General features: G+C 36.3%; 3 protein-coding genes across 12 annotated transcripts in view; 2 read left to right on the forward strand and 1 right to left on the reverse strand.

The window, feature by feature from the left end:
- The window catches only part of dennd1a (DENN/MADD domain containing 1A), a 26,102-nt gene extending 24,678 nt beyond the window's left edge, over positions 1-1,424 (forward strand). For all 8 annotated transcript variants that reach the window (XM_067377079.1, XM_067377084.1, XM_067377081.1 and 5 more), the window contains one exon: positions 1-1,424. This exon is cut by the window's left edge and continues 2,313 nt beyond it. The gene's annotated coding sequence lies outside the window, so the exon portion shown is untranslated.
- Positions 1,425-3,767: 2,343 nt separating this feature from the next.
- crb2a (crumbs cell polarity complex component 2a) lies at positions 3,768-28,760 on the reverse strand. Its single transcript, XM_067375760.1, has 13 exons — positions 28,663-28,760; positions 10,632-11,291; positions 10,090-10,285; positions 9,720-9,859; positions 9,475-9,645; positions 9,122-9,235; positions 8,073-9,041; positions 7,167-7,747; positions 6,847-7,012; positions 5,790-6,660; positions 5,156-5,272; positions 4,928-5,054; positions 3,768-4,805 (listed from the first exon to the last, which is right to left on the reverse strand). Exons 1-13 carry the CDS (start codon positions 28,730-28,732, stop codon positions 4,584-4,586), a joined length of 4,404 nt encoding a protein of 1,467 aa, XP_067231861.1. The 5' UTR covers positions 28,733-28,760; the 3' UTR covers positions 3,768-4,583.
- Positions 28,761-33,914: 5,154 nt separating this feature from the next.
- On the forward strand, positions 33,915-39,386 carry casp21 (caspase 21, apoptosis-related cysteine peptidase). 3 transcript variants are annotated; one of them, XM_067376091.1, is made up of 6 exons: positions 35,514-36,544; positions 36,685-36,737; positions 38,272-38,406; positions 38,482-38,660; positions 38,745-38,868; positions 38,950-39,386. In XM_067376091.1, the coding sequence occupies exons 1-6, from the start codon at positions 36,516-36,518 to the stop codon at positions 39,189-39,191; spliced, it is 762 nt and encodes a 253-aa protein (XP_067232192.1). In that variant the 5' UTR covers positions 35,514-36,515; the 3' UTR covers positions 39,192-39,386. The 3 variants fall into 3 exon arrangements, with proteins under 3 accessions (XP_067232193.1, XP_067232192.1, XP_067232191.1); XM_067376090.1 differs by having other exon boundaries at positions 35,518-36,544; positions 36,649-36,737; XM_067376092.1 differs by lacking the exons at positions 35,514-36,544; positions 36,685-36,737 and adding an exon at positions 33,915-34,115.
- The last annotated feature ends 32,703 nt before the right edge of the window (positions 39,387-72,089 follow it).

Consider the following 72,089-nt stretch of genomic DNA (forward strand, 5'->3'; position numbering starts at 1 on the left):
AGTGTGTTAAAATGAATCCGAACTCTAAAAGCTGTTTTTCTTGTCAAAGACTGTGCCTGTTTATTGGGTTTTGTTCAGCACGATACACAATCTGTGTTGGAGGATCATTGTTTCATGCCATTTGCTATATTTTTGTCTGAGACTTGCAAGTAGGAGAACACTGTCTGTGCAGATCTTGACATGGAAAAGAATTGTGTACAACCAAATGCTCAAATCCAAAAGAAACGTTTTTGTTTTGTTTTTTGTCCATGTCAGGGAACATCAGGGAGTGAATTGGTCTCTTCTTCTCTGGTTTTATTGTTGTATTTAAAGATATGAAATAATGTTATTTGTGTTATTAAAGTGTTCTTGAACATCTGTATCCACCCTGTTGAGCTGTTAGAAAATGTTATTTTCTGTTAGTTAATTCATTTGGACCATCTTTTAATTTGGGCCTTAAAGATCGAGTTTCATTTTAGGCCTTGAGAGTAAGTGTGTGTGTGTGTGTGTGTGGAAGTTCAGAGCTGTTTTTTGCTCAGAGGTTTTTTGTGTATACTTAGTCTTACAGCATGGGTTGTTCAGATATTTTGGTTAAAATTTTGTCTTAATGTTAAAAAATGATTTCTACATGTTCACTTGGGCTGTTAGGTTGATATGAGATTGGTACAGCAAACACTTTCCTTGGTAAATAATTCATACTGAAAGTTTAAAACATGTTTAGAAGAATTGAAGGCTAAAACACAATTGCAAAATTTATGAGTCACCCTAAAAGAATACACTGACTATAATGTTTGATAAACGCAAAACTTCAAATTATTTACATCAAAATGTGAATTTAAAGAGCTACTTTAAAATGGCAAAAGTAGACTTTAAATTGAAATATCTAGTAAAAATGTATTCGCTGAAAAGTATCTTTACAATTTTGACTGCTGCAGATACAGTATTTTTGTTATTTTTTTCAGTAACTGTCAGATGAGCTGAATCTGTGATATTTTTCCCCACACGGTGATTTAACTGGCAAGGCATTAACGTGTTTAGTGTTAAATGTTGTACTGGGTAAAGTCTTGTACATGACATCACTGTACAACAGACAAAGAGGCACGTCACTGAATGTGTCAAACTGTAATCTAACATGTCCGTGTAAAACAGGATCTGAAAGTATGGCTTAGCATGGATTTAACAAACATTATACAATCTATTGTATTTTGACAGGATTCTTTGAGGTTTGGTTATCTCAGATTGAAGAAGAGTTGGTAGGAGAGTGCTGCTCTCAGCGAGATGGAGGTATCAAAATGCATTTCTGATGTGTAAAATACAATTTTCTCTTGGAATGTACCCTAATGTGAACTCGTATCCTGTTTATCATTTTGCACTTTTTTTAATTTTTATTTGGATGTTATTTTTTGTTTGCCATAATTAAAAAAAAACAGTATATTCCTGTGAAAGTGTTGAGCTTGAAATTTGTTTTGCTCCCATTTGTTATTTTTAATCATTCACATTCCCAGTATTCTTGCGCACATTGTATATTTTAGGGCTGTTTAACATAAAGGATTAGTCCAGATTCAAATAAAAAATTCCAGATAATTTACTCACCCCCATGTCATCCAAGATGTCCATGTCGTTCTTTCTTCAGTTGAAAAGAAATTAAGGTTTTTGACCGTTTGGGGACAATTAAAGTCCAATATAAGCAGAATAATCCTGTAATGTTTTCATAAAAAACCTTAATTTCTTTTCGACTGAAGAAAGAAGGACATGGACATCTTGGAAGACATGGGGGTGAGTAAATTATCAGGAACATTTTTATTTGAAACTGGACTAATCATTTAATTAAGTGCTGCTAATTATAAGCAAAAGTGATGAGATTTAAAAAAAAAAAAAAAAATTCAAGCACAAATAATCATGCATCCAACCTTTAGTCCATTTACACATTTAAACACAAACACCTTTTATTAAACAATTTTTGCACATTTACACATTCAAATATATTCCTAAAATGATGTTGCAGTTCACACTGTACAGTTTAGGTTTAGAAATTCCTAAGCATGCATTTGAAAGAAGCCAGACTGATATGCAACAGACCAGAAAACAAAAATTATACCCACAATTAACACAACTTGCATTCAGCATTTAGGCATCAGCAAGGAATTATTCTTGTATTTATCTCATCTCTCTTGTTTTATCATCATACACAGGCAGAATTTTATTTCACCACTCATGGCGTTCATGTTTGCATGTGTATGCAGAGGTAAGTGTGTATAAACATTGGTGTTGGTGTTTATTTATATCTTTAGTAGTCTCACACACTGGTATGTGTATAAACACATTGCTAAAAAAAATGTGAAGTGCAGTGATTGTCAAATAGTAAAATGTTCACAGTTTTTCCAATGACGGTCTCAATCAGATTAAGATGCGTTCACATTTTTGTTGGAATTACCGTAATTATAAGATGACAACTGCTCAGAGATTCTAGTCAAAGCTATTTGTCTTGTGACTCCATCCATGACAGCTCCACGTGAAGCACTGTTGTCATTGATAGCAAAAAATGTTATCACTATATTAATTTCTCTTTGCAGTCTCAAATAGTGATTAGTGAATGTACAGGTTACTGGTTAAAATGAAATATCAAACATAAACCTATAGAGATGTTGCTAACTAACTAGCATTAACTGTCTTTTTGGTTCTTATATAACATGAGTTCAACAAAGACTTGAATAGTTTTTAGTAACTGTAAATGCATAATTCGAGTAATTCTGACACAATGTGAATGCAACAATTTTGTAGGCAAAACCAGAAAAGTTATGCACCAAAAGGGAACGGTAAGAAAATGCATTACTTTAAAGGATTAGTTCACTCAAAAATGAAAATTATTCCATGATTTACTCACCCTCGGGGTATATGACTATCTTCTTTCAGAAGAACACAATCGGAGATATATGTCATGACATTCTACACTACACCATGACGTACAACACGCAGTATGTCATGTTACTGTGTACTACGTAGCGGAAGTTAACGCGTTTTTGACGTACATTGAATGTGTATGGCTGTCGTGCCGGAAACTCATTATTTTACTTCATAACATTTAAAATAAGGATACTTGTTTTACACAAATGCATCAACTCACTTTAGAAGGCCTTCATTAACCCCCTAGAGTTGTATGGATTCTGTTTTTTTTTATTTTTATGGATGGATGCATTTTTTTTTTTTTTTTTGTCTTCAGGTTTTGGGTTACCATTCACAACCATTATAAACATTGGAGGACTAAGGATATTTTTAAATATATCTCCGATTTGTGTTCGTCTGAAAGAAGATAGTCATATAAACCTAGGATGGCTTGAGGGTGAGTGAATCATGGAATAATTTTCATTTTTGGGTGAACTATCCCTTTAAGGCCATTTTCACACCTGGCATTTAGAAGCATTTTCGTCAGTCTGATCACAATGAGGGTGGTGTTAAATACTGCTGTGAATGGGGGCTAAAATGTTTTGAGCTTGTCTATTTTTGAACACTTCCAAAGGTAGTCAAAAACGCATTCAGCTGAATTGCTTTCGTAGTGTAAACGGTCATGTTGTAGAATGACCACAAAAGACAAAAGGAAACTTTTTCGGCTGAAGAAACCAAAGTTTTTGTGTGTAGACGAAAAACATACCAAGCACAATGTTCTCACCACGTTCAGTGTGGTCTAGCGGATGTCAGAGCAGAAATGAAAACTGCTCTCCGTATGATGTTCTGCCATCTCCTTTTGTGTTCATATGTAAATTGCACAAGCTTATTTTGTCCACTAGATCGAAATATCTGAAAAAGCCAATACATTTACGGTGGGTAGACCCGGTGGCATAGACCCTCCCCTCAAGGAAATCAGGACAGAAGTGGTCAAAAGTGGACAAAAGAGATGGATTAAAAGGTGTAAACAGGAATTCATCTCCCTTCTGATTAGATCGACCAAAACGCATCTTAATACCAGGTGGAAACAGAGCCTAAAGGGTAACTTGTTTGTTGTTCCACACCCCTGCTAAATGCTAATTTATGGCTAATTATTCACATTGGCATGAATATGAAGCCACATTCCTTTGTGTCAGTTATCATATCCAGTGTTGCCTACAGCAGAAATAGTAGCTAGTTAACACAACAGTCTTGCTACAGATAGCATACCTTGTACATTCAAATGCTGTGGAAAAAATATATACATACCTGTACACATTTTCAAAATGTTGCTCGATCCATCATAAGCACTATTTTTAGCGCTTATCTTTGAGAGGGATTTGTTTAAGATTTTAAATGCTGTGGGGAGAATGTAAACTCATATTTTCACCTCTTTACTGTATAATACTGTTATCAGTCATTCAGGCATATAATGCCATGAGGTAAAGAATCACAAAGTCCAAGTTCAACTACACTTGAGAGAGTTGCTGGTTAAATTCCAGAGTTGTTGAAAAATCTGTAGTGAAAGATCAACCATATTTAATGCTTTCATTTTTCCCATTTTCATTTTTCCTCTTTAGGATGCTTGTTTGATGTAGCACTTGCTTTTTATTCCATAATACCACATAGTCTTGGAAAGGTCCGCTGTAGCTCCATATAATCACTTTTTTTGTGTTCATATCTCAAATCAGACGCTCTTCAGGTGGTACTTTCAGCATGCTATCCATCTCCAGGCGTGCACCTGCAACTTCCTGATGGCTTGGGGAATACGTTCCTTCTGATTGTCGCTTCCTGCGCGCTGTCATTAACATGAAAATGAGACCAATAGCCACCAAGAGGATACAGCCACATGCCAGTGGAACCGCAATCGCCAGCCATGGTATATGATCTTGCTGAGCCTGCTTCTGCAGAGAGAGATTCAAATTGTTGTTGTTGGAAGGCATAAATATAGCAAAATAACAATACTGAACTAATTTGCATTCGCTCCAAAATTGCATGCTTATTATTATACTCAGTGTTTACTTACATTTGTTTCACAGAACTGGCCACTGAATCCTACTGGACACAAACACTGAAACCGGTTCAGCCGATCCAGACACGAACCACCGTTTAGACATGGGCTAGATGCACACTCATCCATTTCTCTCTCACATCTGTGAAAAAAAACAACAACATATGAACACTTAGTCTTCTATATCAGTATTTGTATATTCAGTTTATTTCTATTGGATAAGGATGTAAGTTTTAATTCCACCTGTCTCCTGTGAATCCTGGAGGGCAGGTGCAGTTTGCCCCCCACTGAGTGTCATGACAAATGCCATCATTTTCACACACAAAATCCAGTTCACATTTAAGAGGAGGGTAGTTATACCTGATGCACAAGAATACAAACAAACAAATGCTCAAACTCCAAACACTTGGAACAGTCCCAGACAGATAAGGATGCATTCTCACTGGTTCATTTAAACTCAGGTAATAAGAAATAACTGTGAAATAAAGAGGGACATTTGGGAAAATGGATAGTTAACTTTTTTATGGTTTTCTACTGGCATTCATTAGTATTTACAATTGCAAGTAGATTTGCATTTTGCTTGTCTCTGTGAAGGCCACATTATAACCCTGTTCTCTGTTCAATTGAGTGGAAGGGCCACTGTCCTGCAGAGTTTAGCTCAAAACATGTTCGAACTGACTTACCTGCAATTTTCTAGTAACTCTGAAGACTTTGACTAGCTTGTTTAGGTGTGTTTGATTAGGTTTGGAACTAAACTCTGCAGGGCAGTGGCCCTCCAGGATCCTATTTGAGGAACCCTGTTATATATACTGTAAATGGTGTCTAAATTACCGCTGAGCCAAGTCTAGTCATCAAAGTGTGATAAGTAGGAACTCACTGACAACGTTGTCCGCTGTACTTAGGTGGACAGATACAGGTGTAGTCATTAACTCCATCCACACAGGTTCCCCCGTTCTTACACTTCGATCCTTTGCAGTCGTCTATGTTTTCCGAACATGTAGGTCCAGCATATCCTGGGTGACACAAGCAGTCAAACCCATTAAATTTGTCCTTGCATTTGCCATGGAGACAGGGTCCTGAGACACACTCATCTGTTTCTTTCTCGCAGGTGATCCCTTCCCAGCCGGCTGAGCACTGGCAGCTAAAGGTATTGAAGAGATCCACACATGTTCCTCCACGCCGGCAAGGATGCGAGTGGCACACTGGAGCCCCAAAGCACCCTATGCGCACACGCTCATCTTGTCTCCGCCAAAACCTAGATGTTTGGGGTGATTTGGCATTGTCTACAAATGGAAGATACACCTCACCCACTCTGACAGCACCTAGACATCCTGTGTACGTCTCTGCCAGTGCAACCTCACTTGACAAGTCTTTAAGAAAACTTATACTACCAGCAAGCACTGGGGCACTGCTACCATCGATGATGCCATCTACCAAAATCAACCACTTTGATGCATCATGCTGTGGGTTGGCCATGCCAACAAGCAGGCGATGCCAGGTTCCATCTGCAATGTGTCTCTTTCCAGAGAATGTCACTGGTTCCACACTGTTCTCTGTATGAAGCTCCACATAAATGGCTGAATCCAACAGACCAACCAGTAGAAGTTCCGCCCCTCTCCATGCACGAAGTAACACACCATTTTCCTGCCTTGTACGGAGCTCCATGGTAACGTTGGTAACTGGGTCAACTAGAGATCCCTTAGCACTGTAGTGTAAGGGTGTATTGTCGAAGGTTGCATTAGCAATGCCTGGTAAGACAAAAAAAGTTTTATTGCAATTTATATGTACTATATTTTTTTTAACATACATTTATATTTACTACTCGATTATGAACATCTATACATTATTAATATTTATTAATTAATAATAACAGGATGTTCAGGAAGCAACCAAGAAACAGGCAAATATCAGCTAAGTGTTTAAGATAAGCATACACTCAAAACCATCCAACAGATCCACGCAGCGTCCACCATTTACGCACGGGTCGCTGACACACCAAACTCTGGTTTCACATGTTTTTCCAGTGAAATCCCGTGGACAAGAACAAGTAAAGTCATTCCATGTGACTGTACACTTTCCACCATTCAAGCAAGGCTCCACCTGCAAACCAACCACACAACATCAGCTCTTTCCAACTGTAATCATCAATGTACTAATGAAATTATCTATAATTATATTATTCATTAGATCTGTTAGATAATAATAATTATCTAACAGATCTAATGAAATAAAAGCTCCATGTAAGTCTACGTACCTTGCATGTGTCATCACTTATGCAGCCAGGTAGCACATTTTCTGCATCACTGGAAATATATATAGTCTCACTGAGGGTACTATTCCAGGCTTCCACATCCAGATGCACATCGTCTAGTCTCAGGTCCTGCAGGCAGCCCTTAAAGTGCCCACCCCAATCTGTTGCACCTTCTTCACCTGGAACTCCACCAACATACACCAGGTCTCCCTCCAGAACTTCCATGTCAGGCAGTGAGCCAAGTCCATAGTGCAGTCCTCCATGGCTAAAGAACACCTGACCCTCCTGTATGTCCACCTGAAGCAGTGCCTTATCTCCATTACAGACAAACATTGGTGATGATAAGATGGGTGACTCTGCTACAGAGGTCACCTGTACTCGTCCCATTTCCAGGTACATGGTAAAATAAGGATAGTCTCCCTCTGTGTTCTGAAGTCCTGCCCTTCGTAGCTGAAATAATAATCCCTTTGTTTTAAGCGATCGTAGGAAGAATGAGACACTAAAGTTCCTGCCGATATCAGACAGCAGTTCAAATGCAAGGGAGCTTGTAGAATCCTCATGACCAAATGTCCAAGAAGAGAAATCTGAGAAAGAAAGAGAAATAAAGACAAAAGTCAAGTATGCGACAATTTTTTTTTATTATATAAGTTTGGTTTCCTCTACGCCAAAACTATTCAGCTCCAGTCCTGGAGGGCCACTGTCCTGCAGAGTTTCAGTCAAACCCTAATCAAACATACTTGCCTGTAATTTCCAAGTAATCATCTTGATTAGTTTGATCAGTTGTGTTTGAATAGGGTTAGAGCTAAACCTGGCAGAACAGTTGCCCTTCAGCACTAGAGTTGAATACCCCAGCTCTACACATTACTACAAGACCAGTGTTTTAGTGTATGAGCATATGTGTATGCACACCTTGGCTGCAGTCATGTCCATAGTGTGGTCTATAACAGTCACAGCGGTAGCTCGTCCAGAGGTCGACACAGTGCCCTTTTTGAGAGCAAGGATGTGGGTCCACCTGGCACCATTCTGGCTTTATACAGCCTAACTCTACGTTTGCCTCCTCATCTCCCAGATCATGCGGCAGGACAGGATGACCATCAACTTGTAGGTCCTCCATACAGCCCAAAAAGCTATGACCACTCAATGTAAGCTCCATGTACTCCTCTGGTACTCCGCCAACATATACCTTTGTGAGGCTATTGTGGTTCAAGAAAGTTTCATGATATTCTGGTAGCTTGTCTTCAACTCTGCATGCTTGATTGTCACAGCCTGGACCTTTGACCTGAAGCACAAGTTTGATATCCTGTTCATCAATGCTCACCATTGCCTCATGCCAATCTCCGTCACTTACAAGCACTGGTAAATGTGCCTCAAGTGACCCTGCCTCCTTTGATATTGCCTTAGCAAGCAGCTCACCCCCAATAATCTCCAAGGATAGGAAAAGCTCAGCATTGCCACGAAAGAACAGCAGCATATCAGGCAGAGTGGTGCGGAAGCGCAGACCAACCCCCAGAGGGTGCTCGTGTTCTGTGTCTCTCTTTCTGCGCTCGAGTGGTGGAACCTCAATCAGAAAGAACCTCGGAGAGGAGAAGGAGAATGTGGTTGATGTAGAACATATGTCATCATAGAAACCAGGAGGACAAAGGCAAGTATGTCCATGTGTCTCTCCATCTAACCAAGGCAAGCAGGTGGCGCCATTTTGGCAGGCATGCTCAATGCAACCAAGCAGCTGCACAGTGCATTGGGGACCCCCCCATGGCAGGTGACCATCCTCAGCTTCTGCACATTGGCACTTGTATTCAGCTACTCCATCTTCACATACACCTCCATTCAGGCAGGGGGAACTCTCACACTCATCTATATTAACCTCACACTCCACACCTGAGAAAAACAGACCAAAATTAAGGATACAGATACAGACAAAGACACATGCAAACACTTTCCCATATGCAAACACTAACCTGCAAACCCCTCTGGGCATAGACACATGTATCCATTTACCAAATCCTTACAGCTTCCTCCATTGTGACAGGGCTCAGATACACACTCGTTTATGTTCACTGAACAGTTCTCTCCTGGGGAAAACAAATAGACAAACAAACAAAACAAATAAACAGCATGACAAAACTCTCATCAAGCAAAACATCATGTCAGTACTTAAGTAACCTTGACCACCCATTCAGTCACATTTTTTGGTCACAAAATATTTAGGCTCAACTCTGGAACAAGTTCTTAAAATGAAAGTGGTTGCATTGTCTATGTATTGCTTTACTGTACTGTTTTACATTTACATTTGTTTTTATGTTGCTGGTACCTGTATATCCTGGTTGGCACTGACAGACGTAACCAGCAGCTGTGGCGTAGGTGAACTCCCAGTCTGTTTCCCAGAGTTCTGGATTTGATTTCTCAAAACATTCACCATCATTCTCACAGGGAGTATCAGCACATTCATCTATATCCACCTCACAGTTATCTCCTTCAAAACCTATACACACATTAACATTGTTTCAGTTTGTTGCAGAGTTAAAGACTTTAGTGTAATTTTGGACAAAGAGCTACCTGGCCAACAGGTACAGTTGTAGTGGTTAATGCCTTCTAGACAAGTAGCTCCATGTTGGCAAGGATGTGATGCACACTCTGGAATATCCTCCTCACAGTGGTCCCCAATAAAACCAGTGCCCTCACATTCACACTCATAACTGCATACAAACACACACCAAATCAGACTATTTTAACTATCAGCATAAAATCTACTTTGCATTACAGCTTTTTCTGGCCAATAACCAACCACTTAGACAGGAAGAGACTGTCTAACTAACATGTAACATTTGTTTTACTCACTGTAAGTGAAAAAAAACAATGGGCAATGCATGGACATGCCATCTGCATGACTCTGTTAGGCATTCCCACAATTCCAGAGTTCAGTTACCTATCAATGAGGTCGTGGCAGATTCCTCCATTTTGACATGGATCACTTTCACATTCATCAATATTGATTTCACAGTCTGAACCTTCAAACCCCTGCACACAGTCACAGGTGTACAGCCCCACTAGGTCATGACAGGTGGCTCCGTTTTGACAGGGATGTGACTCGCATTCATCAATCTCCATCTCACAGTTCACTCCTAAAGAGATTCAGAACACAAAACATGACTTAAAACAGGGATATGCAACATCAGTCATAGAGAGACTCCTGCAGAGTTTAGCTCCAATCCTAATCAAATACACCTAAACAAGCTAATCAATGTCTTCAGGATTACTAAAGCTACAGGCAGGTGAGGTTTTATTTCAGCATTGGAGCTAAACTCTGCAGGACAGTGGTTTTTCAGGACCGAAGTTGCCTACCCCTGACTTAACAAATTAGATGCCCAATAAAGAGCAGTTTACGACTTGGCAACTACCCTGCCTTACACTTTTAGCAGACTGTTAGTGAGGAAACTAATGATGGGTTCACACACCCCCACAGATTACCTGTATATCCCAGCAGGCATTCACACAGGTAACGGTCTTTCCCATTAATACATGTTCCATTGTTCCAACAAGGTCTCGATGCACATTCATTTATGTCAATCTCACAGTTGTGTCCTTGGTATCCAGGTACGCAGAAGCAATGATACTTGTTGGCTCCATCCAGACAGATTGCCCCGTTCTGACAGGGATGTGACTCACACTCATCCAGGTCCTCTTCGCAGGTCTCACCACGAAAACCGTCTGAACAAGTGCATTCAAATCCATCCACTATACGTCTACAGGTGCCATTGTTGAGGCAGGGTTCATCAACACAATCGGTTATGCGACGACTGCAGTCCTCTCCTCCGAAACCAGGTGGGCACAGGCATTTGTAGCCATTCAGCTCATCCACACACTCAGAGAGGGCACCAACACATGGCCCACTTTCACACTCGTTGATGTCCTCTGGACAGATGTAGTGCTCCGTGCCGGGTTCACTCACACATCCTTCACATTCAGCAAACGCACAAGCGTTGTACGGCTCCTGACAGTCCCTCCCCATGTACCGTACTCCTTCCCGTGAACATAAACACACATAATCGTCCATTGTATCCACGCATGTTGCCCCATTCTGACACGGTGAAGATGCACACATATCAGATGACCCGGAACAGAATATACCTAGAGAAAGAGAGACAGGATTTAATATGGTACCTCTTAGTGATGCATACCGCTAAAGGGAAACCCAATGTAAATTCCAAGTAAAAGTTGAGTGTTTTATGATTGATAATACTTGGGGTTAGAAGCTTGATCCCTAAGCCTAAGTATTAAGTGTCCTACACTGTTTTTCCAATAGACATGAAAGAAGAGACATGAGAAATGAGATGTCCTGCTACTTTTTAAGCAATAGTTTTGTTTGTCATGTCACTAAAATAGGCAAATAAATCCCATAGACTTACTTTGAATGACAAACATAAACCATATCCAGGGACCATAATGTCATAGAAACTTGGAGGTGGGTTCATTTGATTAGGCAGATAAGCAACCATCTAGCAACCACTTAGCAAACTGCAAACAACAACAACAACCACATAGAATCATTCTGATATAGTAATGGCTAGTTTTGCATGTGCAAGCGATACTTATTTTCTTCAGGATATACCCTCTGAGACAAAGGTAAGACTGACATCAGTTAATAACAGGCCATTGATCCCAAACCTTAATCCTGTATAAGACCGATTGAGCCAAAGGAATACATAGAGAAAATCTATTCAAAGTCAGCATTGCAAATACCAAACCCATCTGTGAGGTTGATCATTTGTGAGGTTCAGAATTTTGTACATTTCTTAGTCATAACAAGACTTAAAAAAGTACTTTATTCCCTGAACTAAGAGATCAAATTTGAGAGATCCCCTTTAATTTGTGACCTTGTATGTTTGTGTGTATTTTAAATTGCATATTTTGTTTGTGCATATGAGTGTGATTTTTAGATCAGAATGTGGTGCAGAGCATTCATGGGGATTTTCTCGTGCAAATCGACCAATCGCATGAGAGCTCTTTGAGTCATTCCAAATTCCTGTTATCTGCATGACCTCGACCCTCAACCCCCACTGCGTGTCCAACTCAGATCCATTAGTGTGGCCCACCCATCCTTAACCCTTGTGGGGCCCCTCGTCCCCCTAAACACTCCCCCACCTTCTCTCAACCACTTTGCTGCCCTGGCCCCCTCAATGTCGCTTTGATCAGACCTTCATCCCAAATATTCATTCAGGCGGAAGATATTAATGAATGGGCAAAAGGAATGAGTTGTTTTGTGTCTGAGTCTGTGTGCACATGTTGAGCATTGTCTGTGTGTAGCAAGGCAGTGTAGCAGGAATGGAGCAGCGTTTTGTGAAAATAAGGTGAAGCTGTGAAGGGGTTTATATAGTACAGAAGTGTCAACTTTTGCTGTGTTTGTGGGAACCAAATGTCAAGGTTAAAACATAACTCTTAAACTTTTATTGTTATAGGAAGGTCACATTAAAACTGAAAACAATTTTTAGGTATTGATTATAATATTTTAACCTTGTCTCAGACTTTGCCAAAAATATCAAAATAATATTAATATTACAGTGTGTTCTTGGTGGTTGCTTACTGGTCAAAGAAACTTCAAAAAAAGCCATTTGTGATTTATTTGAGATGAAGGAAGTTGCTGGTTGATTGAGTAGCTGATTGTTTAATTTTCCAAAGTTTTATTTCCTGAATTAGACAGAACTCTCTCTCTCTCTCTCTAGCAAAAATGCTTCCATTTTTATATTTTTCCTAATGTAATACTTTTGTTTTTACATGGAAAATTCCGTAGCAAATTGTATATCAACATAGCAATTTCAGAGTAAGATATTGACTATTTATTTCTTTTACATGATAATGTTTCTTTCCAGATTTAAACTAGATTTCGAATTCTGGATTTTCAGTTTCAGACTTTTGGACCCACTGTACAGCATTAGAGCTGCAATGTATTTACCCAGACACTTCAAACAACATGGAAATGTTACTTTTAGAACAGAAACATCTTATCTGTCTCAGAACACAGACTGTTCTTACATAACACAACTATGAGCTTACACACTGATCTTAGAGTGAACACACTCACATTGATCTTATAATGAACATGTGGCTTACACAATGATCCTAAAACAAACAAGTGGACATTTTTTAGAGTAATCTCAGAGTGCGCAGACGAAATGCAATAAATCTGTTATCTTGCTTTCGGAGGCAGATGCTGCTGTTTGGGAACGCAGTCATGTAAGACTGGGAGTAAATGATACCAAACCACTTTGACGACAGACTTTGCTCATGCATTTCAGAACAACCAAAACAGCACTCAGATGTTGTGCAAAAAGATGGGTTAGTCTAGTTGTCATTCCATCGCACAAAATCACAGGAATTTTTTGATGCGCATTGAGGTAAAGGGTAGAGTGGGAGAAAAAGGCCCCCTTAAGGCTTTGTAACTTTTTTTCTATGACACAAAAGTTAAATGTGTCCAGAATAGTTATCATAGTTTTAGTGACAATTACATAAATTATAAACCAAGTATGAAAATGTCCAGAGTTTTCATATTATTAGATTTTTAACAAAAATAAATTTGTATCACTCTGTCAAAACAATTTTCTTTATACATTTACAGCAAAATCAGAGTACAAGCATGACTATTACCACCACAACTAAAATAAACTAAATCAGTAGTGAAGTCTGAACCATAATCAATAATTATGAATTACAAAATTAATAATAGACTATTTGAAAAGTATTGTTAGCTGATGATGTTTGAAAAAAAAAAATGTCATGCTAAAAATATAAATATATTTTCCTCAAATGAAATGTACTTCATAACTACAGGCCTTACTATTCTCATCATGTTATATATAACTGTGTTTTGCAAACATCAAGCACTTATTTTCTTACTGCTGAAAATCAATTACCGTGAAATCCGTTTTCTCTCAAGTACGTTGCCAGTGAAAGCTTCACAAGTAAATACTTCTACATCACTCTTGTCATGGTAGTCCATAGTATGGAAGTAAAATAATGCCAAATGTTTTTGAAATAAAAAGCTTGTTGAATTGCACTATTTGAAAAAAAAATATGCATTACATTAGCTGTACTTGCATTTAGATGCACTGTATTTTTAAGGCTTGCATTTTTATGGGCTGAAATTCAACATGGTCGAATATTTAGGCTGTGAATATTTCAATTAAAAATATTTCACACACATTTTCATTATTAAAAATTCAATAATTCATATTCACCTTTTAGATTTCACTTCCAAAATATTCATTCTGTTTAAAAATACAACCTATAAAATTCGACTAGCAATTTTCAGTCCATTTTATTTCGCTTTACAAATTCGCTTCCACAAATTCAGTGGCTCAAATTCGGCAGAAAATTCAACATTTCACATCCGGGAACTGCAGGAAGAGCAGTAGAGTGCCGATGCATCATCTCTATCTGCTGTTAGTCTTCTTCACCAGCAGGTGTCGCTAGCGGCTGTTTAGGAAGACCAAAGCAACGCTAGTAAGTCATCATTCATTCATAAAAACGGATTTACAGAAATGGAGCAAGTGGTAAGTGAATGTGTGATGATTATCAGGGCCAGTATAAATGCAGAAAAGCTGATAAAGACACAAAAGCTGCATTTATGTTTAATTCAGTGTATTTACGCTTACTTTCCCTGTGTAGCTACAGCTTTCTCTCCAGTGAACAAGATAACGTTATTGCCCGATGCTGGTGTACAGATCAAACGTTAAATCTGAGATATACATATATTTCTCTCTGTTGATAAGTTTCCTTAACTTTATATCGCAGCGCGGTGTTGTAATAATAGGGTTTCCCTCATCCGTCATAGGATTCCCCTGCCATCAGGACATAAAACTCTTAACACAGCTTAATGGACTCGTACAGTGATATAAAAGACCAAACTCGCACCTCATTTGTGATGTAGGTTAGACTATATAGGCTCCAAGAAAGCAGATACTGGCATTAAGTTGATTTGACGCTGAACGTTTGATTATAATATTCGAAAATTTAGGGACCGTCTCTAAAGTTACGACATTCTGTATTCACGTTTCTACCTTCAATAGCATTTAAAGAGAATGACTTAGTCACAAAACCAACTCTAAAGTGTTTATCTAGGTGTCAGGTATAATGCAAACCTTTTAGATTATTGATGTTTATTAAAATAAAAGGTAACACTTTATATTAAATAGTTGATATGAACGAACAATGAACTGCACTTCTACAGCACTTACTAATCTTTGTTAATGTTAATTCCAGCATTTACTAATACATTATTAAAATCAAGAGTTGTATTTGTCAACTTTAGTTAATGCATAGTGAAGTAACATGAACAATGAACTGCTGTATTTTTATTAACGTTAACAAAGATTAACAAATACAACAACAAATGTGTTGCTCATGGATAGTTCACATTAGTTAATACATTATGAACCTTACTGTAAAGTGTTTCCAAATAAACTGTCAAGTAATATGTAAAGATTGCTATGTATTTCACTACTGTATTGGATAATTAGAAGCTCAATAACATTTGATGAGAATGATTTACAATCACCAAAACTACCTGTGAAGTGTTCATCTATAGGTGCCAGGTCGAAGAGTGATGCACCCTTCTCTCTCTCTCTCTCTCTCTCTCTCACACACACACACACACACACACACACACACACACACACACACACACACACACACACACACATTCAAACACACTCAACTCAAAGTACATGCACATATACTTTTTCTTTTTTTTACACATTCATCACACAATTAGTTCTACTTAGTTAATTTTATTTCTAAATTTTATTTAAAATTTGTATAAGCAGGATAATCTATGATCAGGTAAAATAAAAAATGAACAAAGTAAAAAAAATTGTGTGATGAACATGTAAAAAAAAAGAAAAAAAAAAAAAAGAAATAGTATATATGCATGTGCTTTGAGTGAGGTGTGTTTGAATATGTATATGTGCATGTGTGTCTACAAGATTTTGGTAGAAGGTAGAAACGTGAATACCAAATGTCGTAACTTTAGAGACAGTCCCTAAATTTTCGAATATCATAATCAAACGTTCAGCGTCAAATCAACTTAATTCCAGTATCTGCTTTCTTGGAGCCTATAAAGTCTAACCTACATCACAAATGAGGTGCGAGTTTGGTCTTTTATATCACTGTACGAGTCCATTAAGCTGTGTTAAGAGTTTTATGTCCTGATGGCAGGGGAATCCTATGACGGATGAGGGAAACCCTATTATTACAACACCGCGCTGCGATATAAAGTTAAGGAAACTTATCAACAGAGAGAAATATATGTATATCTCAGATTTAACGTTTGATCTGTACACCAGCATCGGGCAATAACGTTATCTTGTTCACTGGAGAGAAAGCTGTAGCTACACAGGGAAAGTAAGCGTAAATACACTGAATTAAACATAAATGCAGCTTTTGTGTCTTTATCAGCTTTTCTGCATTTATACTGGCCCTGATAATCATCACACATTCACTTACCACTTGCTCCATTTCTGTAAATACGTTTTTATGAATGAATGATGACTTACTAGCGTTGCTTTGGTCTTCCTTAACAGCCGCTAGCGACACCTGCTGGTGAAGAAGACTAACAGCAGATAGAGATGATGCATCGGCACTCTACTGCTCTTCCTGCAGTTCCCGGATGTGAAATGTTGAATTTTCTGCCGAATTTGAGCCACTGAATTTGTGGAAGCGAATTTGTAAAGTGAAATAAAATGGACTGAAAATTTCTAGTCGAATTTTATAGGTTGTATTTTTAAACAGAATAAATATCTTGGAAGTGAAATTTGAAATGTGAATATGAATTATTTAATTTTTAATAATGAAAATGTGTGTGAAATATTTTTAATTGAAATATTCACAGCTTAAATATACGACTGTGTTGAATTTCATCCCATAAAAATGCAAGCCTTAAAAATACAGTGCATCTAAATGCAAGTACAGCTAATGTAATGCATATTTTTTTTTCATTTAGAGCAATTCAACAAGCTTTTTATTTCAAAAACATTTGGCATTAATTTACTTCCATACCATAGCAACAACAAAAACTTATCTTGACTCAATCTAGTGCTTATTTTGGGGAAAAACAGAAGGGGAGGCATTTTAACAGGAATTTGGAATGAAACATAGCTACAGTGGCATGAAAAAGTATGTGAACCCCTTGCAGAATCTGTGAAAATGAGAATTATTTTAATAAAAGGATCAATAAAAGGGATAATAAAAAGTGCATCTTATTTTTTGTTTAGTACTGTCCTGAGTAAGATATTTTACATAAAAGATGTTTGCATTTAGTTCACAAGACAAAACAATAGCTGAATTTATTAAAATAACCCCATTCATAAATATGTGAACCATTGATTCTCAATACTGTGTGCGGTTACCTGATGATCCATGACTGGTTTTTTGTTTTGTGATGGTTGTTCATGAGTCTCTTGTTTGTCCTGAGCAGTTAAACTGAGCTCTGTTCTTCAGAAAAACCCTCCATCTTCTGCAGATTCATCAGTTTTCAAGCATTTTTGCATATTTGAACCCTTTCCAGCAGTGGCTGTATGATTTTGAGATTCATCTTTTCACACTGAGGACAATTGAGGGACTCAAACTCAACTATTAAAAAAGGTTCAAACATTCAATGATGCTCCAGAAGGAAACACAATGCATTAAGAGCCGAGGGGTGAAAACTTTTGAATTGAAATATCAAGGTAAATTGTACTTAATTTTTCTGCTGGGAAAGTATCTTCTGTTGGTTCCGAAGGGCAGTACTACATGAAAAACAATGATGTTTAAACAAAACAAGAAAAATTGTGACATCTTCATCCTGTTCAAAAGTTCTCACACCCCGACTCTTAATGCATTGTGTTTCCTTCTGGAGCATCAGTGAATGTTTGAACCTTTTTTAATAGTTGAGTTTGAGTCCCTCAATTGTCCTCAGTATGAAAACACAGATCTCAAAATCCTAGAAATGCAAAATTTCTTGAAAACTGATGAATCTGCAGGAGCTGGAGGATTTTTCTGAAGAACAGAGCTCAGTTTAACTGCTCAGGACAAACAAGAGACTCATGAACAACCATCACAAAACAAAAAAACAGTCATGGATCATCAGGTAACCACACACAGTATTGAGAATCAATGGTTCACATACTTATGAATGGGGTTATTTTAATAAATTCAGCTATTGTTTTGTCTTGTGAACTAAATGCAAACATCTTTTATGTAAAATATCTTACTCCGGACAGTACTAAACAAAAAATAACATGCATTTTTTATTATCCCTCTTATTTTATTAAAATAATTCTCATTTTCACAGATTCTGCAAGGGGTTCACATACTTTTTCATGCCACTGTATAAGCCGGGTTTCCAGTAAAGATTTGCGCAAAACTTTTGCATTATTTTCTAAATGCCGATAAAAAACTATTGGGAAATGAAGGCATTTCTATGGGGTTAGATTCCTGCCTAAAGTACTGCAGTCACAGATCAAAAAATAATAAGTAGCCATCATTGATTCATGACTGCAATACTATTGGCTGGAATCTAACCCTATACATTTTCATTACCTGATGTTATATGACTAAAATATATTTTTTTCCTCTTGCGACAACTCATTCCAAAAATCATGGCAACGGTAAGTAGGTTTAAATATATCGTAGACACTGCACTAGACATTATTTTTAACCGTATGAGACGTAGGAGTGTTATCCAAGAATTATTGGCAAGCAAAGCCCCTTATACTTTGGAGAGGCCAAGTATGAAGTTTTTCTGGGTGTTTCTACCTCAAATCTGCTACGAGGTGTTGATAAATTGTGGCATTTTTTTGTTTAGAATCCAGTATTCCCATAATTCTTTTGTCTTTTATGAGTTTAATAATGAACTCCGTCTCCTCTTCTGTCCAAACATACCACACCATCTTTAAAGAATGATAAACTTTTACGCACAACAGGTGACCTGTAAATCCCAAAAAAAAAAAAAAAAAGCAGTTTTGTGAAATATTCCTTTTTCGAAGTTTTGAGAAATTGACATGTTTACCTATAGTTACCCTGTTCGCGCAAAACAACTGAATTATGTTTAAATAACCTTTACCAAAACCTGAAAATCATTTTTAAGAATACTTCAATTTAGTATGTGTATGTGTATCCACCATATTTTATTATTTTCAGCTAAGAACAGGCATGGCCATTTGCAAATTAAATGTGTCTGGCTTCCGGTGTCATTCTCTTCCAGTTATTTTTAGTTATACAAAACAACTTACTTCCGCATTGAAACATAAGGTGGATAGGTTGCAGATACGTCCGACACCCATGCAAGCATTCATTCCCCACCCCCGGCCAAGGAAAACGAGCTCCACTCAGACTGACCCAGCAAGCGTCCACTGAGTGGGTCTCAGTTTCCATAGCTACTGCTAAGCTAATTTGGCCCTGAGACGAAGAGATTCTGACCTCTGTAACCCCAGATCCACCTCCTCTCTCCTTTCCTTTTATTTTCCGTCTTTCTCACCACCATAGATCTCTTTGACGCTCATGTCATTTCCTGTGAGGATAGTGTTATAGGTAAAGAAGATTTCCCTGCTCAAGCTGCCATAGACATGAAGTGTCACTGAGGCTGATGGTGCATAATGATGCCAGTCACAAGCGTCTAGTCCATTGATGGCAGACATACATGAAGTGCCTCTTCTAGTTTTCTTTTTTACTTATCTCCCTCAAACTCTCTCCTTCCTGTTACTGAAGGACACTGATTATCTGCACTGGCCTCTGCTAACCTGTGTGTTGTACCGAATGTTTACAGAAAATTAAAGTGGATTACGCTGTCTGTACCTCATTTAGCTTATGTACTCTCACACAAACACGTGTGCTTAAACACTCTCACTGACTGAACCTTTAATTCAGAATATTTGTATTGTCTGCTCACATGTTGGACCTTGGCTTTCATTAACATTTCAGATTAAATAGTTTACTTTCTGTCATGTGCAGTGAAAAGACTCAATTTAAAGTTTATTTGACGCTGCGTACTAACAGAGAGAAAAGAGCGAGTAGGCCAAAGTATTCACATTCTTAGCTGACCGTAATCCTCTCAGAGTGGTGTGTGTAAAACAGGACAGCTTTAGGTTAGTCTACACTACTAAGCTAGACAGCTTTTGCAACCGTAGGATACAATTCTGTGCCACCTTATGCCACCAAGAGATTCCAGAGGGTTTTTCTTATTAGCATAACACCTTTTTGTTCAAAAGCAAGTGGTTGCCCATATTTTAATGGCTGACAACGATAAGTTGTGCTGCTTAATATTTTAGTGTAAACCTTTTGTGTAATTTTTTTTTTTTCAGGATTCTTTGATGAATAGAAAGTAAAAAAAAAAAAACAGAATTCATTTGAAACAGAACTTTTGTAACATTTTGATTGTCTACTGTCACTTTTGATCATTTTGAAGGGATAGTTCACCCAAAAATGAAAATTTGATGTTTATCTGCTTACCCCCAGTGCATCCAAGATGTAGGTGACATTTTTTCTTCAGTCGATCTCAAATGATGATTTTTAACTGCAACCGCTGCCCTCTGTCAGTCAAATAATGGCGGTTGATGGGAACTTCATCTATAAGAGTGAATAAACCTTGCTTAGACAAATCCAAATGAAACCTTGCGGCTCGTGACGACACATTAATGTCCTAAGACACGAAACGATCGGTTTGTGAGAGAAACCGAACAGTATTTATATCATTTTTTACCTCTAATACACCACTATGTCCAACTCCGTTCATGACTCCTTTAGTGATGTCTGATCGCGCTCTGACAACGGCAGTGATGTCTCGCGCATATACTTCAATGAGTGTCAGACATCACTGCCGTTGTCAGAGGGCGATCAGACCTCACTAACCGATGCTGAACGGAATTGGACATAGTGGTGTATTAGAGGTAAAAAATTATATAAATACTGTTCGGTTTCTCTCACAAACCGATCGTTTCGTGTCTTAGGACATTAATGTGTCGTCACAAGCCGCAGGGTTTCATTTGGATTTGTCTAAGCAAGGTTTATTCACTCTTATAGATGAAGTTCCCATCAACCGCCATTATTTGACTGACAGAGGGCAGCGGTTGCAGTTAAAAATCATCATTTGTGATCGACTGAAGAAAAAATGTCACCTACATCTTGGATGCACTGAGGGTAAGCAGATAAACATCAAATTTTCGTTTTTGGGTGAACTATCCCTTTAATGTGTCATTTCTAAATCTATTAATCTCTTTATTTCAAAAAATAAAATAAAATCTTACTGACCCCAAAGTTTTGAACTGAAGTGTATATAAAATCAAACAATTATATTTCAAATAAGTGCTATTCCTTTGAAATTTCTACTCATAAAAGAATCCTGAAAAAAATCAATGTCTCCACAAAAATATTAAACAGCAACTGTTTTCAACATTGACAATAATAAATGTTTCTTGAGCTGCATATCAGCATATTAGAATGATTTCTGAAGGACTGAAAACTCATGATGCTGAAAATTCAGCTTTGCATCACAGGATTTTTTTTTTTTAACTATAATATTTCACAATATTACTGTTTTTACTGTATTTTTGATTAAATATATGCAGCCCCCAACTTAAAGGTGCAATATGCAAGATTTCAGTGCGCTAGAGGTCACTAGACGCCTATTCAAAACAAAGGCGTAGCTTGATGACGGCAAGTTTGAGCGCAGAATCTTGGGACATGTGGTCTTCACATCACAGACGGTGGAAACAATTGGGATAGGACTCGGGAAGAAATCATGTTCATGGATGCGATTATTAACGTTACTGTAGTATGAAGCAGAGCAGGACAGAGTGTTGTTGGAGCTGAACAAGGCCGCTGGAGCGATTGCGCTACACACGCCTCACGAGCAGCGGGACTTTTATAGAGTACCCCAGGGATGATGTGTTTTTGTAGGCCAACCCAGAAGTTTGCGGCGCACGGGTTCCCTCGGTTGAAAGCCAATGCATTTTTCCCATAGACTTTTGGAAAATCGCAGAAAATAAGCTCTGTGTTTAACAAAGGGTTATGACACTTACACGTCTTGTCTATCAAGATAATCTTTACAAGTTAACACAACATTTATAGATTTTGAAGCCTAAATAAAGTCGTCAGATATAAAAGGCTAACAGTAGGCTATAAACGGACTACAGCACACCATGGTTGCGGATCAACGTCGTCACCACCACATCTAAAGTCCCCGCCAAAGGAAGTAGTCCCTTTTAGCAACTTGTTAGCAACTGCTGATTTTAAGACACAGTAAAAGTTTAAAAAAATCACAAGTGGGTTATAACTGGTGTGTTTTATGTCATAGATCAAAACGTGAAAGTATTTAGAGGCTTTGTTAACCACAGACCTCATTTCAGGCGATTTAGCAAAAACCCATTCAAAAAACTTTATGGCGTTGGAACCGGAAGTCCTAAAATGCTAACTCGCTTCCGGGTTTTGCCTACAAAAATGCGTCATCCCTGGGGCACTCTATTATGACAGTCGCCGGCGCTGCTTCCGCTTTTCAATCATGAGTATGAGGTAACGCAGCACTGTTAATCATATTAGATACATTTGAGAGTGTTGAACGTTACTCTGTGCGACACTGTTACACACTGCAGTAAGATAGATCGATTTTAGAATATCATATTAAATGCTGGATGGCTTGTGTTGATAAATGGCATGCAATTAATTTTAAAACATATTGTATGATGGAGAAAATTCTGTATTACTGTTACTAAAATAAAGCTGCATCTGATAATGCTATGTTAGCTACTTAAAATAGTGTTTTTCTCTTAGGCATGGTAAAGCTTGGTACTCGCAAAAAATCAAGAAAATTAGATTTAAACTATAAGAATAAATTATATATAACAATAATTAGCTTTCTGTCTATAAACATAACCAAACAGTTGTTCCCTTGCATATTAAAACATGTAATATATTAAAGCGTCTTTATTTCTACAAAATAAAACCGGAAACCGAGGGTAACGTGGGTATGACGCAATTGCCAGGCGACGCCTCACATGTCCTGGAGCCTTGATTAAAATTGCAATTTTCTCACAATTTACAAATAGTTGGAAACATTTAGGATATTGTAAGTACTCAAGTGAACAAAATATATAACACTGGCCTATAGGGGTCTTTGGATATTTCACTGCAATATTATATATTGCACCTTTAAGCTAAAAATATACTTAAAATATACGCAGCCCCAAATAAAAAAGTAAATATGTACTTCTTTACCCACTGCAACTATATCAGACTGCTAGCAATAGGAGCTTGTCGCCTTTTGATCTGGTCATGCTCCATTCATATGCATATTTGTTTTCTCTTAAAAGTGATCTCGTAGGAATGTGGAAAGCACCCAGATGTGACGCGTTTAAGTTCGAGGTGGAGACAGGCTGTAGTGTTTCTGATTATACAGACTTTAACACTGAGGTTTCACAGAGATCTGAGAGTCTCTGGCATCCTACGACCGACGGAGACATTCTCCTGACATCTGTCTTGAGCGCTACGTCTTACTTATGTCAGTGTTTAAGGTTATCTGTGTGAGACCGCTGGAAGAATGTTAGCCATGCAAGTTCTAAGAGTTAAACTGCAAGCACTGATACTGACTGTCAATCAAGAAGAACTCCTCCCCTTCTGTTTACATCACTGTCAATCATCCCTGTTTGTGTCTTACTTCCTGCCGTGAGTGGGCGTGATAGGTTAGTTTTACAATTTTAGGGGTTACAGATTGTTTTAGAGGGGTCAGGTGGGGAAACTGCATCTGTATGTGTGTGTCTGCATGCTTTTTGAGTAAAAAGATTCAAAACTGACACTAGTGTTTTTTTTTTGTAAAAAAGAAACCATTATAGTTTTTATAAATATATTGAATTAGTTTTTAATTTTTTTTTTTTTATTATTATTATTTCAAGCAACAGTTTGTTTGTTTATGTTTTTTTATGTTTTAGTTTCAGTTAACTATAATAACCCTGTAACACACTGTATGGATCTTAAGAGCTCGACTGTCAATGGCTGTGAAATTTGTCAGGGTTAGTGGCCCAGTCAGATGGGGAGATCATCCGTATGTGATAACACTCCCTTAATATGCATCTGTCCAGAGATATGAGTGAGAATGGATGGGTTACAGAATGACAGTAAGAGGGCAGTTGGGAAGTGTGTGTGATGTGTGACAGGACTTTGTGATAACCTGTGGTCTGTTTATTTTCACAGGCGCAGAAGAAGTGTGCAAGTGTTTGTTTGTATGCATGAATAATTCTCTCCTGTGAACTTAAGAGTTAAATAAGAGTATTAATAGTTGTTCTTAGCATCAAAATGAACTCATTAGCTCTAGACTCAGACACTAATTAGCTTTATTCCCCCCTGCAACTAAACCTAAGACACAACGTTTTAACCTTAAAGGTGATGCTTTTGAGTGTTACGCCACATGAGAATCAACACAAGGCTTTTAGCATTAGTTCCGAAGGGCATTAGCTTTATTCCTCCACATAGATCTAAAAACAAAACATAATATCAGAATTCGGTTTTATCAACTGAATTTGTGGCATAAAATCTATTTGCGCTTAAGCCTAAGTAAACCTGCTCAGCATCTGAAGAGTTTTTAATGCGGAAATGTGAAGCTTGTATTTTTGTTAGAGCACATAGAGTTGCAAGAAAAAGTATGTGAACCACTTGCAGAATCGGTGAAAATGTGAATAATTTTAACAAAATAAGGGAGATAATACAAAATGCATGTTATTTTTATTTAGTACTGCCCTGAGTAAGATATTTTACATAAAAGATGTTTACATCCACAAGACAAAAAATAGCTGAATTTATTAAAATAACCCATTTATAAGTATGTGAACCATTGACTCTCAAAGCTGTGTGTGGTTACCTGATGATCCACGACTGTTTTTTTGTTTTGTGATGGTTGTTCATGAGTCTCTTGTTTGTTCAGAGCAGTTAAACTGAGCTCTGTTCTTCAGAAAAATCCTCCAGCTCCTGTAGATTCATCAATTTTCCACCATCTTTTGCATATTTGAACCCTTTCCAGCAGTGACTGAATGATATTGAGATCCGTCTTTTCACACTGAGGACAATTGAGGGACTCAAACTCAAACTATTAAAAAAGGTTCAAACATTCACTGATGCTCCAGAAGGAAACACGATGCATTAAGAGCCGGGGGGTGAAAACTTTTGGAATTTGAAGATCAAGGTAAATTGTATTTAATTTGTCTTCCGGGAGACATGTAAGCATCTTCTGTTGCTTCTGAAGGGCAGTACTAAATGAAAACAATTGATATTTAAACGAAATAAGAAAAACTTGGACATCTTCATCCTGTTCAAAGGTTTTCACCCCCCGACTCTCAATGCATCGTGTTTCCTTCTGGAACATCAGTGAATGTTTGAACCTTTTTTAATAGTTGTGTTTGAGTCCCTCAATTGTCCTCAGTGTGAAAAGATGGATCTCAAAATCATACAGTCACTGCTGGAAAGGGTTCAAATATGCAAAAGATGCTGGAAAACTGAAGAATATTTGGGACCTGGAGAATTTTCACATAGATTTTTTTTGATAATATATAAATATCTTACTTAGGACAGTACTAAACAAAAAAATAACAATTTGCCAAAAATAACAATAACAAAAAATAGCATTTTGTATGATCTCTCTTATTTATTTACTTATTTTTTTTTTCACATTTTCACAGATTCTGCAAGTGGTTCACGTTGCAACTGTATGTGAATTATTTTGTAAAAACCTGTTTATTGAGATTTTACAGCTACATTTTTGTCTAAATTGTCCATATATGTAGTGCTGTCAAACTTTTATGTGTATAATATATATATATATATATATATATATATATATATATATATATATATATATATATATATATATATATATATATATATATATATTATATAAAAATATACCGTCAAACCAAAAACTATTCAAACCAAAAACTATTCAGACATTTTTTTTTATATTTTTGGTATATTTTTACTAGTGGGTGCAGGACACTATAGTTCATCTATGTAAGTGAGAATAACAAAATAAAGTAAACTGACATATTATACCCAAAAATTCTTCATACAGTAGACTACCAGTAAAATTGATAAAAATTTGGAACTAAAAATTATTCAGACACTTTGACCTGACCATGTTTTGCTGAAGTGTTAACTGACGTTAGTTTGACAGTTTAATTCTGAGATCTTGTCATATATTTTTTTTAAACTATAGTGAATAAACTGAATTAATGAATGAAATGTTCAAGGTGTCTGAATAAAATAAATTTTGGTTTGACTGTATATACATAAAAGTATGTATATATACTCTATTACCTAAAACATTCATTGAACCCTCTATATAGGTTCACAGAAAAACGTTAGCATCAATGCAAGCTCCTCTAGCTAGTATAGGCTCACTTTTACTAGCAGAATCTTGACTGTGAGAGTGCAGTGGACCTTGTCGTGTGAATTTATTCTTCCCTCTCTGTGTTCTTGTTAGGATTAGGGTTGGGGGCAGGGTCCATTGTAGACATTTTCATTGAAAAAGTCATGTGAATTCCAGAATCCCCCTCGTTTCCCTAAGCGCTTGATGTCACATTTGCATGCGTGATTTGACATGAACTATCAGCTCAGTCAGGGCATCAGACCAGTTTCATCCACTGTCTCTTGCTGAATTTCCCCATTGACTCCCATTAGTCTATGCAAATATACCACAGTTGCAGTGCTGTAATTGCATACAACACTTGACACCTAAAAGGCAGGATCTGTGAGTTAGAACAGTGAGTTTTGACTAAGTAAAGTGTATATAATGTAAGTGCCAACCTTCCATTTCCATTTTATACAACACTTAGAACCAAAACTAACATTGACCAGAACAATACGTTTTTACAGGTTTTGTTATTAATGTAAAATTGCAATAAATTTAATATAATCTTTGTTCCAGTGAAACATACTAATGTTACTCTGGTTAATGTCAAACTCAAGTTAAAGTGCATATTAAGTGTTGTGTAAAATAGAAATGTTGGCACATATATTTTCAGAACTATAAAAGTAATGTTTACACAAAATTACATGCATTAATTACTTTTATATTTATCTTCAAACAACCAACCATCAATACTTGACTCAAAACTTTAGTTTTGTTATTGTCCACTGAAATTATCCCTTGATATGTTCATCACAGAGTTAAATACTCAGAGACAGCTTGACCGTGCAGTCAGATGAAAGAGCGTTAAGCCTACAGGACGCAAAAGCAAACAGAGCTCGTTAAAAGTGCTTAACGCAGATTCCACCCGCACACAACGTCCAAATGACTCAGCCCTGGTGTCATGGCAACGGGAAACAATGGAACCCACCCCCAAAGTTTCTCTGCTTCAGACAGAGGCCTGAGAGCGGGGCAAAATCAGACTGGATGGATGGAAGGAGGGAAAATAGATGGGTAACCTCCCCCATACTCCCGTCGGTACCATGCACCAGTCATATCCACTCCAGACAGAAGGAGGGACTCAAGTAACACTCCAGTGCACATCTTTGGGAGTCCCAGATAACAGAAAATGACCGCAACACTAATGCGAAAAAGAGTGCCAGGAATTCTGTCTCAGTATAAAACAGAAGAAAAACAGGTATGATAGAAGATATGACATTTTGTAAATGACAAAATTATCGCTCAGGGTTTAACATGCGCTTTTACATTTAAAAATGTATTTATATATTTTCAGCGCAAAAGTCAACACCACACTCAGAAAAAGTGCTTATTAGTACCTCAAATGTACATATTGGTACCAAAAGCGAGTACCTAAATGGTACATAGAAACGTTTTAAAGTGTACTGTCTCAATAACAGCTTTTGTACCATTTTTTTCTGGTTGCCATGGCGTTGCTATGTGGTTGCTAGGGTGTTTTGAGTGGTTGCTAGGTGGCTGTCAAACAAGTCAAAAGAGACCACCCTCACACTCTTGTCTCTAGATATGGCATCATTACAAAACTATTAAAACTAATGATTTTGTTTTTTATAGTGTGGAAAAAAGTACACACATTTGATTTCATCTGCCTTTTTAAACAGTAAAGTTTGCAAAAAAATAAAATAAAAATAAAATAATAATAATAAAAAAGGGAGGGAGGGAGGGAGGGAGGCTGGTCCATCCAACCTGTTGCTTTTGACTCTAGTAGAGACATATATGATTAAACTTGGCCTTTCTCAGAATAAAACACACTTAAGTGACCAAATATTAGCAAAACATCACATTCTGATTATTTCTATCCCTATTTTTCTATGAATGATGTTCTGAACTGCTTTTAATGATCAGTGTTTCATTTTGGGAGACATTTTTTTTTCACATGTAATACGTTTCTTTTTTCATTTATGCATTGTTCAGTAAAAGTTACCATGTAAAAATTAACTTGCATATATGTATTTATGACTATATATTCATTCATGTTCATACAATATTATATCTTGTTTCCTACATCACTTCTCTAGGTATTGAGCGAGCTAGAGAGAGAGAACTCACCCCATTTGAACATCATCATGGTCAGTAAAAATGTCCCGGGGCATTTCAAATGCACTTTCCTGATCTCCATGGTGACGTGAGACGATCCAAACACACCAAGCTTAATATCTCTTTGAGTCCTTCATAGTTGAGGCACCTTCAAATTAAACCTTCTTGGGGAACATCAAATGTCTGAGTTCCTGCATGATCCTCAAGTTGAAAGTCTGCTCTGTTTAAATTCTCTTTGGTCTCTTAATTCCTATAAGCATCAGGGTGTTTAGTTCATGTAAAGTTCCTCTGTCCAGCATCAGAGCGCTCAGGCTGAGAGCAGTGGCTCATTGTACATGTAGTAATGAGACTAACTCTCTCACCCAATCCCACTGTGGCTTACTACACTAATCACCCTGAGAGGGGAGGGGCCGGAAAACCAGAAGTGGACTTCAGCACCAGGACTGGTATGTGCGTGTGTGTGATGGGTTTACTTAGCTACACTTTGGGATTGAATGGAACTAATTCAGACAAACCAACACATAGGTACATCCAGGGATGTCCTCAATGATAAAAATGATTCATAAAGTTAAAAATGTTTTAATAACAATGATAACAGCTTAATAAAATGACAAAATGATGTCTACAAAAGGTTTCTGTGTGCGGTAGGTGTAGGGTTAGCATGTAGACAATATAATTTACTTAATGTAAAAGCTAATGTACTAACTTTTGTATCTGTGTGATGAAAAAAGTAAATTTGTAAATGTAAATTTATATAAAAGTAAATTTGCTGTTATTTATGTATGTCTTTTATTAGTTTAAATCTATTTCAAATGCATTCATTATCATTATGCAGAACTGACTTTTTCTACACTTTTGCAGGTGGACAGCAGACAATAAAGTGTCAGGTAAGTGTTATTTTAGTAATATATATTATTATAGTATTAATATTTTGAATTGGTGTTTATAAAACATTTTTACTTTTCACTTTGATTTTAGTTTGTTTTAGTAATCTCATGTGCTTTTTGTCTTTTTTGTAACACTTTACAATGAGATTCCATTGTTAACACTAGTTAATTATATTACTTAACATGAACATTTCAACATTTACTAATACATTATTAAAATCAAAAGTTGAATCTGTTAATATTATTTAATGGACCTGAGCTGACATAAAAAAAAAAAAAAAAAAAGTTTTCTTTTAGCCGACATTAACAAAGATGAATAAATACTGTAATATTTATTGCTCATTGTTACACTGTAAAAAATTATTTTCATGATTTATCACATCATTATTTTTCTTTCGTCAAATCAACTTAGATGATTAATGTGGTTCAAATAACATAGTATTTTGAGTTTCCATTGATTAAATCAATCACCTTCAATTGTATTAACTCAAATTTTTAAGTTCAATGAACTTAAAAATTACTTTAACTTACTTTTTTTAAGTTAAACCAACAATTATTTTTACAGTGTAGTTAATGTTAGTTACATTAAAAGGGACCTTATTATATAGTATTACCTCTCTCTCTCTCTCTCTCTCTCTCTCTCTCTCTCTCTCTATATATATATATATATATATATATATATATATATATATATATATATATATATATATATATATATATATATATATATATATATATATATATATATACACTACACTACTACACATATTACACTAACCACAATAATAAAAGTTGGAAATCTGGATTTTGTTTTGTTAGAAAACACAGAGCCCAGCTGGATATTTTCTTTCACAAACCAAGACAATCAAAAAACTTTCCTAAGTGATTCCCTGCTGATTTTTTCCAACAGAGTATAATGAGCTGGTGAGATCTTGTATCCTGCTGATTTCAGCTATCACATTTGCATTAGTCATTCAAGGCTGCATTTCTGTATACTTACTAAACCCACAACTACCTGTTTTTATGAATTATGCAACTTGTTGACCCAACACTAACCTCTGAATCATGTTATATTCTAAAAACATATTCAAGATTTTTTTTTTTTTTTTTTTTTTTTTACTTCTCCTTATTGGCTGTTTGAAGAGTTTGACTTAAACCCAATTAATGACAACACACACACACAGCAGATTTGCATTGTGTTGTCTGGGTTCATTTTCTGGTGGACTGCCAGTCACTGTGATGTAAGATGTTATTGGTGTGTGCTGTGAAAATTTAAAAAAAATGTTTTGAAACAAACTCACTAAGCTTCAAAGAGTGATCAGGACCCTGATGTGAAGTGAAATGGTCTTGTATCACCATATTGAAAATTATACCCACTTACACTACTACATGGCTGCTTATAAATATGCAATACAATACATAAAACCTCTTGTTATAATCCTTATTTTCATGAAATATTATAAAATATCAAATGTGTCTGCACAAGTTTTTGTAATGTTCGTTCTAACCTAGAAAACAATGTTTACTGATCAGAAAAACACTCACTCTGTTCCTTTCACACTCATTTCATGTATCTGTGACTCATCACTCATTTTATTTACAAGAGGAAATTTCCATACTGTTTTGTTCTCTGACCCAGGAATAGAGGTGACACGAGGTGTCCTATCTGCTTACGAGCGTGTGACAGTGTGTCATTGCTGGCCTTGAGATACAGATAGAGATTTCTCACACTCATTCACAAGAATCTAGCTGTCTTAAAGCTGTCTTTTTCAAAGCTTAAAGGGTTAGTCATCATTTAGTCATAATTTCATGATCTTGATGATGAACGGATTTAATTTAAATGTCTTTTTGGAGCTTGACAGGCAGGTTCTCCATCCACTTCCATGGAAGAAAGAATTACTCAGACTTGAAAGAAAGTCATACAGGTTTGTAATGACATGACCGTGAAATGAGAACAGAACATTAATTTTTGCCTGAACTATCCCTAAATTGAATACCTAGTCTGTGATGTTCTTGGTGTTTCTTTTTTGTTCTGTCCCGCTGTTTTCGTACCCAAACCTCTCTGTGCTCTCATTGATACTTGTGAGATACTAGTGAGATACATGTGCTTTTATCTACAGCATTCTGTCCTTTATAGTAACTTTCAGATCTAAAGCCAACTGGTGTTTCAACAGAACAAATGAAACAAAACATCTTAGAATTGTAGATAAATTTGAGTTTGACATGATCTGGCGGACTGTGCATAAGCGCACATGCTCCAATGTGTTGTGGGTGAACCGAGTTCAAGTCTGCCACGTGTCATTTCTTGATCCCATCACTACCAGTCTTCCTGTTGTTTCCTTTCCCGGTTTGGCCATACGGTTTGGGTCTCAAAGCCCCAAAGTACAGTACAGAAAAATTTTTTGCATGAGGATGATAATAAAATTAAACATAAACTTTAGTTGCCCAAATACAAAGTGCTGATTTAAGTGGATAAAATGGTCAAGGGTCCAAGTATCTGACTGGTAAGCAGTTATACTGGATGTAGGTATGAACTGGATTTGAGTGGCTCAGCAAATTGGATCTTTATGCCAGGCAGGTTTGAGAAAACAGGATTGTAGCTTGCTGCATCATGCATTGTCATTAAGTCTGTCTGTCTACTTACTGTAAGTCTTCACTTACTACAAGACAAACATGAAGAAAAACTTTTGAAAGGATTTACTAGAAATGTGTGGTTAATATTTCCACACTTGATGACTAATTGCTGATATATTTGAAGTTGAGGCCCTACATGTAAATATGATGCAGTTGTAACCTAACTAAAGAGATGCATTTCATTATAGTTTAATTTAGGTTACTCATGAGCTCAGCCGCAGGACACGCTTCCCCATATGGAACTTTAATAAGATTAAGATGCACTAAAATTACAATGCTAGTCAGCCTGCTTGTTCACCAGCTGAAACCTAATCAACACCTCCCGATGTTTGCGTCTTCAAAATCTGCACATATGGCTGGCTCAATAGAGCCTCATTGCTGTAAGACCCCCAAGACGTAACGCTAAGTACACTTATAAACAGTAATCTGTAGCTGTCTGCCTTACAATGACACATGCACACCATGCTTATAACCACAAGGCTTAGTACAGAAGAATGGCTATGATTGGATTATGAGTCGTAAATCTTTTTGACGGCACACACACCACGAGCACTTAAATGCACTGTCACAATGTAATGACCTCAAACTCATCAAGTCTTACTTATACAGATGAATTTATATCCTTTTAATGAAATGTGTATATAACTACAAAGCATCTTTGATTTTACAAACCACCATTTTGGTTTTCTGTACATGACCTTAAAGTTTAATTAAATTATGATTTCAAGATTAAAAACATTTTTTTATTTTGATGTGCTTTCTGATTTTTCGCAAGTAATACATTTCCAGTGGCATGTTGAAATAAATATAAAAGATATTAAAGTAATTATATGATCAACTATATTAAATAAAAAATATTTAATACATTTTATAAAATACATTTACATAATTTGTTCTCTTTTCTCTGTCTGTCTTTCATCACAATGTAGTGGCCTTTTGGAGTAGATACTGCAAATTTCCAGCAGAGGGAACTATACACTCTAAAAAATGGTTCTATACAGAACTAATAGTGGTTCTTTGGCTCGTAATCATAGGGGACCAACTTTAAGTGCTGTATAGCACCAAATCTAGGTGCTTCAGTGGTTCTTCAGCAGTTCTTCACTGGTTCTTTGGGATGACTGGGGTGCTATATAGCACCACTACTGTATACAGAACTGGTTAAACCCCTGTATGCTTCTTCAGTGGTTCTTTGGGGTGGTTAAGGTGCTATATAGAACCGCTACTGTATACAGAACTTGTTAAACCCCTGTATGGTTCTTCAGTGGTTCTTTGGGGTGGTTAAGGTGCCAAATAGCACCACTGCTGTACAAAGAACCTGTTAAGCCCTTTTAAAGGTTATTTACAAGCCAAATAACCACTGTTGGTGCTGTTTAGCACCATTTTTTGTTGAAGAAATAAAATGTGATATGGCACCTCTTATGGGTTCTACATAGCACCATTTGACAAAGTGCTGTATAGAGCATATGGTGCCACATAGCACCAAAAGTGGTTCCCCTGATTACGAGCCAAGAACCACTTTTAGTGCTAATAGCGCTTTTTTAGAGTTTACAGCAGTAACACTGTACACAACCATTCTGTTTTGATGTAAAAAAAAATAAAAAATCATGGTAATTACTAATGGCTAATAACCTATAACCCTCTTGTAACTAAAATGAAGGCGCGATGTTCTTAGTTTTAGTCTCAGAATGAACTCGCATGTTTCTGAAGATAACAGGTAAGACTCTGGGTGAAACAGAACGTTGAGATTATTGTCAAGCCAAGCATGTTTACGTGGATTTCTACATTTTAACCATTTAATTTCACTTATTTTCTACATATTTATTAAGTTGTTTTAACTTGCATCTTGTGTTCACAGTGCTGTCAAGATGCCTTGTGTGTTTGAGCCTTATAGGAAGCATAAAAACATAGGCAAATGTCTGATCATCAGTAATGAGCACTTTCCTGGTATCATCAGCCTGAATCTTCACTGAACTAGTATTAAGTTTTTTAATCTCCAATCTGCTTTCAGTATTTGGAACTGTTCTTTAATGCATATCTACCTTTTAGAATGGCTAAAATAACCCTAATATTACTCTGATAACTCTATTTTTAACTTAAGTGTTAACTTTTGAACAGTCTTTGCCTTTAACCTTGATCCTTGCTGACTCAGCTCTGCTGTTTGAGTTCTAAAACCACAGCAGAGTTTCTGTTCTTATGATTTTTTAAAGCATGCTAGACCTGCTCTGTGGTATTTCACCAAGAACCTGTTCCTGAAAAAATAACTCTCAAGCTTTTTTCTAAAAACAGGACCTTGGGTCACATCAGGGTCCTGATCACTCCGTCAGGAATGACTGACTGCACATTATACCCACTTTTTGTTTCATATGAAACAATAAGTAGTGATGCATTGAAATGATTAAATGATCAAGCTTCTGTTTCAGAATTATTAGGTGGTTTGAATCAGTCTAATGAATCACTGATTTGGTCGATTTTTGAATTAACATTTGACTCATTGACTCAACATTAACATTTTTTTTTACAATCTAAAGACTTTTCAGTCATTTCAGCTTCCTTAATAGTTCTAAACGAACCAATGGAATTGTTAAGTGGAACTCAAACCAAAACCAGAAACATTAAATTCCTTACATATTTATTCCTTTGTTATACCTTCTTGTTCCAGGGTCACCACGTAGGAAGGGTATGCTGCATCGACATCACTTTCCCGCCGAAAGCGCGCTCCCTCGGCTTCCTGAGTGGCAAAAGAACCTGCTGCATGACTGGATTTAATAGAGGAAACTGCGAAAACGCGAGTAAAACTAACGAATTACATTAAAGGTTGGAATTGAATGTGTTCCTTACAACTTGTCAAATAAACCTAATGGATATTGACATGCAGCCAGTCATGTTCCTGACATTTATATGTGCCTGATTTCGACGGCGGGAGACACATAAACCAAATCTGCCTGTGAATATTTTATATAACTACATAGGTTTAAATCCGCGTAATCACTTATTTCAATGTTATGTCGTCATATTGTTCAGCCCTAAAACATGTATAGTTTTAATTTTATAGTATTTTTATCAGTGTTGTTTATTGAAAAACACCCAATTATGCAGAATATAAGATGGAAAATATTTAATTGATGAGTTCGACAAACCATATAACAAAACAATATATACGGTATGATTTTACCTCAAAATCCAACAATTTGACACAAAATGATAACTGCAAATCCATGTTTCTCTGCCTGGAGTCCAGCTGTTTCTCTGAATTGCAGTGATCCATTTGTTTTTTTCCCTGTTGTTTTCTGCAGTTTTTAAATATATACCTCAGGGTTTGTGTCAAAGCTATTTGTACAGTCAATCGCAAAGCTCTTTCCCGTTTTGGATGTGTTTTGTGTGTTTTTCGCGACATTCACGTTGAAAACCAATGCTGCCGCTCAGTCTTTTGCCACTCAGTGGGCGTGACCGCAGTTGTAACGGTCGACGGTGACGTCACGTGCATACCCTCTATATGAACGTTTACTGTCGAGGACGACAGTAAGTCCCTCGGTTTTCACGTACAGGTGGAGAAAAATCTGCAGCTAGTGAAATGATTGGTGTGCTGAGAAAAGATACAATAGGATGGGTCATATGCCTGTATGAATTTATAATCATGGTGTGTCCAACTATCTAAGGAGAACAAATCAGCAAAACCCACAGAACAAACGTGCGTCACATTTAACTGCAAGTTTGTTCAACAACGTCTCTTCTTCAGTAAAGGAACCAATAAAAAAAACATACGCTTAGAGCTCCACCTAGTGGTCATCTTATGAAACTAAAATAAGGAATTCACATGAGACAGCTTGACAACTTAACAGCTTGTAACTAAATACACACAAGCTAAATATAATTATTCTGTTAAGAGTGTATTTTTCCAACAGAAAGAACATTTCAGGAATATCATACTACCTTTAAATGGTTTTTAAAAAAGGAGTATAAAACTTCATACTGTTGTCATGCGAAATTTGAATATGCTGAAACTGTAATAATGCGAATTGATTTTCCGTGACACCATCAATGATACACAAAGTATATCTATAACGTTAATAACTGTGTATAGACCTAGACTTTTCCCAGATCGTCTAATACGAGACTGAGTGAGATTCTGTGAGAATGTAAAATGTGTAAAGGTCACAGATAAAGTGCAACGCCCCATTCTGCGCTAGTTACACTTCTGGGAGGCAGCGGACTTTGAAATCTTCCTCTGTAAAATGAAAGTAAAGGGAGAGGGAAATTTAGAATGAAAGAAGCAAGATTGCAGGAAGCTATTCGTCACTTTCCAGTACAACTAAGACGCGGTGGTGTAATGAATCAAGTCTCACAATGAACTCGCATGTTTCTGAAGATCACAGGTAAGACACTGGGTGTAACAAAACGTTGAGATAATTGTCAAGTCAAGCATGTTTATCTGAATTTCTCAATGTAACTGTTTTTTTATTGCACCTTGTGTTCACAGTGCTGACAAGAAGCCTTGTGTGTTTGAGCCCTACAGGAAGCATAAGAACATAGGAAAATGTCTGATCATCAATAATGAGCACTTTCCTGGTGAGTATCATCAGCCTGAATCTTCACTGAACTATAAAGTTATTTAATCTCTGACTTGTTTACTATGTTTGGAACTGTTCTTTGATACTTATCTGCCCTTTTGAATGGCTAAAATAACTCTAAAATTGAACCTATGCCACCTTAAAGGGTTCTGTCAGGTGCTTCATATATAAATCCTATTAAAGTTCCCATGATGGACTGTGTTTTAATTAAATGTTTTCTAATCTTTTTTTTTTTTTTTTTTTTTTTTTAATTCCTATCAAATTTTATGATTTAAAAATCTTGTAAACATCAGCAAAAAAAATATTATGCAATCACTTAAGACATTTCTCCTTTTATAGAAACTTTTCAGCGTAAAGCGTTCTTTAAAATTGAGTCAAGAACCCTAGGGTTTTATATAAAACCCCACTGAACCTTTTTCTTTTTTCTAAGAGTGTACTGTAACTCCCTGAATTTCAACTTTTAAGTGTTAACTTTGACTTTATTCTTGCTAACTCCAGCTCTTCTGTTTTTAATACCACAGTGGCTTACAGTCTTGAGTTTCTATTCATGTGATTTTTATCACGCTTTTTAGTCCTGCTTTGTGGCATTTTACTAGTATCCGTTCCTGAAAAATAACGTTTCTAGCTTTTTTTTTTTTTTGATCACTCTGTCAGGTTTTATTTTGTGATAATGAATGACTGACTGTACATTATAAGGATTAGTCCACTTTTAAATAAACTTATCCTGGATGTTTTTCCATATAGTGGACTTCAATGGGCACCAAACAGTTGAAGGTCAAAATTTGTTTCACTGCAGCTTCAAATTGTTCTACACGATCCCAGACGAGAAATAATGGTGTTATCTAGAGAAACAGTTGCTCATTTTCTAAAAAAAAAAAATAAACAGAATTTTATACATTTTAACCAGAAATGCTCATCTTGAACTAGCTCTCTTCTTCTTCTCTATTAGAATTCCAGCAGTGTAGATACTGCTGAGTGTATTACTGCCCTCCACAGGTCAAAGTTTGAACTAATTGTTATATACTATTGAACTAGCATATTGCATATAAAAATTAGTTCAAAACTTTGACCTGTGGAGGGCAGTAATACACTTAGCAATGTCGACACTGCTGGAATTCTAATAGAGAAGAAGAAGAAAGCTAGTTCAAGATGAGCATTTCTGATTAAAATGTGTAAAATTTTATTTATTTTTTTAGAAAATGAGTGATGGTTTCTCTTGATAAGACCATTATTTCTCGTCTGGGATCGTGTAGAACAATTTGAAGCTGCAGTGAAACTAATTTTGACCACTGTTTGGTGCCCGTTGAAGTCCACTATTTGGAGAAACATCCTAGAATGTCTTCATCAAAAACTTTAACTTCTTTTTGACTGAAGAAAGAAAGACATGGACATCTTGGATGACATGGGAGTGAGTAAATTATCAGGAAAAGTTTATTTAAAAGTTGACTTATCCTTTAAGGGGAATTGAAACCAAAACAAATATTAAATTTCTTACAAATCCATTTTTTAAAAGTTATGCCTTCTTGTTCCAGACTCACCACATTTGCATAGGAAGGGATCTTCAGTAGATGAACGCTTACTGTCGAGCACGTTCAAGTCCCTCGGTTTTCATGTACAGGTGGAGAAAAACCTGTCAGCTAATGAAATGATTGGTGTGCTGAGAAAAGGTACAGTACAAAACCATTTTCAGTGTTTAGGATGGGTCATAGTCTATATAAATTTATAGTCATGGTGTGTCCTAGTATCTAAAGAGAACCACACAGACAATTCCTGCTTTGTGTGTGTACTGATGAGCCATGGAGAAGAGGGAAAAATCCTTGGATCAGATGACCGCTGGATCCCTGTCAAAACTCTGACCTCTCTCATGACTTCTGACCTCTGCCCTAGTCTGCGGGACAAGCCAAAACTCTTCTTCCTACAGGTAATGGCCACATGCGCAAAAAAACATTTCATAACATTTTGCCTGTGGTTGACTACTTTGTTGTTGGTTTGATTCCATATTCAGGCCTGCAGGGGAATGGAATTTGACCCTGGTGTTGAGGCAGATGGTGAAGAAGCACCGGGGGAATTTGTTGGAATATCAGACGTTCCCGAGGTGGATTTTCTCTGCTGTTATTCCACAGTGGAAGGTTTGATTTGCACTGACAGACAGTGGCATAGTTGATTGGTTTTATTGAATTTTATACAGAAATGCATTTATTTCTCTACAGGTTATTACTCATGGAGAAATCCAGAAAAAGGCTCTGTGTTTATCAGTGAACTTTGCAAGATGTTGAAGGACTGTCATCTAGAGATTATTCAGACTCTCACAAGAGTAAACCATCACGTGGCTTATCACTTCCAGTCTCACACCATAGACCCGAATACACATATGAAGAGACAAATGCCGTGCATGGCCTCCAGACTGACCAAGGAGTTTTACCTTCATGTAGCAGAGAAGAAAAAGAAATAATATAAATAAAAAAAAATAACTGTCAATCGCTGGCAGCAAGTCAGTGATGTAATTTGCAAGAAGAGGCAGCAATTTATTAATATGTTAGCCATCTACTTCATTCAGTGTTCTCTATGATACATTAATCAAATGATGTATACGATGTCAGATCTGTAAAACAGTCTAAACACATGCAGTGAATTAAATTATTCAGATACTTCATTCATTTGATTTTATTCTCTTTTTATTTCCAAATTAAAATGGGTGCAAACCAAAAGATAACATTATTCATAAGTGCTATGAAGATCTGTGGATGACAGATGCTAGATTTATGTATATTTTACGGAAGCCCTGAATCGCATGGTGAAAAAAAAGAAAACTTATGGTGGGGAGAAAAAAAAAAAAAAAAGAAAACATCTCAGTATATTGACATAAGTCGTTATTTCGGCATAACTCGTTATTTCGAGAATATTAAGTAATTATTTTGACATATCTCATTATTTTGACATATTAAGTATTTCGACATAGTATCTTGTTATTTGACGTAACTCATTATTTCAACATAATATCAAATTTTTCAAAATAACTCGTTATTGTGAGATATTAAGTCGTTACTTCAATATAATATCTTATTTTCGACATATTAAGTCGTTATTTCGACATATCTCGTTATTTCAACATATCTCATTATTTCGATATAATTAATTGTTATTTCTAGATATTAAGTCGTTATTTCAACATAATATCGCGTTATTTCAACATATTAAGTCATTATTTCGACATAACTTCTTATTTTAACATAATATATCGCGTTATTTCGACATAAATCGTTATTAAGACGCACGAAATGCAACATCTTAGATATGTTGAAATAATGAGATATGTTGAAATAATGACTTAAAATGTCCAAACAACGAGATATGTCAAAATAACGACTTAATATCTTGAAATAACGAGTTATTATGTCGAAATAATGAGATATTATGTTGAAATAACGACTTAATATCTCGAAATAAGGAGTTATTATGTAGAAATAATGAGATGTTGAAATAACGGCCTGTGTCGAAATAACGACTTGTGTCGAATTAAGCACTTAATATCTAAAAACAATGACTTATGTCGAAATAATGAGATAAGTTTTCTTTTTCTTTCTTCCTCCCCACCATACGTTTGAAAGTCTGGCTTTAGGACAAGGGTAAAACAATGAATTTATACATAAAAAGTATTTGATTTGCATGGTTAAAATTAATAATAAAGTTGTATGTGACCTGGCCAAAAGAAAAAAGGCCTGCTAGTTTTAAAACAAAATAAAGCTGGCAAATAAAAGTGTCTGTACTAAAGAAAAACTCATGTCTTTCAGTTGGAATTACTGAAAGTGAAAGACAACTTTCAATTAAGCATCAAGTAAAGTAGAATTATTGACACTTGATGATAGGTAATTTCCCCACCCGGTGGAGAAAGAGAAAAGGCAAAACCAAACCAGGCACAGCATAACAAGCATAAGCAATAGAAAAGAGTATGTCATTTTTGCCTGATAAAAACACATAAAGGAACCATAAAATAATATATGTAACAGAAGTAAATCTCAAATAAGGAGAACCTCCAAGCTACAATAAGTGCCACACAGGTGCCAAATGTTGCCATCCAGGCAATAACAGACCCCGTCACTCTATATCTGAGAGGTTTGTACTTCAGAAAGGTTACAGGATTAACCACTGCCAGGTAACGCTCAACACACATCAGACACTGAATAAGAGGACGACCAGTGGTGTTTAGTCCTGTAAGAATAGACCACATTAGCGAGGAAATTTCAAATTTATACCTGAGAAGACAGATGAGAGAGTACAGACAGAGAATAATCTCACAGACGGAGAGATTGAGACTGAAGAGCTCTGCCGAAAGTCCATTGCCTGTTCCTGTTACTATAAGCTATATCACATAGGAGTTGGTAGGAAAACCCAGCAGCACACTTATGATGTATATCCAGTATTCATGAAAATAAAGGTCCACTGCAGTGTTATTGAAGGGATCAGAGGAATTTAATCCATCATTGGGGGATATCTCAATGGAGGTATTCATATTCACTATCCAAAACAACAACAAACAAAACTGTTAGTAAACCGTGTTAAGTATAGGCTACTTCAATTTTTCCTGTAATTTTAAGGGACTCTTTATTATGACTACTGCAATGTAATCTTACTGTTAGGGTTGTGTTCTTATAAAAATATATTTTCTTATTCATTACCATTGCTTTTGAAGTTTATAAGTACTCGTTTGCAGATTTGACAAATAGCAGTTGCTAAAATGAAAATGCTAAATTGAAATATGAGCATGATTTAAATTCATAACATGCACAGAATATATAAGAAATGTTTACAGAGTAAACACTTCCCTTGCACGTCTCACCATTGGCGCGTGTTCATGACTGGCTGCTCTTCTTCAACTTTACGATTTGTAGGTAAGCTTTTTGATTGCAATTTATATATTTTTTGTTTTGGTAATGTAGTCAAATCCAATTTAAATTTTGACCATTATTAAAAAAAATCCTTATAGCACATTTGTAATCTAATTTATTTTATGTTGTCATGTTGGCGTTCTGAGCGTGCATTAGACAGATAAATTCAGGTAGGCATTCAGTGATTCCATTGGCTCTTTCTAGCATTTGTCTGCTTCTTTTGGCAGAGGTACACCAGTGAATTTTCCTACTGTTTACATATTTTCCATAAAAGATTTATGGTAGCCTACCACCTGTATGGAAAACAAATTGCAAAGTAATTGTATTTATGAGAAAACAATCAATTCTTTTGACATTCATTACTACCCATCGCAATTTTTGCATTTCTGTTTGATTTATACAAACCCAATTCCAAAAAAGTTGGGACACTGTACAAATTGTGAATAAAAAAGGAATGCAATAATTTACAAATCTCATAAACGTACATTTTATTCACAGTAGAATATAGATAACATATCAAATGTTGAAAGTGAGACATTTTGAAATGTCATGCCAAATATTGGCTCATTTTGGATTTCATGAGAGCTACACATTCCAAAAAAGTTGGGACAGGTAGCAATAAGAGGCCGGAAAAGTTAAATGTACATATAAGGAAGAGCTGGAGGACCAATTTGCAACTTATTAGGTCAACTGACAACATGATTGGGTATAAAAAGAGCCTCTCAGGGTGGCAGTGTCTCTCAGAAGTCAAGATGGGTAGAGGATCACCAGTTCCCCCAATGCTGCAGCGAAAAATAGTGGATCAATATCAGTTTCTCAGAGAAAAATTGCAAAGAGTTTGAAGTTATCATCATCTGCAGTGCATAATATCATCCAAAGATTAAGAGAATCTGGAACAATCTCTGTGTCTAAGGGTCAAGGCCGGAAAACGTCTCGGGTTACGAGTGTAACCCCTGTTCCCTGAGTAAGGGAACAAGACGCTACGTCAATGACGTGATGGGAACCCTCTGCATTTTGTTTTTTTTTTTTTTTTTTTTCTTTTTTTTTTTCTTTTTTTTTAATGATTGAAAAGGTGACATAACATAACAAGGTGACATAACATAAGAAGTCTACATACAGAGAGAGATGGAAGATATAGAGAAAAGATAACAGAACAAACATATTGAGAAAAAGAAAAGAAAAGGAAAAAAAAAGAAAAAAAAATGATGACAATGAAAAATGATCTGGTAAGTATATCTAGTATAAATGTCATTTATCACATACTGAAGTGTGGAGGTTATTCCACAGAATATAGAAATGGTAAATGTATAACTATAACATACAAAAATACATACATATACACCAATATACATATATATACACATACAAACATATATTAGACTCATACATACATATATGCCAATATGCAGGGATACGGTATATATGTCTTCTTTATAACATCTATTGTTATTAACATGGTACATTCAGTCAGCTTTCTTTTTGAATATAATAGACAAAATTGAAGATATAGGCTATTTACTGATATAATAATGTAATAATAATAAGAAAAAATGTGTATATACTTCCATATATTTCTTTTTACATATCTATTTACAAAGGATATCTATTAATATGCAAATTCCTATTAATATCAAATACTATTAAGATATTTTCTCATTATATTGAGAATTATATAAGAAGAGAAGAGAGGTGAAAAAGAAGAAGAGGGAACAAATAATTAAATAAACAAACTAATTAAATAATTAAAAAAAAAAAAAAAAAAAAAAAAAACTTTGGGTGGGAGCGGAGGAGAGAGAAGTACTAAGGGAGAAGATAGAAAGAAAAGTAGGAGTGAAATAGAGAAAATTAAAGAGAGAGAGAGAGAGAGAGAGAGAGAGAGAGAGAGAGAGAAAGAGTTGTTTCATTCTAAAAATAGAAAGTCACTGCGATATATCACTTGAGCACCGTTCTTACTCATTTGTAGGTCATTGGCAGGCCCTTTCTAAGCCACTGGAGTATGACCTGGTTACGGCCTCGCCTTAGTTGGTTGACACTACAACACCTTAGTTAATTTTTTAACAGTTCGTGGGTCAATGGCAGGCCCTTTCTAAGCCACTGGTACATGACGTAGTCACGGCCTCGCCTTCGTTGATTGACCTTACCACATGGTGCTCAATAGAAATGATACTGAAGTCTAAGCTTCAGCTAGGTGTCATCTTTTGACCAATCAGATCTTAATAACTTCTGCACACGGCAAGGCACTTTAGTATACTTTTTTCTCTCTTCGATTCGAAATAATAAGAAGGAATAGCAACATACAGATGAGAGGAAAAGGTAGAAGAGACAAAAAGATAAATAAGGAGATTGAAAAAGAGAGAAAGAGACAAAGATAGAGAGAGATAAAGAAGGTTATGAGAGGGAGAGAAAGAGGAGAGAGAGAGAAGAGGAAAAAAAAAAAAAAAAAAATAGATAAATAAACTAAAATAAATAAATAAATAAAATTAAGAAATTAGTGACAGCAGTGCTTGCACCTCTACTAGTTTATAGATACAGGTAGAAACTTTGGAGGGGAAGTAAGAAAGGAATTAGCAGAATATGCTTGAAAAGCAACATAGTACACTCAATGGTAAAGGAACAAGATATTATTATAATGATTATAATAATAATTAGGAATGATTATATATAGTATACTGTAGTAGTGATTACAGTAATAGTTATAATATTCAACAAAAGAGCATTCTATCCTTTTTACATAGTTACGAGAGGAGATAACGGGTTGAAAAAAGGAAAACAATTATTGTAATAGTAGTGCAATATTTGAGATATGGAGGGGTATAGGAATATAAACAGGTGATATAAAATAAATAAGATTGAGTGTGCATACATATTTATATACATATTTATATATTCATACACAAATATTCATACATATTTCCCCCTCTTTCATACATAGTAAAGAAATATATTATATGAGGGGCATTTGTTCACCAGTCAGGCTAGTTGGATGTTCAAGTGATAGGCAATAGTGCCATATTGTCGCGTGAATTCTGATACTTTATATTTGAGTATGGCTATCTGGTTTTCATTATTAATGTAGTCCTTTAATAGTTGTACCCATTGTGTAATTGAGATTTTGTTTTTGTTTTTCCAGTTGATTAATATTGTTTTCTTAGCGATAACTAGAGACAAAAGTATAGGTTGGATATATTCCGGTGAGGTTTTTATTTGTGAGTGATCACCTAAAAGACACAATAAGGGGGTTGTTGGAATTTCACAGTTAAAAAAAATAGAGAGATTGGCAGTAACGTCTTTCCAGAATGGAATGACTGTTGGACACGTCCAGAGTGCATGAAAATAATTATCTTGGGTATTGAGAGTGCAGTGGATGCATTGGTCAGACTCCGCTATACCCATTTTAAACATTTTATACTGTGTTAAGTGTGTTCTATGTATAATCTTGTACTGAATTAGTTGAATTTTGGTATTTCGACTTGTATTAAATGTGTTATTGCAAACCTGTCGCCAGAGATTATTATCTGTGTTTATGTTTAGGTCCTTGTCCCATTGCTTAATTGGAATTGTGTATATTGTATCTATAGATAAAATTAAGGTGTATAGTTTAGATAATAGCTGTCTTGAATTGCTTATTGTATTTATTTTCTCGATAAAGAATGGTGATTTTTGATAATTCTTACCAATTTTAGTTTCAATTACATTTTTAATTTGTAAATAGAACAAATATTGATCTTTGCCCAAGTTATATTTCTGCATTAATTCTGGAAAATTGAGCAGTCTGTTGTCTGTTACCAAATGATGTAAATGTGTAATTCCTGCGTTACTCCATTTTTTATTTCTAATCGGTGATTTATTGATGGTAAAGTCTGGATTATGCCATAAAGGAGAAAAATAATTTGGTATTAGCTGATTCTGGGTTATTTTATTTACACTCCACCATGCATCTAAGGTATTACGAATTACTGTATTTTTGTATAAGTCATGATGTTTAATTGAGTTTGTCATAAGGGGCAAATCGGCTAATAAGATGTTTTTACATTCGGACTGTTCTAATTGTAGCCAAGTGTTATGAAAGTGATTACCATTGATCCATTTGCAGAGGTATTGTAATTGTGCTGCTATATGGTAAAGATAAAAATTTGGAGCACCTAATCCACCCATTGCCTTACTTTTTTGGATAGTATTAATGCTTATTCTGGGGTTCTTATTTTTCCAATAGAATTTGTTAATTGTGCTATTTAACTTTTGAAACCATTTTTTAGTAGGTTGAATCGGAATCATGGTGAACAAGTAATTGATTCTGGGTAATACAGACATTTTCACTGTTGCAATTCGTCCTATGAGAGATAGCGGTAGATTCATCCAGCGATTTAAGTCTTCCTCGATTGCTTTAAGTAACGGGATAAAGTTAAGGTTAAATAATTCAGATAAGTGAGGGGATATATGTATTCCTAAGTAAGTGATATTACCCACTTCGAAATTATTTTTAATAGACCCTGTTCTTTGAAAAGATTTATTTATTGGTAAGATACTAGATTTGGACCAATTTATAGTATAATCCGATATTTTCGAAAATCTATTAATAAGGGTGATAACTTCTGTTAGTGATTTTTCTGGGTTTTGTAAATATAGTAAAATATCGTCTGCATACAATGATATTTTATGGGTAGTTGTGTTTATTGTGAAACCAGAAATACTATTATTTTGTCTTATTGCCGCTGCCAAAGGTTCTATAAATATGGCAAAAAGTAATGGAGAGAGTGGGCATCCCTGTCTGGTCCCGCGTTGTAATGTGAATGATGGAGAGATAATGTCGTTTGTGATTACGGACGCTTTGGGGTTGCTGTATAATGTTTTGATCCATTGAATAAATGATTCTCCAAATCCAAATTTTTGCAGTACTGTAAAGAGAAAGTTCCAATTTACTTTATCGAAAGCTTTTTCCGCATCTAGTGAAACAATAATTGTGGAGCTTTGTTTTTTACTGATATTCATAATGTTAAATAAGCGGCGTGTATTATTAGCTGCATGGCGTCCCTTTATAAAGCCTGTTTGGTCTGGGTGAATGATATCGGAAATAATGGTTTCTAAGCGTGTAGCTAAAGCTTTGCTAATTATTTTGATGTCTGTATTAATAAGTGATAATGGCCTGTAACTTGTGCATAATGAGGGATCTTTATTAGGTTTGAGCAATACGGAAATTAATGCGGTATTCATGTGATATGGAATAAAAGTTTTATTTTGGATTTCGTCTGTCATTTTTATGAACAGTGGTGATATGGTAGACCAGAAATGCTTATAGAATTCAGGTGGGTAACCATCTATACCTGGAGCTTTGTTGTTTGATAGGGATAATAGGGCTTTCTTGTAATCGTCACTAGTTAGTGGTTTATCTAAATCTTCTTTCTGCTTTTGATTCAATTTTGGTAAATTTATATCATTTAAGAATTGGTGGGTATCTATATTGTAATTTTCTCTATTATTGCTATATAAGTTTTTATAAAATGTTTGAAAGGTTTCATTTATTTCTTGTGAAGAATGAACTATCTTATTTTCAACATTTTTGATGACAGGTATCAGGGTTTTTTCCTTATTTCTTTTAAGCAAGTTAGCTAAATATTTTCCCGCTTTGTCATTATGTTCAAAGTGTTTGAGTCTAAGGCGTTGTTTTTGAAATTCTATTTTTTTATATGTAATATTATCATGTTGACTTTTAATTTGATTTATCTCTGTTAATATGGCTTCGTTTGGTTGTTGCAAGTATGCCTGGTGCAACCTTTTTAATTTATCTTCAAGTTTTTTTCTAGATCTTTTGTTTCTCTTTGTTTGTATGTGGAGTAAGATATTATCTTCCCTCTCATTACTACCTTTGCGGTTTCCCAAAGTGTTGTTGCGGATATGTTATGTGTGTTGTTTAATTCTATAAAGGATGCCCACTCTTTTTCAAAATATTCATTAAATTCTTGTTCTTTAAGTAAAGATAAATTCATTCGCCATCTATATGTGTTTTTTTCAGTATTTAAGTTAATACTAAGAGTAATTGGCGCATGATCTGAAATTATAATGGGTTCGATTGTAGTGTGTGAAACAGCCGAGTTAATAGAGTTACTTGTTAAAAAGAAATCGATGCGTGAATATGTTTTATGAACAGGAGAAAAATACGTATATTCTTTAATTGTAGGGTTTTTCTGTCTCCAGTTATCGCTAAGTCCATACTCTGTCATATATTGTTTAATGATATCTGTAGTATGTCGGGCTTTAGTTGAGTCTGGATTATTAGATTTGTCTAAAACTGGATCGATAACTGTATTAAAGTCTCCTCCTATGATTATTGCAGATTGTGAAAAATTAGATATTGACGAAAAAACATTGTGAAAAAAATTTCCATCGTCTTCATTTGGCCCATAAATATTGGCAATTGTAATATCTTTATTATTAATAGTGACATTGATGATAACATATCGTCCTTCTATGTCAGTTATTTTATTTTTAATAATAATTGGTTTGTTTTTTCTAATGAGGATAGCTACACCTCTTTTCTTTGAGTTGTAAGATGAAAAAACTATCTGTGCAAATTGTGAAGTTTGGAGTTTTTTGTGTTCAGAGTCTGTTAAGTGAGTTTCTTGTAGAAGACATATGTCAGCATTTAATTTTTTGAGGTGACTTAGTATTTTTGCCTTTTTGATTGGTGAATTAATGCCCCGTACATTCCAACTAACTAGTTTCATGCATTGGGTTAAACTTTCTTTTGTTAATGCCCTTTAGATCTGCCTTTCCTATATTCTTCAAACTTTTAGTACCATTATATGCTGTAGTAGACGAATTAGAATAATGACATTTAGTACATAACAAACACAGTTTAGACAGTTGAAAAAAAACAATGAGATAAGTGAAATATATAGAAAACATTTATTTGTGTAGTGTGACATGCGGACGTTGGCTTTTTTTTTCCCATGCACTTAATTTGGCAACATGTTGGTCTTACGCTGTCGATTTAAATCCGGGTAGTGTCAGTATCTCTGTAGAGTTGTCCATTTACATACAGTTTGTCTATATTGAGTGTTGCTCGTTTGCCTTCTTTCCGTAGCTGCTTCATTATTGGAATTAGTTTCTTACGTCGTTCTTGGATTTCTCGGGGGAACTGGTCATTCAGCCCGAACTGTGTGCCTCGTAATTCCCGTCCTTTGCTTTTCACCAGTTCTTTATGCTTGTAATGTTCAAACTTTACTATTATTGGACGAGGTCGTTTATGATCCGTGTTTATTTGACCAATCCGGTGTACACGATGAAAGGAGATTGTGTTTACAGTTGTCATGGGTAATTTTAATGTGGAATGTATAAATTCTTTAACAGTCTCTTCTGTTTTTTCTTGCGTTGTTTCGGGTATGCCTGAGAATATCAGATTGTCTCGCATGCTACGGCATTGGAGATCCAGGATAGTTTCTTTCATTTTGATATTCTCTGAGGTGAGGTTGTTGACTTTTGATGTTAACGTCGCAATCATAGTTTGTAATTCGTTGTTTTCTTTTTGAAGGGTTTCAATTTGAGATTGGCTGAATTCAAGGCTGGTCTTTAATTCCTTAATGTCCTGGTGTAACAATTCGAGAATAGCAAGTTTATTATTAATGGATTCCAGCAGGCTCACCTCTACTGTTGTAGTGTTGTCCTCGGCCTCTGCTGAATCCTCGCGACGCGGGTGCTTTTTCTGTGGTTGAGGCATGATGTTGTGTCCGTAAAAATAATAGTCTAAAAATTGTTCCAAGTTTTCGATGCTCTCCACAGTTACTGTGAACCGATTTCACTATATTTGGATCACTGATGAACTAAAAAAGGAGGGGGGAAAAGCGTTTATCCTGTGCTGCTTGAATGTTTGGATATTTACAACAGCGACGCCGCCATCTTTGATCTCGTCCGTAGTCACACGAGAATTACGGTTAGAGCGCCATCTCTCTTACGGTTAGAGCGCCATCTTTTTAGAAGATTGCCTGCATTTTGTTTTTAAAGCACCTCTGTATCCAACCAATGAGAAGATGTGACGTCAGAGGCGGGTGACGTCACGGACCAGGAAACTATAAAGCATACCCAGAAACAGAGAACGCCAGCTTCTGGAATATGTCTGAAGCAAAGCGCTCCAGGTATGAAGGAGGTACGGCAACGCGACATAGCGTCTCATTCCCTTACTCAGGGAACAGGGGTTACACTCGTAACCCGAGACGTTCCCTTTCGTGGGAACTATCGACATTACGTCAATGATGTGATGGGAACGCTGTCCCAACTACGCCGTATCTTCAAGTGCCTGGCTGCTATCTTGCAAGACCAAGGAACCTGGAGTAGAATTTATATTAACCATCCAGCTGCACCACATATGTCGTCCAGTGACACTCCTGACAAAAGAGCTTTAGAAGCGGCCATACCTCTTGTAGATTGAGCTCTAACGGCTAAGGGACATGGCTGTCCCACTGCTTTATATGCGAGTGAGATGGCCTCGACCACCCACTTGCTCATCCTCTGCTTGGATGCTGGGCCCCCCCTTCTATGGGACCCGTAACATACAAATAATTGATCTGTTTTTCTCCACAGGGCAGCTCTGTGGGTGTAGGCATCCAGCGCCCCTTACAGGGCAAAGCAGATTACGTTTTTCCTGATCCTGATTTTCAAATGGAGGAGGACAGAAAGCCTCCAGTACAATGGGACCTGGGACTCTAGTGGGGACCTTTGGCACATAGCCCGGTCTAGTATGTAAGAAAGCCTTGATCATACCAGGCGCAAATTCTAAACATGATGGAGCGACTGACAGCGCTTGTAAATCACCAATCCTTTTCAAGGAAGAAATTGCTAACAGAAAGACTGTTTTTAGTGTTAGAAATGTATCTGACACTTCTTCTATTGGCTCGAAGGGAGCCTCAGCTAACCCTTGGAGCACAATAGATAAGTCCCAGGTCGGAGTTTTTGTGCGCACCAAAGGCCTCAACCACGGAGGAAGCGTATAACTAGGGGGTCTCGACCCACCGAGGAGCGCCCTACAGGATTATGATAAGCCGAGATGGCTGCGATATATACCTTCAATGTTGAAGGGGTTAAGCCATCTGAAAATTTTTCCTGAAGGAATTGTAGCACACAGCTAATAGGAGAGTGGACAGGGTCCATATTACGCTGGCCACACCATGTGGCAAACAGTTTCCATTTATACATATACAGCTTCCTCTTGGAGGGAGCTCTGGATTGAAGGATGGTCTCCACAACCTCGGTTGGGAGACCAGATTCTATGAGCCTTGCCCCCTCAGAGGCCAGGCCCATAGCTTCCACATTTCTGGGCGGGGATGGAGAATCGTGCCGCCTGCTTGTGACAGGAGATCCTGTCTGAGAGGAAGCTCCATTGGAGAGCCGTGAAGGAGAGATATTAGGTCTGCAAACCATATTCTTGTTGGCCAGTAAGGAGCCACCAGTATTAGGTCGGCCCTCTCCTGGCGAACCTTGTCCAGAACTCCCGGGAGCAATGAGACTGGGGGGAATGCGTACAGACATAGCCTCGGCCACGTCTGTCGCATAGCATCCAGCCCTAGGGGTGCTGGGTGCTCCAGAGAGTACCACAGATGGCACTGAGTTGACTCCTCTGTGGCAAATAGATCGACTTGAGCTCGTCCGTAGACTTTCCATATCAACTCTGCCACCTCGGTGTGGAGTTTCCATTCCCCCGGCCTCGCGCCCTGCCTCGACAGAGCGTCTGATCCCACATTCAACCGCCCGGGAATATATGCTGCTTTCAGTTGAAAGGAGTTTTCCCTGGGCCCACAGGAGGATGCGGCTGACCAGATTGCATAGCAGGCGAGACCGCAAACCCCCCTGGTGGTTTATATATGAGACCACCGTAGTGTTGTCCGTGCGGACCAACACATGGTGTCCCCTCAGGTCTGGGAGGAAGTGTTTTAGAGCTAGAAACACCGGCATCATCTCCAGCCGATTTATGTGCCAGGAGAGCTGATGGTCCTCCCAGAGACCCTGAGCTGAGCGACCACTCATGTTCGCCCCCTAGCCCGTGAGGGAAGCATCTGTCGTTAGCATTACGCGACGACGACGAGTTCCCAACACGGGTCCTTGGGACAGGAACCAAGGCTTTTTCCATATGACCAGAGCACGAAGGCATCGCCGCGTGACTTTGATCATACGAAAAGGATTTCCCCTCGGGGAAAACCCCTTGGTCCTGAGCCACCACTGTAAGGGTCTCATGTGCAGAAGGCCAATAGTAATAATGTTGGACGCAGCTGCCATCAGACCCAGCAGTCTCTGAAACTGTTTTACAGTGAGTCACTGGCCTAACTTCACCCCATTCACGGCCCCGAGAATGGCATTCACACGAGCAGGAGTCAATTGCGCCTGCATCGTAGTGGAATCCCAGATTACACCTAGATAATTCGCAACCTGACTCGGGACCAGCACACTCTTTTTGGCATTGAGTCTCAACCCAAGCTTCTTTATGTGTGACAGAACAACATCTCGATGTTGAACTGCTAGTCGTTCTGTTTGAGCTAGTATCAACCAATCGTCGAAATAGTTCAGTACGCGGATGCCCTGGAGTCTCAGCGGAGCCAGCGCTGCATCCACGCACTTTGTGAACATGCGGGGTGATAAAGATAGGCCGAAAAGGAAGGACCCTGTATTGGTAAGCTTCGCCCCTGAAAGCGAACCTGAGGAACTTCCTGTGAGAAGGATGGATGGATACATGGAAATAAGCGTCTTTCAGATCTATTGCCACAAACCAGTCCTCGGACCTGATCTGTGGGATAATCTGAGTGTGAGCATTTTGAACTTCAACTTTTTTTACAGATCGATTTAACACACGTAAATCTATGATCGGACGCAACCCTCCATCCTTCTTTGGAACAATGAAGTAGCGGCTGTAAAAGCCTGACATTTTGCTGGGAGGAGGAACCCTCTCTATAGCTCCTTTTTGCAAAAGCGTCGTAACTTCTTGTTCCATCACCCTCGGAGGATCGGTGGAGACCGCTGCGCCCTGACGCACACTGGGTGGCAGGGTTGGCAGGACGGCCCCCTGAGGGCACCGGGGTAGAACGGGCGCCCGAGATGATAATTGAATTACCCCGGAGGGGACTGCCCCCAAAGGTCCCAAATGACTGGCGTCAGGACCTTTTCTTGGAAGCCTTCCGGGAGATAATGACGGTCCTCAGATCCTCCCTACCCCCGGAAGGCTTCACCTGTGCTGACCGCCCCGGTCCCCAAGCTTTCTGCGGGGGAGCCCGGGTGGCCACACTGGATAGATCTTTCACCCATAGAAAACATTTGGCACATCATAAAGAGGAAGATGCGACAAAGAAGACCTAAGACAGTTGAGCAACTATAAGCCTGTATTAGACAAGAATGGGACAACATTCCTATTCCTAAACTTGAGCAACTTGTCTCCTCAGTCCCCAGACATTTGCAGACTAGTAATAAAAAGAAGAGGGGATGCCACACAGTGGTAAACATGGCCTTGTCCCAACTTTTTTGAGATGTGTTGATGCCATGACATTTAAAATCAACTTATTTTTCCCTTAAAATTATACATTTTCTAAGTTTAAACATTTGATATGTCATCTATGTTGTATTCTGAATAAAATATTGAAATTTGAAACTTTCACATCATTGCATTCTGTTTTTATTCACAATTTGTACAGTGTCCCAACTTTTTTGGAATCGGGTTTGTAAATGAAAAAGAAAAGGTGTTATGCCTTAATTATCTCTCTAGCTTTATTTATTTTTTTATGAGGTTTTTACATCAAAGTATTGCCGGTTATTGTATAGACCTACAAAGCATTAGGTGTGTCAGATAAAAACGATGTTACTAAATTAAAATATTGCTGTAAATATTTTACCTAATGTATCAATACGAATTAAAGAAGAATGTTTTCTTTCTTGCACTATAAATTACAAGCTGAACCAGGTGTTGAACTTTAAGAAGACCATCATAATTTCTGCAAGATTTGCAAGATTTGGTTTCAGTTGATTAGGTAAATCTTCAGTTCTTCCATTATTCATTCAGTTCTTCCATTATCCATTATTATTTTTTTCCTAAATCAGGGAAAAGTAGACAAAATTCAACAGGAGAAGTGTTATAAACTAAGTAAAATGCTCTTATTTTGTACAAAATTATTTTTGGTCACTTATTTATAAATATGAATAACATTTATGGATGAACAAAATATAAACAGTGACACATTTACACACCAACTCATTTTCATAAGATGTGAATATCATACAGAGAAGACTGGCATCTTTATGGCAGCTTTTTGAAAATAGGAACATAGGGTGATTGTTTTTACTGGACTACACAAACAATGAACACAACATGTTATGACATTCTTTATCCAGCAGCCAAAAATTGAGTTATGAATGACTATGGAGACCTAAAAAGGGCAGTTTGCCAACCCTGTGAATGAAGAGAAGCGGCTGCACAAAACCAGGCAGAAAGAAAGATGTAAGAGTCATTGATTCCAGTTCATGGCTAGCAGGAATTGACAGAATATACTGTAATGCTGTGATTGAACTGGGAACGTAAGTGATTACTAAAGTCACAGTCGTTATTAGAATGAGATAAAAAGCTCTTCTCTTCATGTGGTTTTCCTCCTCTCTCTCTCTCCTTCTCTCTCCTGGTCCTGACTGCTTCAGAGCTCTGAGAACAGCCACACAGCAGAACAGATTTATGGAGAGGAAGATTATGTATTGTGACAGGTACATGCATTTAAAAATGTGCATAAAACACGGGTTTACAAGTTCCAGAGAAAACACACAACATATAATGATCATTATCCAGGTAACAACTGAGCATGCGACTCTGTATCTGAGAGGTTTGTACTTCAGAAAGGTTACAGGATGAACCACTGCCAGGTAACGCTCAACACACACCAGACACTGAAAGAAACGGCCAGTGATGACAAACCCTGATAAAAACATCATAACAGTCCATAGCTTTGGAAATACATTCCCAAGAACAGAGCTCAGTGAGCGCAGACATAACATAATCTCACAAACAGAGATGTTCAGAGTGAAGAATTCAGATGCAATTCCTCTTCCTGTCCCTTGAACAATGAGCCACAGAATATAGGAGTGTGTAGGAAGACCGAATAGGATATTGAAAACATGTACTACAACATCATAGGGTGAAATGTGATAATATATGTATAAGTCAGTTATGTTACATGCCCCATTTGTTGGTGGTGCTTCATTTGAGATGTTCATCATGTAAATGTCTTTGCATTCACCTGAACAAAACATAAGTAATAAAATCAGGCTTTAAACTAAATATTATTCTAGAATATAAAAACACAATTTAATGACAAAAATGACAAAACAAACACTGTAAACCCAAATAAGTTGAGTTATGATGTTCCCAATTTTAAGTAAGCAGAACTATCAAGTTTTGAGTTTGTAGTACTCATGCATGTTAATTGTTTCTAACTTGAAGTACTGAGTTAGCTAACATATACATATTTGATAGCAATTAACATAAAATATTTTGTTATTTAGAGTTATTTACTTCACTGTAAACCCTAAGAAAATACAAAAAATACCAACTTGCTAATTTTCTAACATGTTAACAATAGCATGGTATAGCACTTACTGAATGAGTAGCAACTTAAAACATGTAACTTGCCTGCTCTCAAACCAACTTGTCACCATGATAACTCTCCAAAAACCCACATTAACAGAAACTCTTCTAAATTAGCATAATCTCCCTTACCACTAATCTTGTGCAAAAAACATTATATAACACTTAATTTTAGCATTTACTCTCACTTTCGAGTGTCATGGGCAAAGCATACTGGGAAATGGAAACCCCAGTCCAGTTTCAGTTAAACTTAAGTTAGTCTAAATTAAAATAAATGAGTTCATACACCTCAAAACAATGAAACAGTTCAGTTTACTTGAAATATGTCAGTGCTGTGAATTCTAAATACTCATAGAAGTTAATTTAACTGAACTAATTTGTTCAGTTTAAGTTTGTCCTCCTCAAACCAATTAAGTATTTTGAGCATTACGGTTTACAGTGAATTTTGTAAACACCTATCTTGACTCAGCATCTGATATTAAGGTTTTATTGATTAGAATATATTAGTTAAGTATTAGTTTATTATATGATATGATTTTATATGATATGATATATATAATCTAACTATAGATTTCACAGTTTTATCACAACATATTTTGTTTGTAAATGCTGTAAAAATACAATTTTGAAGAAAGATTGGTTACCAGAATAGTAATAGTCACATGAAATTTCCTGCTGTCTAGGAAGGTGATCAGTGCAGTTCTCACTCTGAATCTACAACACTGCACTTTATATGACTGTATGCAAATTTGAATATGCATATAGTGATTTATGAGTGTTAATCTCATAGATCGTAGAACTGCGAACATAAAACTATTTTATGCTCTGATCACATGACTTCAGATGGCATAAGGATCAGTTTAGCTTTATAGTGAAAAGTTAAAAAGTCTATTAAAGTGATTAAATTGTGGGTAGCTGGCAGATTTTGAAGCAAATAAGTACCCAGATAAAAATGTCTGCTAAAGTCTGCATATCTAAACATATCACTTTATATTAATCATTAGGTAATCATTGATTCACAATTTTTTACATATTTACAGTTTTTTACGATTGCTTAATCACAATTTTTAAAAACAAGTCTCATTTTGTCAAAACACTACACACAATTCACAGATCCACACACACAAGTAGCAGAACACCTCAGTTCTTTTGCAAAATAAACACTTCATTCAAAACTTTACATTAATTTAACAAAACCCAACTTATGGAACACACATGGTTCATACATTCTGATTGATTTCAATTAAATGGTTTTGGCTGAAGTCACTTGTAGTTCTTGTGTTTCTCTTTTCTTCAGTGATTCTGCTTGTTAAGAGCAGGTGTTCATCATTAACGTCCAATCATCACTTAATTGCTTAATTATCTCAGCTATTGCTTAGTTATTTTAACACTATTTAGAGAGGGACCAAATGTACTCTGAGCAGAGTTGATTTAACTCTGGGGATTTTGCTGTGTATACTGCACATTGATGAAAATATTTATTTCTCACCACATTGTAAAAACATTCAATACATCCATATGGGTAACCAAACTGTTGATGGACCCCACTGACTTCCATAGTGTGGGAAATATATATTACATACTATGGAAGTTAATAGGGCCCATCATCTCTTTGGTTCCCAACATTCTTCAAAATATCTTCTTTTGTGTTCAACACAAGAATGAAATTCTACAGGTTTGGAACAACATGAGAGTGAGTAAATTTAAGTTTCTTCACTTATCTATAAATATGAAGTGATGGCTCTTAATAATATTTATGAACAAACAAAATATAAACAGTGACACATTTACACGGCAACTCATTTTCATAAGATGTGAATATCATACAGAGAAGACTGGCATCTTTATGGCAGCTTTTTGAAAATAGGAACATAGGGTGATTGTTTTTATTGGACTACACAAACAATGAACATGACATGATATGACATTCTTTATCCAGCAGCCAAAAATTGAGTTATAAATGACTATCAACTATGGAGACCTACAAAAGGGCAGTTTGCCAACCCTGTGAATGAAGAGAAGCGGCTGAACAAAACCAGGCAGAAAGAAAGATGTAAGAGTCATTGAATCCAGTTCCTGGCTAGCAGGAATTGACAGAATATACTGTAATGCTGAAATTGAACTGGGAACGTAAGTGATTACTAAAGTCACAGTCGTTATTAGAATTAGATAAAACGCTCTTCTCTTCATGTGGTTTTCCTCCTCTCTCTCTCTCCTTCTCTCTCCTGGTCCTGACTGCTTCAAAGCTCTGAGAACAGCCACACAGCAGAACAGGTCTATGAAGAGGAAGATTATGTATTGTGACAGGTACATGTATTTAAAAATGTGCATAAAACACGGGTTTACAAGTTCCTGAGAAAACACACAACATATAATGATCATTATCCAGGTAACAACTGAGCATGCGACTCTGTATCTGAGAGGTTTGTACTTCAGAAAGGTTACAGGATGAACCACTGCCAGGTAACGCTCAACACACACCAGACACTGAAAGAAACGGCCAGTAATGGCAAACCCTGATAAAAACATCATAACAGTCCATAGCTTTGGAGATACATTCCCAAGAACAGAGCTCAGTGAGCGCAGACATAACATAATCTCACAAACAGAGATGTTCAGAGTGAAGAATTCAGATGCAATTCCTCTTCCTGTCCCTTGAACAATGAGCCACAGAATATACAAGTGTGTAGGAAGACCGAACAGGATATTGAAGACATGTACCACAACACCATAGGGAGGAATGTGATAATATATGTATAAGTCAGTTATGTTACATGACCCATTTGTTGGTGGTGCTTCATTTGAGATGTTCATCATGTAAATGTCTTTGCATTTACCTGAACAAAAAAATAAGTAATAAATTCAGACTTTAATCTGCAGAAAACAAAATATCATTCTAGAATATAAAAACACATTCATCAAACTTTTAATGACAAACAATGTTTGTAAACACCTATCTTGACCCAGCATCTGATATTAAGGTTTTATTAATTATTAGTTTATTTATTTGATATGATGTGATATATAATCTAACTATAGATTTCACAATTTTATCACAACATATGTTGTTTGTAAATGCTGTAAAAATACAATTTTGAAGAAAGATTGGTTACCAGAATAGTAATAGTCACATGAAATTTCCTGCTGTCTATGGTGATCAGTGCAGTTCTCACTCTGAATCTACAACACTGCACTTTATATGACTGTATGCAAATTTGAATATGCATATAGTGATTTATGAGTGTTAATCTCATAGATCATAGAACTGCGAACATAAAACTATTTTATGCTGTGATCACATGACTTCAGAGATGGGATAAGGATCAGTTTAGCTTTATAGTGAAAAGTTAAAAAGTCTATTAAAGTGACTAAATTGTGGTAGCGGGCAGATTAAAAGCAAACAAGTACCTAGATAAGAATGTCTGCTAAATTCCGCATATCTAAACATTTTGTATTAAAGGGATAGTTCACACAAAAATGAAAATTTGATGTTTATCTGCTTACCCCCAGTGCATCCAAGATGTAGGTGACATTTTTTCTTCAGTCGATCACAAATGATGATTTTTAACTGCAACCGCTGCCCTCTGTCATTCAAATAATTGCAGTAGATGGGAACTTCATCTATAAGAGTGAATAAACCTTGCTTAGACAAATCCAAATGAAACCCTGCGGCTCATGACGACACATTAATGTCCTAAGACACGAAACGATCGGTTTGTGTGAGAAACCGAACAGTATTTATATCATTTTTTACCTCTAATACACCACTATGTCCAACTCCGTTCAGCTTCCGGTGAGTGAGGTCAGATCGCGCTCTGACAACGGAAGTGATGTCTCGCGCTCATTGAAGTATATGGGCGAGACATCACTTCCGTCTTCAGAGCGCGTTTTTTGACCTCACTAGCAGGAAGCTGAACGGAGTTGGACATAGTGGTGTATTAGAGGTAAAAAATTATATAAATACTGTTCGGTTTCTCTCACAAACCGATCGTTTCGTGTCTTAGGACATTAATGTGTCGTCACGAGCCGCAGGGTTTCATTTGGATTTGTCTGGATGTCACCTACATCTTGGATGCACTGGGGGTAAGCTGATAAACATCAAATTTTCATTTTTGGGTGAACTATCCCTTTAATCGTTAGGTAATCACTGATTCACAAATGTTTACGTATTCATATTTAAAAGTACTTGATAATGATGTCATTATATCATATCTCTTGCCTCCATATTCATGTGTTCTACTCCTTGTTTTGTCTCCATTCCTGTCTATAGTCAACAGCAATCAAAAAAAAAAAAAAAAAAAAAAACATTCACAGTTGTTAGTTTCACTTGAACAACCCTTGTTCACAGTACTTAAAAAACTCATGTAACTACTTGAACTTATTTTAACTGAGTTGTTTCTACTAAAAATGAGTATTGTCAGCTTTAAGTGTTTGTTCAGTAAAGTGAAACACACAAATTAATGTTGACATAACTAACTGGGCAGTGGATCCATAGTTCCCAGCATTCTTTGCAAGGGTCTGATTAGGAGAGTAAATTTAGGGATTAAAATGTTATTTTATGAGTTTTTCAGTAAAGGGAAAGATGTTGTTAGTTTATGTTAGTGTTAATGTTCAGTTATGTTGGACATTTAGAGGAGTTTCTGCAATCATTGGGTCTCATTCAAGAAACACGAGCAGAACAAATTTTTGTGTAAATCGTGTATAAAGTGGTTCTGGCGTAAATTTTCGGATTCATTAAAATGTTCGTATTTTCCAAATGTTAGTTGGTACGAAAGAAATCTACACCTGCTCCCAGCCACGCGTAAATAGTGCGTTTAACATCCAAACGTTTTGCTCATTAATAAGGCTGCATTTTAATTCACCTTATTCGGGTACATATTTACACAGCATTTTGAAAAAAATATTATATATAGTAATTCTAATGTATAATGTAGATATGCTCGATGGTGATAGTGGTCCTCCTCCAGTTTGAATACGATTTTTTTTCGAAGTGAACTAATTCGTTTTTTGCAGTCAAGCTTCATGTCGAACCATTTTCTTTTCACTTCTGGGACTGTGTGCGCGAAACTGGGACTGTTCATTGGTTAACAGATGAAACTCCATTAACAGCATCTGTTGCCAAGCTTCCTTTTTTGAGGGCCTGATACGCCACTATATATGTACGCTTAAAATGTGGTGTTTTGAATGAACTTCTGATAATAAAACTTCAATTTCTGCATCTGAGAAATTTATCTTTTTCATTCGCTTTTGAGAAGACATGTTGAAATCCTTAAAATGGTGTCATAATATGATGCCCATATATAGTTGTCAGTCGGATTTAATGGGCGGGATTTATGGTAATTGAGAATGAGCATGCACGCGCGTCCCATTTACGACTGATTGGAATTCATTAACACACACACACATTTCACTATCACTTCTGACGTTTACGAAGTATTTGTGAATCAGGAGAAGAGTTTTCGGGAAGGTCTCTTTACGTGCAAATCTCTCACATATTTACTAATATATTTACGAATGTTTCATGAATGAGACCCATTATGTGAGCCTCATATATACATGATTAGAATGGAATTCTCTCAATTCAATTGAATTTGTTCAATTAGTTATTTGAGTGCATTTTGAGGCGCCGGCGCGATAACTGGCACGTGAATTGCAGCGCGTCTTATAGGCTAAATGAACCAAAACTCAGCGTATAGGCTGCTTGCCTCGCAGACATGAGAAAAATATCTATAGAAAGCTTGAAATATCTACTTTAAAACAAAACCAACAGAAATAGGCTACTCTGATTACATAATCCAAATGAAATGTGCATTCACGTCCAGTAGCCTATGTGGAGTTGATGAGAGTCAGTAATGTCAATTCATCTTTGCAGCCGACAATGGTTCAGAAAACATTTCTTTATTAATAAACAATTAAAATGTCTCCTTGCTGTTTTTGTCACATTCATAATCATGCACACGCATAAAGCACTCAAGCTTTATGTGTGCGCTTGAGTGCTTTATAGCCTATTATACGTAAAAGCTCATTATTATGGTTTATTCTCTCCAGTATTTAAGAAATTAAATTAATATAAATGTGATTAGTCAACTAATGGCTTAAATGAAAAACTACTAGTCAACTAGAAAAAATTATTTCACATATTTTCAATCCAGCATGTCACAAAGGGTATTCTGGTTTGAGCTCGTGCTCCGCTCGCATGCTCACAGACACACACACATACACACGCAGCATTGTATGTTATTATCAGTTTAAAATTATATTTGTGTATCACTAACCCCAACAAACAGCAGAGATAAAACTTTGCAGGTCCTATGGCTGAGGGAGAGCTACTCAGATGAAAACCACATCAGTGAGCTCAATTATAGTAACACAGGATGTTTTGTCAGTAATGGTAACGGAGCTGTAACGGGAAAAAAAGTAATTAGTTTGTGTCACGATCACAGTCTGTTCCTGTTCACTCCGGACTCCATTTCCCATAATCCTCCCTGTCAATCACATGCACTCACTCCACCAATCACCTGTTGCCACATACAGTCATGCACACTCCACACTAATCACCACACCCAGCTGATACGCATTACCTGGACTATAAAGGACACGGCGAAGTCTTGATTACCCAGAGTGACATTTCTAAGCGTTATTATTCTGTCTGTCTGCCTGTTGCCGTTCCTGCCTGTTTCCTGTTTGACGATCCTGTGCTGCCTACCTCTGACCCTTGCTTTGTATACCGACCTGTGTATGTTATCTGCCAGTCCTGACCTTTGCCTGTACCTAGATTACGATTCTGTCTACCCTCTGCTGTTCCTGTTTGCCCCTGGTTTACCCTGCCTGTATGACCACGCTTAACTTTAATAAACGCTGCATTTGGATCCCTGCCTGTGAGTCTCCCTTCGTTACAGTTTGATTACTCAGTACTGAAAAAAAGTAACGCCGTTAGTAATGCAGTTTATTTATAATGCCGTTATTCCCATCAATGATTTTAATATATTTAATATGCACTCTTAGTAGAAAAGGAGAGAAATGTAAAGGGGTCACCATGGGGTCCTTTTATGGATTAAGTTTTAATTAATTTATTTGATTCTTTTTGAATTTTTTTTACATTTTAATTACATTTTTTATGAATTAAGCAACTCGTATAAATACTTTGTCACAAGAAAAAAAAAAAAACATTAAACATTAAAGTATTATGCAATACATTTACTACTTAAATTGCTGCCAACGCATTTCAGAGAATCGGATCTGTTGGATTAACATCACCTAAATTCACCAATTTCTTCTGAAATACATAAAAGTAAGGCACTGGTGAACTGGGGAAAAACAGAGTAAACGGTATAGTTAACTACACAATATCTGATATAAAACACGTTTTGATTGAAGAAATTATTATTATTGATTTCCATAAACATCAGTGTCTATTTAACAAAAAGTATGTTTGGCTAGTAGCCTATTTAAAGTCTATTTAAATGTCTGAAACTTAAAATAAACTTTATAACACTTTAAAACTTTAAACTTTAAAACACTTTAAAACTTTAAAACACTGAAAACACTGAAAAGCACTGATTTGAGGGGGCAATGTCCCCTTGGAGCCGGGCCTGATCTATTTATTTACTTTATAAAGAGCTATAGTGTCCTGCTAATATTGTTCTTTAATTAGGAAATATATGCATTTACTTATTTAACAAAAAAGCATTACAAACAAAAATATCTCATATTTTTTGTTTGTTTTGTGGTTTTGCATTTTCATTTCAGCAACAACGCTGTATACTTATGTGCCTGTAAATATATTACATGTAAATATAATTTTATAATATAATGCTGAACAGGCGTATTCAAATAGTTATACATGTCTTTTATATCTTCTTTCAAGTGTATTGTGGTATAATGTGTGATGGTAATGGAATACTGAAATCGGGGGAAATTGTAAAGATGTTCAACCTTACAAAATCTGTCAGCTAACCACAATTCAGTCACAAAACTTTTTTATTGTAAAACTATGCTTACTATGAAGTTTTTGAACTGTTAACGAATTAATTATTTTCTCATCTTCACATGATTAGTTCTATAATATGACACACAAAGCATCACGGGTCTTTTTGAACTGGATGTCCACTCAATGCGCTCATGCATAATATTTATTGCAGCATTCATTGACAACACATTCAGCAGTGAATCTAGAGTCAGAGGCAGAGACTGAAGATTTGATCATCAAAATTCAGGTATACCTAACTTTTTTGATAAATGTCTAATGTTTTGACTGATGTATTAAATATGGCTGTTTATTATATGTTATATATTATAATATTATATATTATCTCAAGGTGGTAAAAGTAGTATGTGACAGTATTTATTTATTTATTTATTATTATTTTTTTTAATACAGTTTGCTTTTCGGGAGTGTTTGAATGAGACTCATATTATAATGGTCATCACTTATCCTGATGGGAAAGCCACTATAATCAAAATATTTTAAGATTTTGTTTGCTTATTATTTATTAAACATGTTAATATGAACAATTCAGGAAGATCAAACTTGATATATTTTGATGTGCATAACCCTATATTACAGCAAGTCTATTGTCGATGTTAATTGTGTTTTATTGCTAACTTGCACTCTCAGTGTGCAAGTTTGTGTTATTATATGATTTATATTTTATGGTCCCTTGTGTTTTATTCTTTTCATTTCTTCACCAGGCAAGCTGTTAGACCACTTTAATGTACATTGTTCATTGTGAGAATAAGTGTTCATAGAAACTCATTAAAAACAGTATTTAGAAGAAAAGATATTGTTTTCTGACATGCATTTGCTGTACAGTATATGATCATATTCTTTCAGCAATATTGCTGTTTTTCACTATATTATATGATTCTGAACCAGTCTCTGAACCAAAAAGTTTGATGAACGTGACTCTTCTTGATTGTCCAACTTTATTTTCTGTGCAGGTTCAAACACAGTCAGTCACATGATGAACATCTCAATGGAAACTAACAAAACTCCAACATGTAACATGAACAGTTTGCAGGGAGATAAAAAATTGCTGCCTTATGATGTTGCAATCAATGCCATCCAATTCCTGTTCGGTCTTCCTACACACTCCTCCATTGTGTGGCTCATTGTCAGAGGAAGAAGAACAGGAATTGCATCTGAATTCTTCACTCTGAACATCTCTGTTTGTGAGATTATGTTATGTCTGCGCTCATTGTCTGCTTCAATGCTCAATATATTTCCAAGGCTCTGGACCATTGTGATGTTTTTATCAGGATTTGTCATCACCGGCCGTTTCTTTTATTGTCTGATGTGTGTTGAGCGTTACCTGGCAGTGGTTCATCCTGTAACCTTTCTGAAGTTCAAACCTCTCAGATACAAAGTTGCATGTTCCATTTTGACCTGGCTGATGATTGCTCTCTATTGTGTGTTTTCTCTGGTTACACGCAAATGTTTTACCAAAACTTTTACATACTTTTACATAATACAGTTCTTATTCTTCACCTCCATAAACCTGTTCTGCTGTGTGGCTGCTCTCAGAGCTCTGAAGCAGTCAGGGCCAGGAGAGAGAGGGAGAGAGAGAGAAGAGGAAAACCACATGAAGAGAAGAGCGTTTCATCTCATTCTAATAACTACTGGGACTTTACTAATCATGCATGTTCCGAGTTTATTTGTGACTTTACAAAATATTCTACCAATGCAGAGAATTCCACAACTGGATTCATTAGGTCGCACATCTTTCTTTCTGCCTGGTTTTGTGCAACCTTTTCTCTACATTCACAGAGTTGGCAAACTGCCCTTCTGTAGGTCTCTGTAATTGACTTAACCCTCGTCATTTATTATCTTACTACTTCAACAGCACTTCACAAAAAGTAGTTGGTGGGTAACAGATGTCATAACACATCTTGTTCATTGTTTGTTCTTCTCAATATATACAAATGTCATGTGCGCTGATTTCCATGGAGCTGCCATAAATGTCAATCTTCCCTATATGATATAAATGGCATGAAAATGTTTTCTCCAGCAGGTATGAACAGACATATATAGAAGACAAATATGTTTAATTTATATAACTATATTTTAATATATGTAAATAGACACTTTTTTTTAGAACTTTCTTTATAGAAGGGGTTACCATAATAGGCTCATTTTATAGATATTTTTATTATTATTATTCATTTTGCATTTTAATTACATTTTTATGAATTAAGCAGCTTGTAAAAAAATATCACTATAAAAAATATAATAAACCATGAAACATGAAAGTATTATGCAATTATTTAATCCATTTCTTCTAATATAGAACCCTTTTGGTATAAAAGATGTTCCAAAATGAAATAACCCTATAATCCCTATCCTATGGAGTTCTATATAGAACCTTTTTTCTAAGAGTGTACTCGCTATTCATTTATTTATTTACTTTATAAAGAGCTACAGTGTCCTGCTATTGTTGTTAAATATGTGTGTGCTCATTTAACAAATAAAAAATCGTATATATATAAAAATTGTCTCATAATTTTTTGTTTCTTTGTGGTTTTGCATATTCATTTCAGTGACAAGCTGTATATGATTACTTATTCAGAGAACACTGCAAAAAACAAACTTAAATTAGGTCAACTAGAACCGGTCAACTAGAATTCTTCCCATGACACCCGATGTACTTGTTACATCATAAGAAGAATGGCATCTACGCTTATATTAGTCTCTTTCCTTATTCCAAGGTTACCGTAGTCAGCTACAGTAGATCTGGTCAGTATCCAGACCAGACCTGCGCCTATGGCGACCACAATTTCCCTGCATGTCAATGGAGATCATGACAACTAGACAAGCCCTAGAGACAGACTTCCCTGTGAAGACCTTCACTCAAAAAAATTAATTGTTGGATTTACTTAAAAAAGAAGTGTCAATATATTATTATATATTATTCAAGTGTCAACTATATTGAGTCATTTGTACAATTTAGTTGTATGAACAAAAGAAATTCAAGTAAAACTGACAAAATTTCTTTGAGTAAATACAAATCATTTGAATTTTTCCCTGTTACATAATATTTTTTAAGTGTAGTGTGCTTAAAAATGTTATGTTTATTATGCAACGTGAGCACATTTATTGACTTAATTTATTTTATTAAATGAATTATTTGCATGTCATGATTATATTGTCTGCTTCTTATTTATTAAATCCAGGCAATTGGTTGATGAAACATTGATTAGAATGAAGATACAATTTTTACAAAATGAAATTCACTTTAAAGAAAGGCTTTCTACAAGACAAAAAACTTAATGAAGTGGTCAAATTCATGTCCGACCCACTACATGTCTCCCGATATATTGAACATCTTATGATGCATCTTACTCATGCTATTCACTTTTCGTAATCAAATAGATGAATTTAAAACATAACATAGGACTATTTAAACATAAGTATGAAACTAAGTTTTCTTTAACGGCTACCAACACATATAGTATAGTACAGTACAGAGAAATTTCATGTTGTGAACAAGAGCGGATCATGAGACACTGATTAAAATATAGTTATATACGTTAAACATATGTCTTCTATATGTCTGTTCATTCTGCTGGCAAAAACATTTTCATGCCATTTATATCATATAGGGAAGATTGACATTTATGGCAGCTCCATGGAAATCAGCGCACATGACATTTGTTTTTATTGAGAAGAACAAACAATGAACAAGATGTGTTATGACATCTGTTACCCACCAACTACTTTTTGTGAAGTGCTGTTGAAGTAGTAAGATAATAAATGACGAGGGTTAAGTCAATTACAGAGACCTACAGAAGGGCAGTTTGCCAACTCTGTGAATGTAGAGAAAAGGTTGCACAAAACCAGGCAGAAGGAAACATGTGAGACTTAATGAATCCACTTGTGGAATTCTCTGCATTGGCAGAATATATTGAAAAGACACAAATAAACTCGGAACATGCATGATTAGTAAAGTCCCAGTAGTTATTAGAATGAGATGAAACGCTCTTCTCTTCATGTGGTTTTCCTCCTCTCTCTCTCTCCCTCTCTCTCCTGGCCCTGACTGCTTCAGAGCTCTGAGAGCAGCCACACAGCAGAACAGGTTTATGGAGGTGAAGAATAAGAACTGTATTATGTAAAAGTATGTAAAAGTTTTGATAAAACAGTTGAGTGTAACCAGAGAAAACACACAATAGAGAGCAATCATCAGCCAGGTCAAAATGGAACATGCAACTTTGTATCTGAGAGGTTTGAACTTCAGAAAGGTTACAGGATGAACCACTGCCAGGTAACGCTCAACACACATCAGACAATAAAAGAAACGGCCGGTGATGACAAATCCTGATAAAAACATCACAATGGTCCAGAGCCTTGGAAATACGCTGAGCATTGAAGCAGACAATGAGCGCAGACATAACATAATCTCACAAACAGAGATGTTCAGAGTGAAGAATTCAGATGCAATTCCTGTTCTTCTTCCTCTGACAATGAGCCACACAATGTAGGAGTGTGTAGGAAGACCGAACAAGAATTGGATGGCATATATTGCAGAATCATATGGCATCATTTTAGCTGCTTGCATGGTCATGTTACATGTTGGAGTTTTGTCAGTTTCCATTGAGATGTTCATCACGTGACTGACTGTGTTTGAACCTGCACAAAACATAAAAAAAAACATAAAGATCCTCCTGAATTGCTTATATTTCCAAGTTTAATAAATAATAAGCAAAAATAAAATAAAATATTTTCATTATAGTGGCTTTCTCATCTGGACAAGTGATGACCATTATTATATGTTTCATTCAAACACTCCTGAAAAGCAAACTGTATATAAACCATACTGTCACATACTACTTTTACCACCTTGAGATAATATATAATATTATAATATATAATAAACAGCCATATTTAATACTTTAGTCAAAACATTAGACATTCACCAAAGAAGGTAGGTATACCTGAATTTTGATGATCAAATCTTCAGTCTCTGCCTTGTAAGATGAATAACGCAGTTCTGACTCTAGATTCACTGCTGAATGTGTTGTCAATGAATACAGCACCAGAGAAAACACACAATAGAGAGCAGTCATCAATCATGAATCCATCATGAATCTAGGCAAATATTATGTATGAGCGCATTGAGTGGACATCCATTTCAAAAAGACCTGTGATGCTTTGTTTGAGTGTCATATTATATTATAGAACTAATCATGTGAAGATGAGAAAAGAATTACTTCATTAACAGTTGAAAAACTTCATAGTAAGCATAGTTTTGCAATAAAAAGTTTTGTGACTGAATTGTGGTTAGCTGACAGATTTTGTAAGGTTGAACATACATCTTTACAAGTTCCCCCGATTTCAGTATTCCATTACCATCACACATTATACCACAATACACTTGAAAGAAGATATAAAGACATTTATGATTATTTGAATACGCCTGTTCAGCATTATATTATATAATGATATTTCCATGTAATATAGTTACAGGCACATAAGTATGCAGCGTTGTTGCTGAAATGAAAATGCAAAACCACAAACAAACAAAAAATATGAGATAATTTTGTTTGTAATGTTTTTTGTTAAATAAGTACACGCATATATTTCCTAAGTAAAGAACAATAGCAGGACACTATAGCTCTTTATAAAGTAAATAAATAGATCAGGCCCGGCTCCAAGGGGACATTGCCCCCTCAGATCTGATTTGTGCCCCCCACAGGTTTAATTTGTCTACTCTCCACACCCAAAAGGAGCGTGACTTGAACCCTTTGAACTGTACCACAACATCGGTATGATCAAAACTTTCCCTGCTAAATTCAAACATGCTTTTCTGCTTTGGCTGGTGCTGAGCCAGAGGTGGACACACTCAGGGCTTTTTTAATATCACAACTATTCAGTGTTTTCAACCATATAAAGTTTATTTTAAGTTTCAGACATTTAAATAGACATTAAATAGGCTACTAGCCAAACATACTTTTTGTTAAATACACACTGATGTTTATGGAAATCAATAATAATAATAATTTCTTCAGTTAAAATTTGACAACGTGTTTTATATCAGATATTGTGTACACTCAAAAAAAAAATAACTCTTTGAACGAACATAAAAAAAAATCATGGAAAGGATTTCCACATGATTAAGTTGCTTTATTTCAGCATTATGCAATTCTGTTATTCCAATTTAATATACTTATGTTAGGTCAACTTCATTTATTAAGGTTGATTCAACTTATTTACTATGATTGGGCACAGCTTAATTTAATAGTGTCAGCCCAACTAATTTGCAATGTTTTGGACCAACTCATTTACTTAAGTTGATCCAATCTATGCAATTTAAGTTAGCCTAACAAAAGTGCTTACTGCTGAAACAAAGCCATTTAATCACGCGGAAATCCTTTCCATGATTTAATTACATTAATTTCAAATAATAGCTTTTGAGTGTTAATAAATTAAAACCTTTTTACCATATAACTATAAAGTTTACTTTGTTCTTTCCCCAGTTCACCAGTGCCTTACTTTTATGTATTTCAGGAGAAATTGGTGAATTTAGGTGATGTTAATCCAACAGATCCGAATTGTGGTGGCAGCCATTTAAGGATTAAGGTCTTAAATTATTGCATAATACTTTCATGTTTAATGGGTTATTAAATTGTTTTCTTAGTATTTTTATGAGTTGCTTAATTCATAAAAATGTCATTAAAATTAAAAAAGAATAAAGAAAATTAATTAAAACTAAATCCATAAAATGACCCCATTATGGTGACCCTTTTAAAGTTCTATATTAAACCTTTCCTTCTAAGAGTGCATATTAAATATATTAAAATATAGTTATATAAGTTAAACACATGTCTTCTATCTCTATTCTGTCTGTTCATTCTGCTGGCAAAAACATTTTCATGCCATTTATATCATAGATAGAAGTTTGACATTTATGGCAGCTCCATGGAAATCAGCACAGATGACATTTGTTTTTATTGAAAAGAACAAACAATGAACAAGATGTGTTATGACATCTGTTACCCACCAACTACTTTTTGTGAAGTGCTGTTGAAGTAGTAAGATAATAAATGACGAGGGTTATGTCAATTACAGAGACCTACAGAAGGGCAGTTTGCCAACTCTGTGAATGTAGAGAAAAGGTTGCACAAAACCAGGCAGAAAGAAAGATGTGCGACCTAATGAATCCAGTTGTGGAATTCTCTGCATTGGTAGAATATTTTGTAAAGTCACAAATAAACTCGGAACATGCATGATTAGTAAAGTCCCAGTAGTTATTAGAATGAGATGAAACGCTCTTCTCTTCATGTGGTTTTCCTCTTCTCTCTCTCTCCTTCTCTCTCCTGGTCCTGACTGCTTCAGAGCTCTGAGAACAGCCACACAGCAGAACAGGTTTATGGAGATGAAGAATAAGAACTGTATTATGTAAAAGTAAATAAAAGTTTTGGTAAAACAGTTGCGTGTAACCAGAGAAAACACACAATAGAGAGCAATCATCAGCCAGGTCAAAATGGAACATGCAACTTTGTATCTGAGAGGTTTGAACTTCAGAAAGGTTACAGGATGAACCACTGCCAGGTAACGCTCAACACACATCAGACAATAAAAGAAACGGCCGGTGATGACAAATCCTGATAAAAACATCACAATGGTCCAGAGCCTTGGAAATATATTGAGCATTGAAGCAGACAATGAGCGCAGACATAACATAATCTCACAAACAGAGATGTTCAGAGTGAAGAATTCAGATGCAATTCCTGTTCTTCTTCCTCTGACAATGAGCCACACAATGTAGGAGTGTGTAGGAAGACCGAACAGAAATTGGATGGCATTGATTGCAACATCATAAGGCAGCACTTTATCTCCCTGCAAACTGTTCACATTACATGTTGGAGTTTTGTTAGTTTCCATTGAGATGTTCATCATGTGACTGACTGTGTTTGAACCTGCACAGAAAATAAAGTTGGACAGTCAAGAAGAGTCACGTTCATTAAACTTTTTGGTTCAGAGACTGGTTCAGATTCATTTAATATGGTAAGAAACAGCAATAGGACTATTACAGCAGTATTGCTGAAAGAATATAATTATATACCGTACAACAAATGCATGTCAGCAAACAATATCTTTTCTTCTCAATACTGTTTTAATGAGTTTCTATGAACACTTATTCTCACAATGAACAATGTACATTACAGTTGTCTGTAGCAGCATGCCTGGTGAAGAAATGAAAAGAATAAACACAAGGGACCATAAAACATAAATCACATTTTTGTAAATATTTTTTTATATCTTTTCATGTGACAACACTGAAGAAATGACACTTTGCTACAATGTAAAGTAATGAGTGTACAGCTTGTATAAAAGTGTAAATTTGCTGTCCCCTCAAAATAACTCAACACACAGCCATTAATGTGTAAACCACTGGCCACAGTACACCCCTAAGTGAAAATATCCAAATTTTGGACCAATTAGCCATTTTCTCTCCCCGGTGTCATGTGACTCAGTGTTACAAGGTCTCAGGTATGAATGGGGAGCAGGTGTATTAAATTTGGTGTTATCTCTCTCACTCTCTCATACTGGTCACTGGAAGTTCAGCATGGCACCTCATGGCAAAGAACTCTCTGAGGATCTGAAAAAAAGAATTGTTGCTCTACATAAAGATGGCGTAGGCTATAAGAAGATTGCCAAGACCCTGAAACTGAGCTGCAGCACGGTGGCCAAGACAATACAGCAGCTTAACAAGACAGGTTCCACTCAGAACAGGCCTCGCCAAGGTCGACCAAAGAAGTTGAGTGCATGTGCTCAGCATCATATCCAGAGGCTGTGTTTGGGAAATAGACGTATGAGTGCAGCCAGCATTGCTGCAGAGGTTGAAGGGGTGGGGGGTCAGCCTGTCGGTGC

The sequence above is a fragment of the Chanodichthys erythropterus genome, chromosome 22 (assembly GCF_024489055.1).
Source record: "Chanodichthys erythropterus isolate Z2021 chromosome 22, ASM2448905v1, whole genome shotgun sequence".
NCBI lineage: Eukaryota > Metazoa > Chordata > Actinopteri > Cypriniformes > Xenocyprididae > Chanodichthys > Chanodichthys erythropterus.

Coding starts and splice junctions, on each gene's coding strand:
- crb2a (XM_067375760.1), bottom strand. CDS start 28,732: ATGGAGATCAGGAAAGTGCATTTGAAATGCCCCGGGACATTTTTACTG. Junction 10,286..10,631: donor ATGCCTGCTGGGATATACAG/GTAATCTGTGGG, acceptor GAATCTCTTTAG/GAGTGAACTGTGAGATGGAG. Junction 9,236..9,474: donor GTGCCAACCAGGATATACAG/GTACCAGCAACA, acceptor TGTTTTCCCCAG/GAGAGAACTGTTCAGTGAAC.
- casp21 (XM_067376090.1), top strand. CDS start 36,516: ATGAACTCGCATGTTTCTGAAGATCACAG. Junction 36,738..38,271: donor CAATAATGAGCACTTTCCTG/GTGAGTATCATC, acceptor TTCTTGTTCCAG/ACTCACCACATTTGCATAGG. Junction 38,661..38,744: donor CAAAACTCTTCTTCCTACAG/GTAATGGCCACA, acceptor TTCCATATTCAG/GCCTGCAGGGGAATGGAATT.